The 72,089-nt window shown below is 42.3% G+C and overlaps 2 protein-coding genes and 1 non-coding gene across 3 annotated transcripts; 2 read left to right on the top strand and 1 right to left on the bottom strand.

The window, feature by feature from the left end:
• The first annotated feature begins 16,051 nt into the window (after positions 1-16,051).
• LOC149408171 (LOB domain-containing protein 40-like) lies at positions 16,052-17,493 on the top strand. The gene is made up of 2 exons (XM_089616254.1): positions 16,052-16,542; positions 16,656-17,493. Exons 1-2 carry the CDS (start codon positions 16,353-16,355, stop codon positions 17,234-17,236), a joined length of 771 nt encoding a protein of 256 aa, XP_089472380.1. The 5' UTR covers positions 16,052-16,352; the 3' UTR covers positions 17,237-17,493.
• Positions 17,494-37,729: 20,236 nt separating this feature from the next.
• Positions 37,730-37,823, top strand: LOC149408170 (small nucleolar RNA Z103). Its single transcript, XR_016301816.1, has one exon. It is a non-coding gene; the product is annotated as a small nucleolar RNA Z103 (small nucleolar RNA).
• Positions 37,824-39,805: 1,982 nt separating this feature from the next.
• LOC149408169 (Ist1p) lies at positions 39,806-42,108 on the bottom strand. Its single transcript, XM_089628498.1, has 6 exons — positions 41,839-42,108; positions 41,623-41,755; positions 41,417-41,520; positions 41,158-41,329; positions 40,713-40,847; positions 39,806-40,636 (listed from the first exon to the last, which is right to left on the bottom strand). Exons 1-6 carry the CDS (start codon positions 41,877-41,879, stop codon positions 39,956-39,958), a joined length of 1,266 nt encoding a protein of 421 aa, XP_089484624.1. The 5' UTR covers positions 41,880-42,108; the 3' UTR covers positions 39,806-39,955.
• Positions 42,109-72,089: the final 29,981 nt, after the last annotated feature.

Genomic DNA, 72,089 nt, shown 5'->3' with positions numbered 1-72,089 from the left:
TCGACTCAGGACTCGCCTGTCGACTCGAGGAATATTGCTTGTAAGCCGACACAAGGACTCAAGAGTGAACTCATGGACATGACATTCTTCTTATGGACTCTCCATTAGACTCGGGGAATCTTGCTTCTAAGTCGATACGAGACCACGAGTCAACTTGTGGACTTGAGATTCGAGTCGAGGACTCGCCATCCGACTCGAGAAATCTTGCTTCTAAGTGTTGGAATATATCTAGGATTAAGAGCAATTTATCGCTTCTAGCAAGCGGCGGAATATAAAAAAAATTCTTTAAAACACGTAAAACGATTTTACTACCTAGACAAAGTGCATGAGCATATAATTTAAAATTAAAAAACTATTATGATTTTTCACTCGATACCAACCTTGATTGAAGCTTGAGCGTTGAGAAGCTTTTGGAAAGGTTGAATCACTCATCTCCCCACTAAGCTCATCTCCTTCATGTCTTCTTGAACCTGAGTAACCACGATAGTTTCTACCACTAGAGTCTTTCGAGTTTAGTTAGGATTTAGTGTGTGGGAACTTTTAAACACTATGACTCAAGAACTTGTCTTTGAGCCAAAGAGCTAAAACAAAACGCTAGGTCTAATGAGGACCTAGGTGCCAAAACAAGCAAGCAGAAGAGAGAGAGAGAGAGAGAGAGAGAGAGAGAGAGAGAGAGAGAGAGAGAGAGAGAGAGAGAGAGAGAGAGAGAGAGAGAGAAGAGAGAGAGAGAGAGAGAGAGAGAGAGAGAGAGAGAGAGAGAGAGAGAGGTGGGCGGCAAGTCTAGAGAGAGAAGCTCTCAATCTCAACTTGTGTATTCAACATTGTGAATGAGGTGTGGTATTTATAGGAGGAGGGATTGCCTTGAAGAGGTAGTTTCCTCTTTTCTATTGAATATCAAATATTCATGAGCATAATCTTTATTTCTCATTCGTATCAAAATACCAGGGTTGGAAATAGTTTCCATTTTTCTTAGCCTTGGCCGTCCATGTGTATAGCTAGAAGCTATAAATTTGTTTCCTCTTTTTCCTTGATGAAGGGCATCGAAATTTATTGTCTAGATCAAGCTTCTACATGTTTCTTTATTTGACAACATAAGAAAAGCCCATGTAGAATTTTCACATAAAATTCCATTAAAGGAGATTCAATCCTCAAGGCCCAAATGTCCATGTTGGTCGTGTGGATTATGTACACTGTCATCATATGACAATGTCCAAAATCTTATTTTGACATTCATACCATTTTATTGTCCTTATGGACAAAATTACCCTTTAGACAGTCTTCGTAAAATTCGTCTAGTTCAACACTTGAAGAATGAATGAAAGGAAGAATGAATGAAAGTTTCAAATCTTCTTGTGGGCAAACCATGAAGAGTTTGTTCATGAAAATCTATATTTGACTCTTCATTTGTTGTTAGGTTTGTTTAAGGACCAAAAACTAAGGTTTATCATAAAGCTTCAAACAAACAAGGAAGAATGAATGAAAGTTGCAACTCTTTATTAATTATTCAGCAGTTACAAGCAAGAGTCTTCGTAAGACTTTATTACATCAAATGTTTATAAGTTATGACTACTCACTACTATAAACTGGGGATTCCACAACGGTACAGAACCGTTGTGGAAAGCTTCCACAACGGTTCTGTACCGTTGTGGAATCCTCCGCTGTGGAATGTTTCCACAACGGTACTCGTCCCGTTGTGGAAAAGTAATGATTCCACAACGGGATGAGTCCCGTTGTGGAAATGTCCATGATTTCACAACGGGACAGTCTCGTTGTGAAAAAATTTAGCAGATTTTAACACTTCGCCGCGGCAACGTGAATAGTTCGCCGCGGCGAATCTTTCCACAACGGTGCAATCGTACCGTTGTGTAAAGTTTCGCCGCGGCGAAATTGTTCCTAAGAGTTATTTTTGTTGGAATTGATCTAGGGTTTAAGAAAAAGATTAAACGCTTCGGGAAGCGGCGGAATTTTTAAAAATTTCTTTTCAAGTAAAAACAGTTTTTACTAACCTAGACAAAGAAGCAAGTACATGTAATTAAAAACAATATGAGCTAAGAGTTTTCTAACCTTTCTTGAAGCTTGAACTTTGAAGAAGCTTTTGGAAAGTTTGCAACGCTCGTCTCCCCTCGCAGCACGTCTCTCTTTCTTTCTTCGGCACCTCGAGCAACCACGAAAGTTTCTATCACTAAATCACTCGAAAAGAAGGAATCAGTGAGTGGGCACTTTTAAACACTACGACTTAAGAACGAGTCTCGAAGTCGCAGAGCTAAACACTAGGTCGAGTGAGGACCTAGGTACCAAGACAAGAAAAAATCGAAAATAAACTAGAGAGAGGGAGAGAGGATTTTCGGCCACAATGTCTAGAGAGAGAGTCTCTCAATCTCTAACTTGTGTGGAATGAATGGAATGAGAAGAATGAGGCTCCTATTTATAGGAGAGGTCTTACCTTCAATAAGGTAGTTTCCTCTTCTATAGAATATCACATATTCATGAGCAAAATAACCCTTATTTCTTATTCCATTTGGGCGCCCAAGGCAGCCTTCTAGAAGGCTAGGATTTGTTTCCTTTTTTTGTTCCTTGGCTTGCCTATTACTCTCTTGGCCGAAATACCTTGTGCATCCTTATGCAAATTTGTTTCCTCTTTTTCTTTTGGCAAGTATCTAAATACATTTATGTACAAAATAATTTCCCTTTCTCTTTGGGTAGTGGGCGCCTATTACGTCTAGAAAAAGGCTTCTAGAATTTTCTTCACTTGTTCATGACAACATAAGAAAAGGCCCATTTAGAATTTTCAATAAAATTCTTATGAAATGAAATTAATTCACAAGGCCCAATGATCAAGTCATGGCCGAGTGACATTAAGTCATCAAATGAACTTGTCAAAAAAATTTATTGACATTCATTTCATCCTTTGTCTCAAAAGACAAAAATACCCTTTTAACTATTTTCGTTCTTGTTTTGACTTAGCTTCCAGTTTAACTATTCCTATCGATGTGATTCGTGACAGTGACCTCATGGACCCAAATGAACAAAGCTTGAGCTAAACACTTGGACTCAAAAGTTCACAAACCTTTTCCAGGTTTAGCTTAATGCCAACTGACTCCACTAAAGAGTTGACACTGAAAATCTCTCGGTTCAAATGAATTTATTTTCTACTCAAGAATTCACCTAATTATAATGAGCGGATCCACTGAATATTATCTATGCTACCCTTCATGAATGTCATCAGCTAGTCGGGATTTACTAAATTACCATTTTACCCTTCTAGTTGTTATTTCCTCGACTCCTTTGTCGCTTGTGAATAAGTTAGAAACAATGTATATGACGAGGAGCTAACAAGTCACATTGTTTCATCCAAAAGAGTCAGGACTCAATTTGGACACTGGCCAGTTCATTTATTCACACTCCAAGGAACAAAGCATGAGGTGACATACATTGCATTTCAGCACTCTTGTACATGAATTCCATATCTATGAGAACTTCACAAAGTTACTCATGACATTCTCACAACTTAGTACTTCACCAATAGGCCCTGTTCGGAATCACATAGTGAGTCCGAACTCTGACTTTCTCAAATGAGAATACTAAGCTGTGAAATGGCATGTCTCATTTCAGGATTAAGGTAAGCATGATGCAATTCATTCATAGTGACTTCGAGACATAAGAAGTTAAATGGTTTGTTCTTATCTTGTCTCTAGAAGTGCACTGGTCAATTTAGTACCTTCGGAAGATACCTAGAAGAACTATAGAGTCTCCAAATCTCAATGCCTCATAACCAGACATCATAGATTCTTCTAACAATCATACTGAGGTCAATAGTCCTTTGACCCTTAGATTGTGAATATATCGTTTTAAGCAAACTACGAAGAGTTTGTTCATGCAAATCTACATTTGTCTCTTCGTAAGTTGTTAGGTTTGTTTATGGACTAAAAGACTAAGGTTTTATCATAAAGCTTCAAACAAGGAAAGAATGAATGAACGTTTCAACTTTTTATTAATGAATAAGCAATTACAAGCAAGAGTCTTCGTAAGACTATATGACATCAAATGTACATAAATAGACACTACTACTCTTCTTGTGGGCACCATTGACAACAATTTTTACAGTTTTCTAATTAAAAAAACCTGAAATGAAATTATATATTCAAAACCAAATATGCCATAACATCCAAAACATATCCATTACATCCAAAACCAAATATATATCCAAAAACAACCAAAACAAATATATATATCATCCAAAATCAAACTAATATTCTCATTCTATAAAAGTTTGTACGTAAAATACCGACTCCTCTTGAACGTTTTCTAAGTTATCCGGTGTATATGACTTCTTCAATTGTACGTAAAGTTTGGTTGACGGTACTTCGGGCTCCTTGGTTGTCAAGCTTGAAATCCGAAAAAAAAATTCTTAACGCACATCAACAAAAAACATTAGAAAACAAATATTCGCGTAAATGAAATACTTCAAATAACATGTACTTAATTTACCTATTTATCAACTTCCTTGGTTGTAGTAGACATAATCTATGAAAAAATAAAATTAAATATAATCTCAATTCAAACCAATTCCAATACAAACTCAAACCGAAATTCAATTTCAATTCAAACTAATTCCGACATCAACTTAAACCGAAATTCAATTTCAATTCAAAACAATTCCAACACAAACTCAAACCGAAATTCAATTTCAATTCAAACTAATTCCGACATAAACTTAAACCGAAATTCAATTTCAATTCAATACAATTCCAACACAAACTCAAACCGAAATTCAATCTAATATTCTAATTCGAATCCAACATAAACTCAAACCAAAATTCAATTCCACACTCATTTTCTACATAAATATCAAATTCAATATTCAATTTCAATATAATATAGACACAAATAAACAATTCTAACCTAATTTCAACATAAAAATACAAATTAAATAAAAAAAAGACTTACCCGGAGTGAAGACGATGAGCATGGGGCGTGGTGAGTCAATGAAGTTGTCGGAGATGTGGGTTGTGGTCGGAGGCAAGGTTTTTGTTATTGTCTACTACAACAACAAAAAAACATTAGAAAACAAATATTCGTGTAAATGAAATACTTCAAATAACATGTAATTAATTTACCTTTTTATCATCTTTCTTGGTTGTAGTAGACATAATCTATGAAAAAACAAAATTAAACATAATCTCAATTCAAACCAATTCCAATACAAACTCAAACCGAAATTCAATTTCAATTCAAACTAATTCCGACATAAACTTAAACCAAAATTCAATTTCAATTCAAAACAATTCTAACACAAACTAAAACCGAAATTTAATCTAATATTCTAACTCAATTCCAACTCAAACTCAAGGTAGTCAAATATTCTAACTCAAATCCAACATAAACTCAAACAAAAATTCAATTCCAAACTCATTTTCTACATAAATATCAAATTCAATATTCAATATCTATATAATTTAGACACAAATAAACAATTCTAACCTAATTTCAACATAAAAATACAAATTAAATAATAAAAAATACTTACTTGGAGTGAAGACGACGAGCATGGGGCGTGGTGAGTCAATGAAGTTGTCGGAGATGTGGGTTGTGGTCGGAGGCAAGGTTTGTGGGTTTGTGTGGGGGTGGGTCGGAATGTTTGGTGGGTTTATGAAGAGTGGGTTTGGTGGGTTTGGAAGAAGGAGAGGCGGAGAAGAAGAATGAGGGCGGAGAAGAAGAAGGGGGCGGAGAAGAAAATGGAGGACGGGGGAGAAGAAATGGGCGGAGAAGAAAAAGGAGACCGGGGAAGAAGAAGAAGGGCGGAGAAGAAGGAGAGGGTTGCGGGGAATAAGAAGGGCGGGGAAAAAAAGGTGAGAAGAAGAGAAGGGCGGAGGAAGAAGAGAGAAGAGAGAGAGAGGGCGGCGACGGCGGCGGAGGAATAAGGAGGGGCGGCGAGTGGGCGTGGGTTGGAGAGAGAGAGAGAGATAGTGGGGTTGGGTCGGGGAGAGAGAGAGAGAGAGAGAGAGAGAGAAGAAGAAGAAGAGAATGAAATTTCTGAAATTTTTGAAAAAAAAAATCGAGAGGGAAGTTTTTAAGTTACAGTCTGCGACATTTCGCCGCGGCCAAATATATACGTGGCCGCGGCCAAATGTTTCCACAACGGGTTATTGTACCGTTGTGGAAACATTTCGCCGCGGCCAAGGCTTAAGCTCGCCGCGGGGAAATGTTTGGTTTTACAGTTCTCCTACAACGGTACACTGTACCGTTGTGGAAGAGTTTGGCCGCGGCGAGTGTATGCCTCGGCCGCGGCTAGATTCAACAACGGGTCACCATCCCGTTGTTTAAACCTTAATTTTTTTTAAATTCCACAACGGGATAACTGTCCCGTTGTGGAATCATCAAGATTCCACAACGGGACAGTTGTCCCGTTGTGGAAACATCAAGATTCCATAACGGGACTCTTGTCCCGTTGTGGAAACGTCATGATTCCACAACGGGACAGCGTTTCGTTGTGGAATATCCGTTGTGGAATCTAACATTTGTAGTAGTGACTACTATTCTTGTGGGCCAACAATTATTACATGCCAGTGTGGCATGTTAGTTACATTTACATAACTAAAAAAATAAAACTAGTGGAATTAGTTACAAAAAAATAACTAAGCCTCCAAACAAAACTTGAGTCAGTGACATATCTGTAACTAAAATCAATAACGTTCAATATGAGTTTTGGCATGTAAATTTGGGTTTCATAATTTTTGTTATCAAGAATCTGAGACTAACCTTTATTGATTTTGTTGATGCAGATCAGGGCCCGAAATATACCATAAAAAGCCAGCGGTAATCTCCTATTTGAACACCAGCCCGGTCATCGGAAGAAATTGAAGAAGACGGTGATCGGAAAATATCTTCACATAGATCGGAAAATATCTTCACAGAAATTGACGAGAATTGAGTTTATGGTGGTCGGGAAAAGGTGATCAGAAGTGACAGTTTTTTTCTGGGACAGCGACAGAGAGCAGAATGGCGTGGCCGCGTGGAGAGGACTGCCGCGTGAGGATGGGAGCCGAAGTTGATGAAGAAGAAGGTGTGGGTTCGGTTGAAGAGAGAGAAGAGAATTAGGTATTTAGGGTAGGTGGTAGAAGTTGTAATATGTTATTTTCTTTTAGGTTAAAATGGGTAAAATTTTTCTCTCCCATTTGATCAGAGTTTTCTTTCTTATTTGATTATTCCTAGATGTACCATTTTTCAAAAAAAATAATAATGCGTCCAAACATTATAATTTACTCCTACTCATGTCAATTCCCTGTCATAAAAGAGTTAGATCGGGGTAGTCCATGGGCCGCCCAACTCAATTAAGAGCTTTAATATAGTGTATGAAAACATATATTTTATTTCAAGTATATTGTACTATTTAAGATACCGAATAACATGTATTACTCGACAATAATGTTTCATATATATATATATATATATATATATATATATATATATATATATATATATACATTTTCTGACGGTTGTTTCGCGGGTGGCCTTATCCTTGGTAAAATTGAGTTTTAACAAAAGTCTGAGAGTAAAAAAAAAAGTTAAATCGTTTAAGATAAACTCAATACATTTCTTAAAAAAAAATTAATAATAATAATAATAATCATAATACAAACATAACATTTCACTTAAACTCAGCCTATATTATATATATTTCATTGTCCCTTTATAATGGTTGGTATAACGTGAACCAGGAAGTATTCGCATGTTATTAATACGAACGTAGTTTGAAATCCGGTTTTGCCAAAGGTCGATGTTCTGGGAGAACGATGGATTCCCAAAAACCGGGAGATAAAAACCAAAAACTATGGATTTTGGGATTATGTTATCGAAGAGTTACACGTGTGGAATAGATCACCACGTGGCGATCTCTTAGTTTGCATGACTTTTTGGAGCCTTTTGCATGTCATTTCACTACCTTTCCTATTTTACTCATTTCTCATACACTTGTTCATATGTATCTTGGAAGAATCAAAAGACTTCCTCGGACTAAATACAAGTAATGTTTTTGTTCTTTTGTTAAAAAAGCGAATCAATGCAGATATTGAACCACAAACTACAATAACAATATAATATATAAATTCTATGTCAAATATATGAATTTATGGATACTTATATCAATGTGGGATCATGACATTAATTAGGTGAAACCATGAATTAAATTTGACACTGCTTCTTCATTTAATTGGCTTTTAGAATTTTGATTTTGATCGTAATTAGATTGTTAAACTACGCATTTTGTCTTGTCAAAGTCAACATATTTAAGATTAAGGTGATGTTTTACCAAACCTAACACAATTTGCTTATCACTGACACTGAGTGTCCTTTTATTGAACACCCAACTTTACTAAATACATACTCGAGAAAGTGGAAATTTGAGGTTTAAAAAAATATATATTTTTTTTAAATGCAAATCAAATACTAAATAATCAACGCTTAAAAAAAATTACTTGAGAATTAGTGTTACTTTCTTTCAGACGAAAATGGTGGAGATCTAACTCCAAAGGTTATTCTCTATCATCATCCACAAAGCTGGTGAGGTACAATGAACGAGCTGGCTTGAACGTTAAAGCATGTGTAATCGTGCTCTTGAGATAGCGAAGAACACGCTTGCTGGAAGGCCAATGTGTCGATGTCGGAGCTTGAAGAAATTGGCTCAGTTTGTCGACATCATGAGCAATATCATGCCAAGTCATGGTCACATATTGAAGTGCACCAATAGTACAATGGTAAATGAACGGGTCATCCATGGCTTCAACAAAAAGCTTCGACAAAATCTCATCGGGGGCGGCAGGGCTCAAGCACGACTTCACAGAAGTCATGTTGAGGCATTGAAGAAGGTCAGCAACATATCTTAATGGACTTCACCCGTGGCATTACGAGTTTCTTCAATACCAAGAAAGTAGTGTAGAGAGCGAAGTTGTTTTAATGCAAACTGAGCGTGCAAATTAGAAGCTAAATTGGCAATAACCTCATCGTTACAACCAGTTACAATTATGTCATCTGCGTAGACTAACAGTAGAATGTACACACCATCACTGATAAAAAGGAAAAAGGAAAATATCAGCTTTCGATTTGACAAAGCCCATTGAATTAGAGTTTAACGAAGTTGTTCAAACCACGGCATGGGTGCCTTCTTAATGCCATTCAACCCCTTGTGTAGCTTGCAAACATTGTGTTGTTTAGTCTCATCACAAAGGCCATTAGGCTGTGCGATTTACACGTCATCTATGAGAATTCCATGTAAGAACGCATTATTAATGTCTAACAGCTTCACATCCCAGCCTTTAAACATAGTTGGATTAATGACGAGTCTCACGGTGCAAGGCTTTACAACAGGAATGTAAGTTTCTGAAAAGTCCACACGTGGAGTTTGTGCAAAGCCCTCAGCCACAAGTCGGGCATCAAATCGTTGAACTGCATTGGTTGGAAGGTATTTAACCTTAAACACCCATTTGTTGTCTATCACTTTCTGAGTAGATGGAGCACGGACAAGCAACCACGTGTGATTCTGTGCTGAAGCATGTAGCTCAGCTTTCATGGTTGTGATCTTTTTGTCATGACATGCTTGCTTGGTTGTATCTAGTTCTCGTGGACCAAAACGAACTGCAATAGGATGGCTTGATACAATGTAGACCCCTAACTTGGACCTTGTGTGCATATAAGTAGCTATAGTAGGCTTGTCATGTTACTGAGTCAGAACTTGAGAGCTCACTTGCATAGTTGAGGCTCTTGAGCACACTGTGGAGTCAACTGTGAAGCCAGGTTTGTTTGACGTGGCATGGAAGCTAATCTGACATGTGGACCCTCTTCTTGCATAGGCTGATCTAGAGTTGTGACCACTAACTTTTGAGGAGAGTCATTTGCAGCAAGAGTTGGACCACGAGATCTGTGTGACTGGTGAGACAGATGTGTAGGTGAGACATTGGGAATAGAGACATTTTGTGATAAATTGTGGTAAATTGGCATTTTGTGGTTCAGGATGGAAACTATAATGAGAGAAAGGTAGGACTATTGGAGTTGATTCATCTGTGGGATGTGACTCTTCTTGGAATAGATTAGCGTAGGGAAATTCACTTTCATCAAAAATTGCATTCCTTGTGATATATAACCTACTAGAAGAATAGACATTTATATCCGTTATCTAATGGACTATATCCTAAAAATAGACATTTAAAGGATCTAAACTGAATTTTGTTGTTGTTATATGATATGAAATTAAGGTAGACACTACAACCAAATACTTTAAGGAACTTGTAATCAGGTATTCTATTGTACAGTTTTTGGAAAGGACTAATGTCATATAGTACAAGAGTAGGTAAACGTTAATGACAAACATACAGTTGTAGTAAGGGAATCCCACCAATAGCATAGAGGTAGATGAGCTTATGCCAACATGGGTAGCACTAGCTCCATGATATGTTGATGCTTCCTCTCTGCTCGACCATTCTGAATAGCCACACGAGGACATGGATGACTCATAGCTCCATGATATGTTGATGATATGTTGACATGTTGATGCTTCCTCTCTGCTCCATGATATGTTGTGCATCGAGAAATGGAGACAACGCTCGGTACTATCCTTCCCAATCACACTGAACACCACATATCCAGAGCTTTTGAACATTCCAAATGCCTCTGACTTTGCTCTGAGATGATAAATCCACTTGAACCTGGCATGATCATCAATAAAGGGGAATTAATATCAATACCCTTATCTAGAGACTATGGGTGAAGGACCCCACAATTCAGTTTGTATTAGTTGTAGAACTCGTGTAGCACTTGTTTTAGACAAGTTAAGGAAACTGAATGCTCTTTCCATATTGATAAGCTGAGCAAAATTCTTTAACATTTCTTTTTGCACAAGTAATATTGTCGGGGATGATTCCCCCATATAACCATATAAATGCGGAAAAGTAATTAATTACGCTAATCATGAGCTAATTAATTCAATGATTATATGACAAGATCTAGATTTACGTTAATTAAAAATTATAAGAGAGCATATAAGTCAAGCAACCGAAACAAGAGTAAACAAGTACTTACATTGATTTTCGGTTCACGAACTGAAAGCTTTCACAATCCGTCTTCGTCTTGAACGTACAAGCCTCCACACGATCAAATAAGGGACTCTACTTCAAGGACTCGATGTGATGACACCTTAGTCTTCCGAAACGTAATCTCCGAGACGAATAAGAAAGATGAGTGAGCACAGTCTTTATCTCACTAGATCACGAAACTAGGTGTTTCGAGATCTCTCTCTTATTTTACTAAGAATGGAAACGAATTTCCGAGGGGAGGGGAGGCAGAAGTGCACGGCCAAGAGGAGGCTAGGTTGCACGAAATTTCTCTCAAAATTTGCTTAAAATAATTGCTTATTTTTTCCTTCTCATGAACTCCTATTTATAGTAGTAAAAATGAGATATTCATGGAATCTTCCAGAATATTTTATTTCCTTTTATTGTGTTCACACTAGTGGATTAAATCTAGGCCATTGGATCTCATCTAGTGAATCCTACTTTTTCTCTCATCCATCAGATCAATATCTATGGGATATTATTCTTTTATTTAAATAGAGAATAATTTATTTAGTGAGATAATAAAGGAGAATATATTATTCTCCTAAATATTCTCCTAAATACTTTCCTTTAAATAAGGAGAAAATATAGGATAATATCTTATATTTCTCTCTCTCCTTTATTTAAACAACTAAAGAGAAAATATTGGTAAATACCAATATTGAAAAAATCGGATTTGGAGGCACACGGCCAAGGGGATTTGCGCAAGTCCTTATGCCGAAATTCCCAATTCGATTTTTCCATGTGTGCAAGGCCCAATTGCTTAAAACCCAATTAATCATTTATTTACTTGGTCCAACAATAAACAAATAATTAATAATTGTTTATTTACTTGATCAAACAATAAATAAACAATTCTACCATAAATATTTATTTAATTCTGTGAATACCCGTTTTCCAGAATTAATGCTGTCAATCACAATTACAGGAAGTGAGATTAATAATGATAAACATTATTATACGAAAGTTCTTATCCGCCTTTATCAGAGCCGAATTGGGGACTATGGACCTAGTAATAGGAGCTTAACAAATCCGATGAAAAAGACGAAATAGTCATTTCTCTTTTGTCCATCGATTCGTCTAATCTTGGTCAAATACTCCACCTTGTAAGCCAAGACTGAACTCTCCTTTATACTAGAATTATATTTACTCATCGTGATGAGTGTCCACTGTTATAGTCAGTTCGTGATCAAGATCCTCCAGGTTCAACCTGTGTCAAGAGAAGTCAATTTTTCCGTTATACTTCTCTTGATACATATCAGCCCTAAGCATTGTTGCTTCCCCAGCGAAAGATTCTTTCGAACGTTACTTACTTCGAAAGTGCGCGCAATCTATCGGTTCTGGAATCAACCCTTAGGTGAGAGAGCATTAACCTTCTTTCAGGAAGGCTGGATTCTGTATCTGTAAATCATTTCCCACTCGAATTATGCTCTGAGAAAACTCCCAAGACATAAGCTGTGATTAGCATGAATAACCTTTTAGCGAATGAGTCAAAGAGCTCAGTAACATAACCCAGTGTCCATGATCACTTCAGGATTTAGATCAAGTCTCACTGTGACCATCATAGTGGCCTCGGTTAGTGTGTCGTAACGATCCTTAAACGACACATCTACACCAAGACCTGTCCAGGTCGTACACTTACCACAAGTGTAGAATGCTCCCACATAGTGATCAGCCTTCACCTATGTGTTCCACATATATGACTTTAGATATAGTTTTCCAAGCGTATATCAGTCATCGACCATGTTTTAGCACACCGCCCGAACTCAGGTGCCCAGCACGTGACTCAGTTAGATACGGAGGCTATGGAATAATGAATGTTTAATAAATCTCATTAAATAAGAAATAACGCTTTCAATTCAAATAGATAATAAATGTCAAACTTTATTTTATTAATAATTTCAACGAGAATTTACATAAGTATCTTCTCATGGGCAAGAATTCCTAACAAATATTACACGGCATAGCCAAGTCTATTGATTACATTATGTACAACTTTTTATGAGGCATGACCAAGTTTATTGTGTCATAGCTGCCATTGACTATTAGTACAGACATTAGAATAAGATTGTAAACAAGTACTAGTGTTGGTAGGATAACCATATCTAACATTGATGTGAGATGTTGGTTTTGAAGAGGTCTTCGTGATGCACTGATTGTTGACTAGAGCACTTTAGATTGGAGATGAACTTGTGACATTGAGACTGAGAGGAATTGTCTTGACACCTTTTCCTGGTGTTGAACTTACGAACAAGTACAAGCCATTCTTAGTTGAGCCTCGAAGAAGAGTCTTCCCTGTCATCTTGTCTTTTACAATACATGAATCAGTATGAAACTCGACAAACATATCATTGTCTGAGGTTAATTGAGAAATACTGACTAAACTCTTCTTTATCTCAGGCACTCTAAGTATGTTTTTCAATTTGATCTCACGATTGTTCAAATTATCATCATAATTCTTTACAATTTTAGAGAGACCAATGTATGTGATAATCAGACAGTTACCGTTTTCAACCATGTGTTTCTCCTTTTCCTTGTAGTTTGCACTCACTTGAAGATTTTCCATCTTCGATGTGACATGGTTAGTCGCGCCAGCGTCTGCATACCGCATTGGGTTGTACACAATCTCCGATCTCGCAAAGAACGCAAAACCATAAAACCCAAACCGCACACAAGAACAAAAGCAAGACTCGCAGTTATAATAATTTTTTAAGAAATAAGAAGAAGAAGAAGATGCAAATGAGCTGCAATGGGTGTAGAATTCTCCGAAAGGGTCGCAGCGAAAACTGCAGTATTAGGCCGTGCCTTCAGTGGATCAAAAGCCCTGAATCTCAAGCCAACGCTACGGTCTTCCTCGCCAAGTTTTACGGCCGCACAGGGCTCATGAACCTCATAAATGCCGGTCCCAACCATCTTGGCCCAGGTACCGTATTACTAAAATACCCTCTCATACCTCTTGCGCCACTGGAGCTTCCTCGTTCACCAGTGCCGATCAGAATAGACAAAATCAACTCATCATCTATAATTCCACTACTAACAAGAAATAGAGAGTCTACAATACTCTCCATCTTGGCAAGGAAATCATAAAATTGAGAGTGAACCTTTCGTTGTGGTTTTAAGTTGGAGTTTGAGAGGCATAACTCTTGCCTTGGATCTAACCACGAACAGCGCTTCCAATGCCTTCCATAGAGCATGATAGGTTCTGATGCGAGTGACGAATCGAAGAATCATGGTGGAGAAGGACAATAGGAGTCAATTTAGAATAAGTTGATCTTCGTGCAACCAAATGATGAAATCTGGATTCAGAATCGAGATCTTGACTCCGTTCTCATATGTGACTTCGTTAAACTGTAGTGGTGGAGCTCTAGTTCAATAGATGAAGTCTTGTAACTGTAGTGGTGGAGCTCTAGTTCAATAGATGAAGTCTTGTAGGTTGTGCCTAATGATCGTCGATGACACCTGAGATCTCCATACTAAGTAGTTTTCTCGATCGAACTTTATGGAAACCGCCGTGTTCAGCGTTACAGCGAATCGAAAGTTGATCGTTGGCCTCAGGTCGCTATTGATCTAAAAGGAAGACGATGAAGAAAAACTTTCATTCGCAATCATCGTTTGCTCTGACATCAAGCATAAACTTCAAGAAGGTGAATGAAAAGAAGATTTGTGATCGAGAGAGGATTGCTCTTCTCGTCAATTTTCATGTCTTTAACCGAGCATATTCCTTTTTGTGAATAAAAGCTACCGAATCATTCACTAAGCTAATAAAAATTCTAACTGAATCGTAAAAACGTGTCACACGCGTGTCACGTTACGTTTGGCGTTTGCACAGCTGACCCTATTGCTGAGTTGGCGTGCTCTTTATGTGGCTGGTATTCTATTATTGCGGGGGGCTTCAGGGTGACCAGCATAATATAATCCTTATGGTTAGTAAACTTCACAAATTAATTAGATCAATATCAGCTGAATCATTTTCAAGTAATGATAATTAAAGTGACAATTTCTATATAGTGAAATTAAAAAGTTTGAAAATTGTAACCAATTAGTGCGTGGAGAAGGTATCATGTCATGATTCAAGTAATTGAAAAGTTAATGAATGCTAAGCAAAGAATTATAGGCAGAGCAGTTACACGTGAGGATTATAATCACAATCCATTTTTCGTATTTCATTTGGAGAAATATGTCCCGTCTTTCACACACTCGAACAAAAAAGAAAACAGCGATTAAAATAATCTGTTAAATATTTGAAGTCGCTATTTTCGCGCGTGTGAAGTTGGAGAAGAAGGGGTCTCTAGAAATACCGTTGGCTTTGTGCTGGGGTCTCATAGTTAGTGCGCCCATAGTTCCGTACGAAAACCAGAAACCAGTTACCAGTTTTGCAACTTTGCCGGTTTTGTTATTCCAAACTGGTCCGATTTCCTGAAAACCAGGAGCTCTTATTCCGAACTATTATATGTTTTACATTATTATAATGTTCACCCCAAAAAGTGGGACCCACCTCTTCCACAATATGTGGCGATTCGACCGAACTCTGACACCACCCCGTGCTCTCCACGCGCCACTCAGCCCCGACCTCAAACTTCGTACCCGTTTGCATGTCCACCCACATTCCCAGCTGTCTATGGGCCCCACTTAGGAGCCCGTTTTACGGATTTACCATTTTACCTTCTTTGTCTTTCGTGGTCCAGCTTCAATGCAGTTGTAGTTATAAGGCGATTTTAAGGGCATTTTAGGATTAACGAATTTCTCAACATTCGGATTTGCTTTTCCCCTTCCCTAGCGTCTAGATTTATCTCCTTCAATTTCATCGTGACGTAAGAGAGAGGAGCTGATCACGGTGCAACTGGGCTGTGCAATCCACACGCCACTGAAACCGCGAGTGGCTCTCAAAGCCAACGCACGACTTCGATTTTCTTCTTTTCTCTCTTTCAGAGTAATAAATATCATAATAAAACAACAGCAGAAAGAATCCAAAAATACAGAGAGCTCTCTCACACGAATACAAGAAAACAAAACCTCCTAGGCTGTGGAAACCAGTGTCTGCCTCTCTAATCCATTTCCACGCATACATACACACCCAACCCAAACAATAATAAATAAATAAATAAATAAAAAGCCCACCGGCTCTTCGCTCGAAATATATAAAATCTTTTTCTCTCTGAAAGGTTCAAAACCAAAAAACCCAAACCGCACACAAGAACAAAACCAAGACTCGCAGTTATAATAATTAAAAAAAAAGAGAAGAAGAAGAAGATGCGAATGAGCTGCAATGGGTGTAGAATTCTCCGAAAGGGGTGCAGCGAAAACTGCAGTATTAGGCCGTGCCTTCAGTGGATCAAAAGCCCTGAATCTCAAGCCAACGCTACGGTCTTCCTGGCCAAGTTTTACGGCCGCGCAGGGCTCATGAACCTCATAAACGCCGGTCCCGACCATCTCCGCCCAGGTACCGTATTACTAAAATACCCTCTCATCCCACTCTTAGGGTATGCCCATCGAGATCCATTCTATTTTCGAAATTTGCGTTACGTGTATTGACACCCAATTTGTGGTGTGCAGCGATATTTAGGTCTTTATTATACGAGGCGTGTGGGAGAATAGTGAACCCGATATACGGCTCGGTGGGTCTGCTCTGGTCCGGAAGCTGGCAGCTGTGTCAAACCGCGGTGGAGGCTGTTCTGAAAGGCTCTCCGATCACTCCCATCGCCACGGAAGCAGCCGCCACATCGCACGGCCCGCCTCTCAAGGCCTACGACATCCGACACGTGTCCAGAGACGAGACCTCCGCCTCCGACCCCGCCCTCCGCCCGCGGACTCGCTGCCGCTTCAAGCGCAAGCCGAAGGTGCGCCGCGCCGAGCTCAGCCGCGACGAGTCGTCGGTGAGCCATCACTTTGACGGCGGAGAGAGCAAGGAGACCACGGAGAGTATGGTTTCGGTTGAGACGGTGGAGCCCACCGTCGCGCCTGCGAGAGGGAAGGTTGCGCCGCCGGCTCCGGCTGAGGAGCCGGCGCTTGAGCTCACTTTGGGCTTTGAGCCGATTCGGGTGGTTCCGGTGAAGAAGCGGCGCGTCGAGGCTGCGTTGACTGTTGGCTTCGACGGCGCGTGTAAGACGGAGCTGGGATTGGAATGCCCTGCTTGAGTGGGCCCCACAACAAAGTCCAATTTTGACGGCTCTGATCGGCTCTCCCTCGTAGCTTCGACTTATAGAGAAAAAAAAAATTATATCTAGCTTAATTTTGTTTTATTTTGTTGTTTAGGTTGGTTTTGTACTTTTTTTTTAATTTTTTTTTATTTTTACCCTTTTTGTTGAAAAGCGAGCTGTACAAACGTTGTTGGAACTTGCATATAAAGGAGTGGTAAATTAACAGAGGGGCAGAGACATATTTTGACGCTTTCTTTGTGGCCTTAAGGTTCCTAACTCAAAATTCTAAAAGGAAAATTGGAACTAGATTAGAGTAAATTCAACTCTATATATGTACTACCTCACTATATTAAATTATTGTTAGTGATAGAAAAGTATATGAAATTGTTGTTAGAGAGATTGGTTGCAGTGCAAGGAAAGGACTACCAAGTGGCTATTTTTCTTAGATGCCCACTTTATTGTATATAAGTCTTTTTGTATTTGATTTTTTTTTCTCTGTTGATTTTGCATGTTTGGAGATAGTGATGGATAAGGATTACGAGTTTTGTTGCATTCCCTTTTGGACTCTTCCGTATCATAAATTGATTGTCATCTGCAAATCTCTTTCATATTGTACACTGATTTGACGCATGTGCTTATTCATTGTAAATTTAAATTTTACTTCAAAGCGATCAGTAGTTTTGATCAAGGTCTGGCTTTCAATATTTTGCTCCTCATTTCGCGAAACTTTACTTTCTCAAGGAAGAAATTAGCGAATCCCGTCCCGGTCGAATTCCGTTTCTTCGCTTCTTAATTTGCTCAAATCCCGGCCAGATCCCGTGAATTCCGTCGTCTCTGGTGTGCGTCCCGCCGGATCCCGTTCAATGGAAGTCAGTTTTGTCCAGATCCCAATGAACTCGAGAGGTATCATCCGAGTTTTTCATTTTTTGGATTTTTTTTCAATTTTTTCTTATGAATTGATGATTATTGTGATAATATTGTTGAATTTTAATTAATTTCAAGATTAGTTGATTATTGTCATGATGAAGTTGAATTAAAATGTTTATTACAATTAATTTGATGATTATTGTGATGGTTATGCTGATTTTTGTCATATGAATTGATGATTATTGTGATGATATTGTAGAATTTTAACTAATTCTGAGATTATTTGATTATTGTCATGATGATGGTCTTGAATGTTGAATTAGATTGATGAAAGTTGAATTAAAATGATTATTATTATGAGGTATGGCGTCCGACCCGACATACAAGTATTGCGACCCCGTCGAAGGACGAGCACGTGCATACAAATGCAAGTTTTACGGGCACATCATTGGAGGTGGTGGAATCACACGTGTAAAGAACCACTTGGCGAACGTGGACAAGTCAAGAAGCGTTAGGTTTTGCGACAAAGTTTCTCATGAAGTAAAATTGGAAACGCAAGAGTTACTCCACCGGAACTTTCAAAAGAAAAAAAGCAACGTAAGAGTTTGGGTGAGTCGATACGAGTAGGCCTCCGAAAAAGTCTAGGGGGAGTCGAGACTCTGACGAAGAGCAGGAACTTCGTCACGTAATGAAGAGGTCACGAGAAGCACAAGCTGCCGAACAATGGCGGAAAGAACGTGAAGGTCCCGGTGGATCCTCCAGAACTCCCGAGATAGGAAGATCTGCAATGACCGCACCGTCATTGTACCAGAGCGATAGTGCGCGTCAAAGGAGGGTGGATGAAGCGCAACCCGGCATCAAGAAGAGGTTGGCCAAAGCCATCGGTCGATTTTTCATTCACTCGAAAGTTGCCGCAAACAAGACACTTGACCATCACTTCCTGAACATGATTCATGTTTCCGGTCCACATGGATGGTGCTAACAACTTGCCCGATCCTTTGGCGGAATCTCATGCTCGGACAGAAGGAATAAACGTCAAACAAGTTTTGTTGAAGAGGTCGGAGTTGATACCCGTGGTCATGATTCAGGTGGCGGCTCGTCACACGGGGGTAGCGGGTCACCATCACACGAGGGCGGCGAGTTTCAATACGCGGGCGGGGAGCAATCCAGGGCCGGAGGATCTCAATACGGGGGTGGCGGGTCTCAACACGGGGATGAGCCTTTCAATCCGTTCTTTTTTACTCCGGAAAGTGGAGGAAATCAAGGCGGGAACCAAAGAGGTATGAACGATGCGATCTCAATGTCGGGTAGTAATGACGTAGATATATTGACTTCAGAATTTGGAGGGTTCTCTATTACACCCGACGGCTCCGAGATTGGTTATCCACTGTTAACGGCGTCATACGACCCTTACGAGAATCAGTCTTACTCATCCTATACTTACGTCCCCGTCCCCGTCCCCGTAATACCCGTAATCGCAGTGGAAGACACACAGGAGTCGTACAATGGGTATGGTCAAATCCCTTTCACATGTTGGGAGGACGGTTATCCCCCGCACTCGCGTCCTATTAGTCTTAGTCAGGAGTCCTACGATTATCACTTCCGTACGTGGATCAACACATATTCTAGTTCCATGACGTGGTACCGGTATAACATGATGGTAGATGATCAACCACGCCTTAGATCTAGGCCACACAGATATCAACCCCCGAGACACTCCACTTATAATTAGTGTATTTTATCGTACGTGTTGTAATAAATTTACTCTACTTATGGTATTTTTTGTTTAAGAACTCAGTTTATGTTTGGTATGAACCTTTGTTTGAAGTTTGAACTATGAAAATTATTTTTATTATTGCAAAATATTTGTCTGAATACCCCTCGGGTTCCTATATTTTTTGTCGGTTTTCTCTACGGTACACGGTTTCCTACCGGTACCGGTTTCCTTTTTTTCTCTGAATCTCCCTCGGTTTCCTCTCCGGTACGCGGTATCCCCCAAAATTGGGGTCCCGATACGGTAACGGTAATGGTACAACGATCCTTAATTTTGATCATTTATAATAATTAATAGCTCGTCAACATTCTCAATTTAAAAGAGAATATATAACTATGAAAATATTTACCTGTTTATTATGAATCGTCTATTGTCAGCGAATTTATGTACTTGTTATTTATATTATTCTAGAATTGTAAAAAGAAATTATGTAATATATGTATGAAATTTGACACATCTCAATTTCTGAAGAGAATTAGTAATAAATACGTACATTTTAACTAAAAAGTCCATGTCTCTGTTTGCAGTTTGATTGCAGTCAATTTGAAAATTTTAGGTTTAAATTTTTTAATTTGAAAACTATGTTGTTGGTACGTTGATCGGCTATGTTTTTTGTTTGGAAAAATTATTCCAAGTCGTAGCATCATGTTCTTATTTGAATGGGTCAAGCGGCTATATAGCCAAATAGAATTTAAGTTTTTGCAAAATAGCCATAGTTTGTCAGCTATATGCAAACTAGTCAAAGTAAGATTAATCTAGACTGGATTAAATTTAATCCCAACGAACTATAAAGACAGAATGTAAGTTTTATGAAGACTGGATTAAAATTAATCGAGGCAGGATTAAAAATCGTAGTACTCTCAATTGACTATTTTGCTATAGCTAATGAAACTATGGCTATTTTGCAAAAGTCATAGTTTGAATTGGCTATTTCATACCATTTTTCCTATTTGAATTAGTTCGAGTATAAGTGAGGATCCCTCCAATTTTTATTAAAGTCACCTCTGGTTTCAAACATGATCCCTCAAATATCTTATGCATTTTTTTTTCTTCCATAAAGACCTATTTGTTATATAGTAATTTTTTATTGTTTACATTTTTATTTGAATTTTCTTACCTCTTTTTATTTTTTGTTTAGGTATGGAAAAAAAAGGAGAAAGTCGAGGAAGGCATTTTGAAGTTAGGCATGGTAGTTACCAACTTACAAAAATGGACTTTGTCACATTTTTATCACCCAAAAAACCCCTACATCACCTAACAAACTATTCCAAACCCGATTCCTCTCTCTCTCTCTCTCTCTCTCAACTTGACTTTTGATAGTTTTTTTTTTTATGAAAATACAATTTTCTTAAAAAAAAAACACTCTTGAAAATTGAATTGGAATACATTTGATTGCATCCAATGATAAGGGAAACTATTACTTCTTTAGAAGTTGGTATTGCCTCTCAAATTTAAGAGTGATGTAGCTAAATAGTCAATTTAAAAATATGATTATGCAAAATACCTAAGGTTTGTATTATTCAGCGAAATAGTCAAAATGTATAGTAATCTGATTTTCAAAATTATTTTTGCCCCCAAGATTAATATTTTTGAAAGTGATAAATTGTTTATAATCATCGTCAAAAAATTTAATCTTGGCTGTGAAAAAATTTTAAAATCGTAAATTTGACTACTTTGCTGAAAAGTTGAAACTTTGATTATTTTACCAATCAATAAGTTTCAAATAGTTATATTCTATAATTTTTCCTAAATTTAAATCCTTAAAACTTTGAATGTGACTTTCGATGCAATCTGATGACATTGGTCATAAATTCATCATAAGTTATCGGAATTCATGGAAAGTCATCGTATTCAAAATTTTAAATACAACAGCTTTAAAAGAGTTGATATTAAATGGAAAACATTTATTATGTTCTTCAAAAATAGAGTTCAAAATGAAAGAGAGTTAGAGAGCGAGAAGTGTTGTAATAAGGTAAAAAAAAAAGTTTGGAATGATGTATACAACATGGACGAGTATTTGTCTAAAAAAATTATAAACAAGTCAATTTTTGTAAGTTCGTAACTACTAAATCTAGCCATGAATTTTATTGGAAATATTCTTAATAAAGAGTATTTGTTAACATGTAATTGGCTTATTTGTGGCTAAGATTTGAGTGGCGAGTCATTGAAATTGAATAACTCTTGCATATTAGTAATCCTCGTAACGAGGGGTATAAATTCGTATATTTATTTGTCAAAATCAAAGCTAAGTTAAATGAGAAATTGATGCGCAAAGTATGTTGGAAAATACCAATAATTGTGAAAGCGTGATGGAAGTGTTTTTGTTGATAGTGGTCTTACAAGAGTCCCACGTGGAATGGAAATTGACAAATGTATGAGCTTATATAGCTAATTTGTGAAAAAAAAAGGTTTGGGTTCCCAGTTTTGTAAAGAGCCAAGGGTAACCCAGTTTTGTAGAGGGTCAAGGGCTTACAGAAATCCAAATCCACCACACACGAGCGCGCCGCCGCCATCAGTCTGGTCGGGCGGATTGGCTTGGGGCTGGGCCTTCCCTTCATTTTCTCCTTCCACATGTTAATTATTTTTTAAAATAAAAATCTTAAATTAAGTGGTGTTTAATGGATGGTTGAGGCCTCCACCTATCATCGATCCTTGTGACGAGATGGCCGCCCGAGTTGAAGGACAAATGAACCAACTAATGGGGATTCTCCTACAAATCCACAGAAACAACCCTCCCCTCCACAAATTTCCTGGGCGGAATGGACAACACTCCCATGGGCGTTCGCCAAGAAGGATTACCAAACGGTTGATATCCTCTCATGCCCGCCTCACAGGGAGAGCGCTCTGAGACTCATACTCACGTCACAAGAAGCCCCGCTCCAAGCCAGGGACGTCGAGGTAGTTGTACCACCAACCACTCTCGACGCTCCGCCTTTGAGCGACTCGGACCCAAAGCGGAAGTTACGACCGATAGCGCTAGGGTTCGACGATTCGCCAAACCTGTCTGAAGAAACAGCCCTAAACCGGAGCCCCAAGGCACGAAACTAAAGCAACAACTAAACTCGTGGCGGGAGATCCTGCGAAATCGGGCCCCCCAATACACCATCCAAAACAGGGTGACTAATACACCCAACCCGCTCGACCAAACCTCCAAAGAGCACGGATTACCGACCCCGCCGTCAGGGGCAGTGGATTATGCTATGATGATCCAAAGCCTACGCAACAAGGTCAGAGAACTGCATGAGAGTTACCTAACTATTCCTGCGGTGCAAGGAATGATGGCCGAGGCAACCTCTCTGGTTGGAGAAAACATCCTTGTGGAGGAGTATCGTGCAGTATTCACTCTACCTCTCATTCACTGTAATGGGATATGCGATCCCATTGATCACATCCAGCAATACCAGACCTGGATGACAATCGGCCGTTACTCACCGGCCATAATGTGCCTAACCTTCAGCCTTACCCTCACCGGGGGGGGGGGGGGGAGAGTATGAATGGTTTAAAGGCCTTAGAAGGGGAACGATCAACTCGTTTGAGGAACTTCAGAGATAGTTCTTTACCCGATTTGCAACCTCACGGGTCTAGAAGAATATTAAGATCCACCTCTCTCTGTCAAGCAAGGGAGCGAGGAATATCGCGGGAGATACAATACCCGTTTCACTGAGGAGTCCAACAAAGTCGATCGATTCGACGATGAGGATGTAATCACCACCATAACGGAAGGACTCCAAAGAAGAAGGCCGCTTTTACAAAGAGCGGACCTCGTCTGACGCCGACGGATGTAAAGGAGCGGATGCTCTCAACGCCGAAGACTTCCATTTGCAAGCCGGGATCCGGACCCGTGCTACCACTGCATCATCAGGGGTAGGCTGGATCCTCTGTAGCCTCGCACGGGATCGATCGTGGGCCATACCACCTTAAATCAACACAAGTAACAATAAGTCGGCATATGAAGAAAATAATCGAAAGCAAGAATTTATCAAAAAGATATATGACGCGATAGAAAAGGAACCATGGTCGCTCATATTCCACGGCCTAACCAGGGACCTAAGAGGCGCCCTCCTTAAATTTCGACTCTAAAGGCCCTGTGCTATGGAAGTTCGAGGTAGATTCAAACCAACCGGTAGTTTTCATCAAATCAAGGGACTCGAAGTTCGAGGTTCGACATCGCGACGACAGAAGCTCCCGGATTATGGCCCAAACACCTAAGCGATCCCGCGTGTTAGCTTTTACGCTATGCGTTACTCTAACCAAAGATGCTCCAAGAGGTGCAACAAAAATGTCCAACGACGACACGCTCACCAAAAGACGAAGACTCTAGAAAGCAAAATTTCCTCAAACAGCCGGGAAGATTCTAAAGGTCCACCTCTCGGAGTCCTCCAGGTAACAGACTTGGGGGGCTAATGTTGTCGATGATTTTTGAAAATTATTAAATTCCTAGTGACTTACGAAGAATCATGTGTCAAATTCTGAATCCGATGGCCCAACGGACCGGGCCACAACATCGCAACCACGCACAACGTAGGCTGCGTGCCCGCGCCATAGCACAAAAGGCGTGCACGCGACCTGCCCCAGTGCCCCACCCTCGACATGCGCACGCCACAGTCTGCACCGGCACCCCGTGCTCAACATGCGCGCGCGCGACCTGCTCCCGTACCCCGCGCTCGACATGCCCTTAGAAACCCCAAAGCATGCACCTAAAAAAGGAGGCGCTCACACGCGCTCGATAATTCGGCGCGTCGCGCCTAACAAATGGCATGACGCGTAGACCAGAAGGCGAGCCGCGTCCCATAATTAGAACGACGTGCCATAGTGCAGGCGCGTACGCAGCCTGCTCCCGCTCTCCGCCCTCACAAATTCCACCGCACGCTCCTGGAAATGCATCAAGAGGCCTTCCTACGCCTCCACATCCACTATAAATACCCCCTCTTAGTGAGGGAGAGAGACACATTCATTCCTCCTCAAGATTACTCGCTCTTAGAGTTATAAAACGCTGCTAGAGACTTTCTGCACACAGTTTCTCTAATCGAGCACTTAATCTCCAGCGCACGGATGCACCCGGGATTCTCTATTGAGAATCTCCCTCATCTCCAACGCACACGGCTGCGCCCGGGGTTCTCTATTGACAATCTATCTCATCTCCAACGCACACGGCTGCGCCCGGAATTCTCTAATGAGAATCTCCCTCATCTCCAAGAGAAAACACATATTATCTCTCGGGTCACTCGATTCTACAGTCTTAAAACATTGCCAAGGACTTCTCCGCATTCTGTTTCCTCTATCGAGCACACCCTTCAGGCTCCGCGTCCCAAATAGCATACATACGCCTTGAACTACGTCATGACTTGATCCCGTAACATGGGTACGTAGGCAGCTCAAAAGAAGCGCATTCACCCCCCACTCACCCCATTCTCTCCTCTGAGAATGCCTCCACGCTAGAGGAACGACAACTCGAGACTTTCAAATTCTCACGCTTGGCTCGGGTGCGGCCACTTGGTCCGGCCTTTGGTCGAACCGCCCGAAGCTCTCCACATTGCCAATTTTCGTCGACAACAATTCTCATTAATTTCACTAGCCTTGATAGCTATTAAATTCATCTTAAAAATTCCATATTTAATCTAATCATTGCCCATATACATCTTATTTTTAGAGAGTATAATCTTTTGATATTAAAAAATTAGTTTAAACCCATGGTTACAAAGCAAGATCCCATAAGTTAGATTCTTCCTAATATTAGCCTCCTAGAGAACATTTGTTTGCTTCATTTTCTTTTCAGAGGTCAGCTTCAGGATGACATCGCCCTTCCCCTTAACTTCAGAGGTAGCAGAGTTGCCCATCACTACCAGAAATTTAGCCTCTAACTACTGCCGAATGCCGTAGTCATTTTAAGTCGACTAAAGTTTACCGACTGTCATCTATTGCACTGGAGTCTTATCTCTTTGATTATGACTCCAGTTTTTGGCCGTAGTGTATCAGTTTTATAAGACTGTAGTTAAAATATATAACTACATTTTATAGATGTAGTCTTACTAGTCTCATCTATAAATACTACAGCGTTATGATGTAGTTATATATAACTCAATTACATAAGAAAAAAACACTACAGTTTTAACAAGTAGTCTTAATTGATTTAATTAGACAGACTACGGCGTTTTTGTGTCATCTATTGCACTGGAGTCTTATCTCTTTGCCTATAACTCCTGTCTTTTATGTTGAAGACTACATTGTTTAGCTGTAGTTGTTCAAGTTGAGAGTCTATAAACACTACAGCTTTAAAGAGTAGTTATAATTAATTGATTTGAACATACTACTGTGTTTTTGTGTCATCTATTGCATTGGAGTCTTATCTATTTGCCTATGACTCCAGTCTTTTATGTTGAAGACTACATTTTTTAATTGTAGTTTATATGTATGAAATTATATTTTAACAATATAGACTCCATCTTATTTGTGTAGAGCAGTTTTTTAATAAAAATATATATTTATATAAATATAAAATAAAAAACATTTATAATTAAAAATAAAAAATAAATTAAAAATACAACAAAGCAACATATAATATCGCACCGATTTTAATTATTTATAATTTAATATAGCAAATAAAAAATATTAAATACAATCTTATACCCAAATCTTAAACCAATGCCATAAAAAAATACCAAGTCATGAATTACAATGAAAATTATACTTAAACCTATGACACTACAAAATCATTACAAGAAATAGATCATATAATGATAACAAAGTTCTTGTTTGCTACCTCAAGAGACCCGAGGGATCTGTCCAAGGCTGATCACAAGAGCCTGACACCAAGCGATCGAGGCGTGCCTGCAAACTTTGGCGCAGTTGCTATTGGACAACTTTGGATTCTTGAAGCGCTTACGAAGCTTATCATTCGTTGCTTCAAGTGCTTCCAGTTTTCCGTTTCTCTCAAAATATGTGATGTGCTCTTGGAGATATCTGCATATTTTATAAAGTTTGATCATCATGACTTTAATTTGTATCAGTTATACACAGTATAACAGTTTCATTTACCTGTCTTTTCTCATAATCGGACAGTGTCAAAGCCTTTGCCTCAAACACAAGGACAAGATAGCATTTACCATCTTCCACCCACACATTATCCTTGTTGCTCATCAGCAGCCTATCGACAAGACTTTCCTGTGAGAACCATAGCCTGCAATAACAGTTTCAGAAAATAAAGAAAAAAAAACATGCCGAGTCGGTGTCGTCGCTGCGTAACTCACTATGCCTCAACACGCCGAGGTTTCGTAGCCCGTGTCCGCAGTTGCTCGACTATCCAGATTTCTTACGCGAAATCAGCGATTCAGCTTTCCATTTTATTTCCTTGGCATTATAAGATTAAGCTATACTTAAAAAAGAGAAATGAAAAAGAACTACAAAGCCAATATACATAAATGGTCAAATACGTCAGAACTTTTTATTCACTTCTCTATACCGACCATGTTAGTTAATGTATATAGATGCTCAAATTGCCTATATCGGTATCGATTCGAAGCCCCTAGAATCAGTAATCGCACACCTATTTATGGCAAACAAAGAGATCTGAAATATTTACCAAATTTTTGAGCCCCATGGAATAAACCACTACTTGTTTACCTGAAATGGAGAGGAGCACAATCCTTCACTTTAAAATCAGTTTCTAAGGTAAGAGTCAAAACCTCCCAGAGATATATCGGCATACAAAAATTACATACACACATACATTTATCACATACAAAAATTAGAGAGAAAGAGAGGGAGAGAACCTGAAAGAGTGGCAGACAGTGGGCCTTATGAACGGAGAGAGAGATAGAGCTATGGCTGTACATAGTACAAACACACAAACAAATTTAATCAAATCTTATTTATGCTCTATTTCTACAGATTTGAACTACAAATTTAATCAAATCCTATTTCTGCTCTATCAAAAAAATTTATTCTAGGTTTGACAACAAAAAAAAAACAAAAAGCTTCTTTCTAGTATAGATAATGCCTAATTCTCTCGGGCTTCCTTCTCCAGTTATTGTCGCGGTTGAGGGGCTTCATCAAAACCTGTTGATCATTCCCCGTTTCGGAGCGAAGCAGCGACTGAAGCCTCTTCAAATGGCCGTGGTACTGCTTGTGGCCGAAAGGGTTAGCTCGGGCAACGAAGCCGTCCTCGTCCGGGCACATCACTCTTTGGTACGGCGACTGCAATTTGGCTTGCAGATACGCGAGAGACCTCCATGGCGGGAGAGGCATCGAGTTCTGCTTCAGAGAGAATCGGGCTGCCTCGGCCATCACTTGGAGGTACTGGCTCAGCCTCACCGACAAACCCACAAACACCACCGGCAGAGAATTCAGAATCCTGTCGTACGAATCGACCGCTCGGGCGTCTCGAAATGGCTCTTGAAGTCTATATCGATGAGGAAGCGATCCGAATTTCCAGCGTTGGAGTTCTTCGCCAAATTTGGGGCTTTTCACATCGTGGTGGGTTTAGCGGTGGTCGGATGAATTTGGGGGTGCTGGAATTTCTATGTTTTAGCAGGGTGGTGGTCTGGTGAATTTGGGTTAATTTATCGGTGGTGGTTGTCTGGTGGCTGTGGTGGAGTGCATCGCGGTGGTGGAGCAGTGGTAGTGATGGTCGTGGATTTGGCGGTGGTCGTGGATTTAGAGTGGCGATTTTTAAGGGAGAGAGAGAGAGTCGGCGAAAAAAAATAATGGGTTTAGAGTGATGGTCGTGGGTTTAGAGTGATGGTCGTGGATTTTTAAGGTAGTGATGGTCTTGGATTTGGCGGTGGTCGTGGATTTAGAGCGGCGATTTGAAGTATGTCTCCGAGTAATATTTGAGGAAGATAGTAAACGAGTTGTGTACGTGTGAATATTGGTGTATTTCCAATACTTAGTCATTTTTACTTTATTTTCATATTGGTGGGAATATGAAAATTTTCAATACTTAATCTAATTTGTGAGTGGGAAATTTCCCTCCCACACTCAAATAGTAAAATTTTGTTAAATTTTTTATATTTTAAGTATTATAACTCCTTCTTTACTTTTGACTGTAGTGTAAATGTACCAAAATTTTGTGGGAAATTTCCCTCCATTTAAAAATGGTGAAATTTTGATCATTTTTAATTTTTTGAGTATTACCACTACTTTTTTATATTAGCTGTAGAGAAAAATAGACCATTATCTACAGCTTTATATTCGACTGGAGTCTAATATAGACCTAAAAAAAGGTGACCGTAGTCTGTATTCAAAGACTCCATTAAAAGGCTAAACTGGAGTTAAAAAAAAAAACTGTAGTTGTATCCCATATTTATGGTAGTGCATGTACAGCTTCACTTCATCTTAAAGCAGATCGAGCGCAGAGAAGGCATTCTTGTCAGATCAGATATGGTAGGTCGCCCAGTGTCTAACTACCACTCCTAGTTCACATCGAAGATCACATCGACGAGGAGGTCTCCATCACTCTCCACTTCATTATCCTTTTTCTTCTTTTTCTTTTGCGACTTTCTACAATCTGCAGTACGGCGACCTTCTTTGACGCAACTGAAATATTTACCAATGAACTTTGGTTTATACTACTTCTTGAACGTCCCATCATTTGGCCCAAGCTTATTGGCAAGTTTCTCCCCTTCGAGCTCTCGCTAAGTTCAACAACGTTGACCTTCTCTGAAGCGGTCTTGAACCTCTTGTCGGAGCCACGATTGTCCTTTTTTATTCGGAGACGAACAACCAAGTCTTGAAAACTCATCTCTTTACGCTTATGCTTGTGATATTTCTTGAAGTCTTTCCACCTAACAGGTAATTTATCGATGACCGAGGCAACTTGGAATTACTCACTAATAGTCATCCCTTCAATATGAACATGAATCTCGTGGATGATAAGTTACAGCTCTTGCACTTGACTCACCACGGTCTTTCCACCATTTGAAACTCGAGGAAGTGGCCCACGATATACTTACGATACAATGAATCTCAAAGCTCTTCCGATGAGCGTTTGGAGCTATAGAAATTATGTAGCGAGTCATTAACAATATTCATCATGTAATTTTGACACAAATAGTTTGAATCTTTTCAAGCACTAAAAGCCATTAGCAATTGTAGATCGATATCCTCCTTGTGAAGAGTCAGTGTGGATCTTCGGTCAAGAACCGCGCAAGACCGATTGTTGTCAAGTAGAACAAAAAATTTTGTTGCCATCGCTTGAAGTTTAGCACCGTAAACTTCTCGGGCCTCTTGGGCGACATAACATCAGTGGGCACAAGTACCTCAGAATCGCTCGGAGCGAGACGTGGGGGTCCTTTCTGGCCGTTACGTTCATCAAGATTTGTCCCACCGTGGTGGGGACTTGAGCCGTGGTTACATTCGGGGTGTTCACCACGTTGGGAGTCTCGGTAACGTTCCCATCAACAACTATGTTTGTCGTGTCTAGAGAATAACTAAAATCAAATTAGTCTTTGTTCAATATTTTAAAAAAAAATTCAACCACGTTCTTGAAAATAACGAAGATATTGCAGTTTGTCTCAAAATAATACTTTAAGATTGTTAGACAAATCGCAAAAGAAAATAAATTAATGAGATACATGTAGACAAGAAACAAATTACAAAAGAAAACCGGATAGAAACCTTAATCGAATGAGATGACGATGGAAAGAAAGACCAATGACTATTGGACAGTATCCTTAAAGTGTTACTGCTCTTGCCGAAGTCAAGTCTTGTGGTGCCAGAGCTTGTCTTGTTCGCCATTGTATCATGAGAGGTGGTTAGTCATTGATTCCAGCACTCCTAGGAGAGAAATGACGTTTTAAAGAGACTGTCCAACAATTCTCGGCCTTTCCTTCCGTCTTCATCTATATAGGCTGAGGTTTTCATCCGATTTTATTTTGTAATTTGGCTCTTGTCTACATGTATTTCATTTAATTATTTCCTTTTGCAATGTCTATTTTATATGGATAAATTATAAGAATTCTCACTGAACTCTAGGACGAATCACAAACCACCTCCTCAACTTTATATTTCCACAAAATCAGTCTGAACTCTTATTTTACTGCAAAAATACCCCTTTCGTCAATTTTTTAGAAATTCCGTCCAATATTTGTTGACGTAGATGTTACATATGACTTAAAATATGTACAATTATCAAAATACCCCTTTTTATTATTATTATTATTATTATTATTATTATTATTATTATTATTATTATTATTATTATTATTATTATTATTATTATTATTATCATTATTAAATTAATAACCATAAATAAAAAAAAGAGAAATATCGGATAAGAAAAAAAATCATTATTCAACTTTTTTCCCATCTCTCTCTACCATTTTTTTAACCCATTTTTTTGTTTTCAAAATCTGGGTTTCTTTGCTCGTGCTCGTCTCTTTAGTCAACCGTTTGGATTTGCCACGATTTTCTCTCGTTCTTGTTCTCTCCTCCTAAACCGAAACTCTTCAATCCACTTTTCTCAAGGCCAAACCCTAACCCTAGACTCCTCGACGACATCGGTTTCTTGAAAAAACATTTGTTACCGGTCCGTCCCGGCCCGGTGAGACGACGACGGTCACGATAGCGGCTGTCCTTGGGACTCCCCTCAACGCGTGGCCTGCCAAGGGTCGGCGCTCGGCCGATGGCCGGCTCAGAGCCGTCTCTCGCCCGACGGCCGGCTCAGAGCCGTCTCTTGCCCGACGGCCGGCTCAGAGCCGTCTCTCGCCCAACGACCGACTCAGAGCCGTCTCTCGCCCGACGGCCGGCTCGGCTCAGAGCCGTCTCTCGCCCGACGGCCGGCTCAGAGCCGTCTCTGGCCCGACCGCCGGCTCAGAGCCGTCCCTCGCCCGACGGCCGACTCAGAGCCGGCGCTCGGCCTAGGGACCCCCCAAAACGTCCCTAGGTCGCCTATAAATATGAGGCTCGACCCCTCGAGTCTGGGGATCCATTTTTTTGAGTCCCGAAACGCTGTCGAACTGATATTTCACTCGTTTCGCTCATCTTTGGCCTCTCACCCTCTAAAACCTCTATACTCCACCTCAATCCCACTAATGTTGAGCGTTGGAGAGGTAAACAGAGGTACCCCCTCTGTTTCCCCTTTGTAGTTCACGTGTTCTTTCTTCCTTTTCAGGTGCTTGGACGAACTCAAGGGACATTCACAGCTAAGGGAAGACTCGGGATACCGAGTCCGACACGCTCGAGCCCGAACGCGACCACTTGGTCCGGCCTTGGGTCGAACCGTTTGGGGCTCCTAAATCGTTGTCCAAAAACGAGCGACAACATTTTGGCGCTAGAAGGAGGGGACCTCCCGACCTTGGTGACGCTCTCCCTTCCATTCCTCTTTTTTTTCTACTTCTACGACTCTCGAGAGATGAGTCAAGTTTCCGCCACCCCCATGGACACCCGAGCGACGAGCTCGAGACACCGTCTCCGAAGCCTCACGCATCGTCTAGGAGGGCAACCTCGTGACAACGAGAGCCAGCCCTAAGACCCGGCAAATGACCCCGAGTCCAAGCTCCGAGAGGACACGGTTCGAGGGCTTGCCGAGCTCCTAGACCGCCCCGGCGTCGACGGCGCGCTTATCGCCGACCTCCTCGGCTATGGTGTCGAGGACCACGTCAACCACGACCAAAGAGACCCCAACGACGTGGCAAAATAAAAAACCGACGAGGTCAGCCTCGGCCACGCTATTCACGAAAGTGAACACGCACGCACGCCTTCGAGGAGACTCCCTCAGGCAACCACGTCGAGACATCGATCGTCGAGTGAGCGAGCACGTGCGCCCTCGAGGGGACACCCTCGAGAAACCACATCAAGACAAAGGTCGAGGAATGTTCTAGGACGCTCAATCTCAAGGTCCCGAAAGAGACGCTCTAAGCTCACCATTTGCACCCAAAACCCTTGTAGAGACGACGATGTCGATGGTTGCGGCATCCGTCAAGGGCGCCGCCTGAATGACATACCCTTGCCAAGGGTAATAGGAACGGCCAGCGGAGACTTGAGAGACCGCCTCAACTCGGCCAGTGGAGACTTGAGAGACCGTCTCAATTCTTGAAGGGAGTCTCATGGGAGGGACTTGAGGAATAAACTCAACGCCCGGCGCGAAGTCGCGAGAGAAGTGATCTTGGGACACCAACCACCCAACGTTGCTGACCGCGCATCCGACAAGGAGCGCCCCGCCACACTTGTGGCACCGGCCGCCAGCTCGCGAAGGAAAGGCGTAGAAATGGTCAGGTCCCCAATGACCTTCCTTCTCCGACCCCAAAGCAATCCTTCATCCCTCTCAACACGACACCCGACCGGATCCTGAGCTTACACAGAGAGTAGCTAGGATTTTTGGCCCCGCTGAAGACGGACCCCGCAACACGGGACAGAAGCAAGCAATGCGAATATCACCAAGACCACGGACACGTGACGACCGAATGCTATCAGCTTAGGAGGCAGATTGATTCCCTGATTCGAGGCGGGCATCTCGAAGAGTTCGTTACATTCGATGGGGAGGTGTCAACCCCGACCGAGCGCCCGACTTGTCAAAGGGGAGAATCCTCGAACACAAAGACGCTGAGACAATAAGCACTGTCTAACAAGCGCCCGCCACTTGCGGTCACAACTGACGTGGCTGTCACCATTAAATTTATGACTGAACTTACCCGACTCTAGGGACGTTTCATTTCAAGCATGTTGTTTTCTTTTTCTTAAAAAGGCCAAGTGCCAAGGCAAGCTGTAAAACTTCTTTATTACAATAAAAGTTGTTCTGCCCATTGAAACAGACTATTGTATACCTCCGACACGAGAGTTTCTTGGTCTTCGTCTCACGAACACAAGAAACTCGGGGGGCTAATGGGAAACAATACTCAGTGAAACCCTCAAAAGTCAAAAATAAAAGTGTAACGAAGTCTCAAGGAGCCGATGGTTAGGCCGGAGGTCCCGAAGAGAAACAATCTACACATAACTCCTCGAGTTGAGTTCACTCCTCGAGTTGAGTCCCGAGTCCACGGGTCGACTGGTAAGTCCTCGTGCCGACTCTACACACAACTCCTCGAATTGAGTTCCGAGTCCACGGGTCGACTGGTAAGTCCTCGTGCCGACTCTACACATGACTCCTCGAGTTGAGTTCACTCCTCGAGTTGAGTCCCGAGTCCACGAGTCGACCGATGAGTCCTCGTGCCGACTCTACACGTAACTCCTCGAGTTAAGTCCCGAGTCCACGAGTTGACTAACTACCCCTCGTGCCGACTCTACATGTCTCCTCGAGTTGAGTTCACTCCTCGAGTCGAGTACCAAGTCCACGAGTCGACTAGCTACTCCTCATGCCGACTCTACACGTAACTCCTCGAGTTGGGTGCACTCCTCGAGTTGAGTCCCGAGTCCACGAGTCGACCGATGAGTCCTCGTGCCGACTCTACACATGACTCCTCGAGTTGAGTCCCGAGTCCACGAGTCGACCGATGAGTCCTCGTGCCGACTCTACACGTAACTCCTCGTGTTGAGTGCACTCCTCGAGTTGAGTCCCGAGTCTACGAGTCGACCGATGAGTCCTCGTGCCGACTCTACACATGACTCCTCGAGTTGAGTTCACTCCTCGAATTGAGTCCCGAGTCCACGAGTCGACCGATGAGTCCTCGTGCCGACTCTACACGTAACTCCTCGAGTTGAGTTCACTCCTCGAGTTGAGTCTCGAGTCCATGAGTCGACTAACTACTCCTCGTGCCGACTCTACATGTCTCCTCGAGTCGAGTTCCAAGTCCACGAGTCGACTAGCTACTCCTCATGCCGACTCTACATGACTCCTCGAGTTGAGTTCACTCCTCGAGTCGAGTACCGGGTCCACGAGTCGACTAGCTACTCCTCGTGCCGACTCTACATGACTCCTCAAGTTGAGTTCACTCCTCGAGTCGAATACCGAGTCCACAAGTCGACTAACTACTCCTCGTACGGACTCCACATGACTCCTCGAGTTGAGATCACTCCTCGAGTTGAGTTTCGAGTCCACGAGTCGACTGGTAAGTCTTCGCACCACTTCTACACATGACTAGCACTTGAGTCGACCTTACGTGTAATTCCTCGAGTCGAGTCTATTCCTCAAGTTGAGCCCTAGAACCAATGAATCAACTTGTAAGTCCTAGTGTCGAAAAGAACACAACTTCCTAAGTCACCAGTCAACAGAGGACTCACGAGAGTACTCAATAACAAATCTGAATGCTCTGCCACAAACAGCAAAAGTCGCCCCTAACGGCGCACCAAAATTCGCTCCACGACGCTCTCGTGAGAGAAAGAATGGGCCAATTGAGTTCCCAAACGTGACACGAGCGCCGTGGCGCCGCACTCACAAGGGCACAAGACTCGACCCGAGAGACTCAACCCGAAAATGCGACCAGCGCACTAAGGTGCCACACTTGCCGGGGGATCAAGTCTGCACCTTACCCCGCCCATCACATGACAAGCGCACCCAAGGGTGCCACGCTCGTGAGGTGATAGGGTCACGCTCGCCGCCCAGCTCGTGCGCCAATGGGCAACGAGTCACAAATGGGTTTCAAAGGCCTGCGCCCGCCGGACGTACCTGGTCTAGCCAGCGTCCACGGAAAACCTGGTCACACAAATGTGGCACCACGCTCGCTGCCCAGCTCGTGCGCCAATGGGCAGCGAGTCACAAATGGGTTCCAAAGGCCTACGCCCGCCGGACGTAACTGGTCTAGTCAGCGTCCACGGAAAACCCGTTCACACCTATGTGACACCAAGGCCCCCCGAGGCCCAAGCCGTGCAAATCGATCACGCCTTCATTGGTAGGTCGAGAAAATAAGCCACGCACAAAAAAGCCGTGCTAATCGATCACACCTTCATTGGTAGGTCGAGAAAATAAGCCGCGCACCGCACCCTAAAGCCGTGCAAATCGATCACGCCTTCATTGGTAGGTCGAGAAAATAAGCCACGCACAATCAAGTCGTGCAAATCGATCACGCCTTCATTGGCAGGTCGAGAAAATAAGCCGCGCACCCCAAAGCCGTGCAAATTGATCACGCCTTCATTGGTAGGTCGAGAAAATAAGCCACGCACAATCAAGTCGTGCAAATCGATCACGCCTTCATTGACAGGTCGAGAAAATAAGCCGCGCACCCTGAAGACGTGAAAATCAATTATGCCTTCATCGGTAAGTCGAGAAAATAAGCCACGCAACGCCAAGTCGTGCGAATCGAATACGCCTTCATTGGTAGGTTGATAAAATAAGCCACGCACCGACAAAACGCGCAAATCGATTACGCATTCGTCGGAAAATCGAGAAAATAAGACACGCACCGACAAAGTGTACAAATCGATTACGATAGTACATCGAGAACACAAGACATGTAAAGCAAAAGACAACATAAGCCGTCCCTCACGAAGCACGAAAATTGTCCCTCGCGACGCACATAAGCCATCCTTCGCGACGTACAAAAGCCGTCCCTCGTGACACGCAAAGGCCATCCCTCGCGACGCACGAAGGCCGTCCCCGGTGATGCATCAAAGTCCCTCTACAGTGCACTCGCTAACTAGAGAGTGTCCATCACATGTCCGCGCGTCGGCACAACTATTGAGTTTCCACCTGACCCATGCTCGACCGGAAACTCGGGGGGCTAATGTTACCGGTCCGTCCCGGCCCGGTGAGACGACGACGGTCGCGATAGCGGCCGTCCTTGGGACTCCCCTCAGCGCGCCAGGGCCGGCGCTCGGCCGATGGCCGGCTCAGAGCCGTCTCTCGCCCGACGGCCGGCTCAGAGCCGTCCCTCGCCCGACGGCCGGCTCAGAGCCGTCCCTCGCCCGACGGCCGACTCAGAGCCGGCGCTCAGCCTAGGGACCCCCCAAAACGTCCCTAGGTCGCCTATAAATATGAGGCTCGACCCCTCGAGTCAGGGAATCCATTTTTTTTGAGTCCCGAAACGCTGTCGAACTGATACTTCACTCGTTTCGCTCATCTTTGGCCTCTCACCCTCTAAAACCTCTATACTCCACCTCAATCTCACTAATGTTGAGCGTCGGAGAGGTAAACAGAGGCACCCCCTTTGTAGTTCACGTGTTCTTTCTTCCTTTTCAGGTGCTTGGACGAACTCAAGGGACATTCACAGCTTAGGGAAGACTCGGGATATCGAGTCCGACACGTTCGAGCTCGAACGCGACCACTTGGTCCGGCCTTGGGTCGAACCATTTGGGGCTCCTAAATCGTTGTCCGAAAACGAGCGACAACAACATTTATGATAGTTTCAAATCAACATTGGTTTGTCTGTTTGTATATAATGTTCGTCTTTGTTGTGACGATGTGAAATTTGTAACGAACTAAGTTATTATAAACTTAACTTTTGGGATATAGCCAACGTTTGGAAATTTTAAGAGAAATAGCCAAACAGATGAGAAGGCACTTGAATAACCCATTTGAATTTTCCATTTTGTTCTTTATTTTAAGCAATTTTTTTTTTTGCTACAGTTCGTCACATACATTCTCTCTCATACAATTTTCTTTTTCTAATTAAAACTTCAAAAATCCATATATTTCTCATAAGAATTCAATATTGAATGATTCCAAATCTTACAGATTTGTGGCAAGGAGAGCTTCAAAAATAGACCCATTATCATTATATTTCAATTTTTTTAAATTATTTACATTGTTTTGTTAATTATAGCATGTTTAATGAGGATATTTAAGTCAAATATAATTGTCATTTGCTATTTTCCTAAACGTTTGCAAATTTTGGCTACATTCCAATTATATAACTTATTTTTTGTTACAAATCTATAACGCCCATGAATTAAACTAACACATGTCAAACTTCGAAGACATTCATCAATGAGATTAAAAATTCACATTTCCTGAGCAGAGATTTTTTGTTTGTTTGTTAATTTTGATAGTGGTGATTACTTTCCCAGATGATCGAAGCTGATTATACAGTGCGAATAATTTCTCTTATAGAGAATCCAAGCCAATATTCTGATCATCATTAACTTCCCAAATTTTTAAGTTGAGGTTTTGTTTTAAGTTCAATTTGAATTCGTTGTACCGAGGCAAGATCTCTGCCAAGAAATCTCAAGCTTTTTTTATTGGAGCAAACTTGACAATGTGTTTATAAAGTTCCAAGTGAGCGTCGGAGATACAATGTTTCTCAACATTGATGTGTTTGTGGAGTACCGCTCGAACTCGGATGCGCCGCACGATGAATGCGGAAGACTTGTTTTTACCTCAAAACCTAGAATTGACGGCTTTGATCTCGCCGCCGAAGAAGCTCCGGTGGATAGTGTTGCACCACATTGTTTCGTCGATACCTTCACTTCTTCTTCCCCAATATCCTCGGCGATATTTGAACGGGAGCGAGGCCGGTGGTGGTGGTGGAGAGGAGCGGGAGCTTGAAGAGGAGAGTAGAAGGGATAGAGTTCCGAGAGTTCTCCGCCGAATAAAGCTTGTGCGTTCCTTCGAAGAATGCTCTTCTTCTGATGCAGTCAAGATGGCCGCTCTCGCCTCCAAATTTTATGACCGCGATGACGATGATGAGATCATCAATCAGAGCAGTAATAACAACAATGTCCAAAACGAAGAAGGAGAAGAAGAAGAAGAAGAAGAAGAAGAACATGACGACGAAGACTTTGAAGGAGAAGAAGAGCCGGATTTGGTCAAAGAAGAAGCGACAAATATGCTAGTTGTTGAAGAAGAAGAAAAAGAAGAGCTGGTTCTAGTCAAAGAAGAAGAAGAAGAGCTGGTTCTGATTAAAGAAGAACAAAAAGAAGAAAAAAAGGAGAGACTGAGAAGACTGACGATGATGAATAAGAAGAAATGGTGGATGAAATGCAAGCAGCAGTGATAGTGGATGAAATGTATACATCCAAGTTACCAGATCCATTTTAGTTTTTGTTTTTTTTTGTTGTTTTTTTTTTCTTAAATAAAATACAAAATGCTAAATCTATAATGCAAAATTACTTATTATCAATTTGGTCTTGTATATGTTTTTTTTTTGGCACAGAAGTCTCATACATGTTAGTTTACCATTTTATCTTTTATGTATGTTGTGCATGCTTCTCACATGACTTACCTTTGGACGGAATGGTTAAAAAATCGACGGAAGAGTCATTTATGCAACAAAACGATAGTTCAAATGCTAATTTTGTGAGAAAAAAAAAATTGAAATTGATGAGGTAGTTTTTTGTACTCAACCTAGAGTTCAAGGCGAATTTTTGTAATTTATTCATTTTATATTATGAAAATATTATAATAATAATATTGTCTAACAAATTTGATAGAATTGAGATGTTCGTGTAACTTTTTGTTTTGTGAAATGATTGATATAGGTTATCCTAATCGGATGAGCCTTAGTTGTCGGTGGGGACGCTCCATTCGCTATTTAACATTCGCTTAGATATACAAATAGTTACATTTTTTTTTTTTTTTTTTTTTTTTGTAGCTATGCTTCAAACATCTTACGTGGTTCTTATTCTTATGCCTCAACAGCGCAGAGGCATAGTGAAGGGCGTAGTTGCTCCGTTATACTCATGATTGTAACATTCATTTTCATGACTGTGACAAAGGTCACATCGATTTTTGGGCAGCTTTCAATAGTCACAAGTTTGAGATACCGTAGTAACTTTTGTTTGATGTTTCTTCATGGACGCGTCACCTTGAATCTTATGTTTCATAATTTATTTCCCTTTAATTTAGATCCCATCTTCTTCATACGTAAATTGAGTGTATAATCAGAGGTTGACAGAGTAGTACTTGTACCCTTATTTCTGTGGTAATAAGGATGTCGTGGGTTGTAACAAGTTTTCAATTTTTCCTTGGATTTAGATATTTATAATCTTAATATTGTGGCTATTCCGATGTTACACTTTGCTATACTTCGTTATTGTTAATAAGAATCCTTTTCCTGTGAGCCAAGAATCCAATAGCTCGTTATTAATTATTACTTAATTTCAATTATACTATAGCCGTCCACAAATACAATTGACAATTTCAAAATTTCCATTAACGTGCCCAGATTACGATGAATCAACGGTTAAAACAGCATACAAGTTGTATACTACAGTTACTACTTAAAACTCCCAAAAAAGAGAAACAAAAACCAGAACCAAAACAGAGAAAGCTAACATTGAGCACTGCTCGAGCGAAACTCTTTCTTGAGTGCCAAGAAAGTAGCCGTTAGCTCATCACAGTCAGGCAACTTGGGATGAACGTGGAGAGGGTGGTCTTGCACAGGGCAAGAGTTCGACCTCTGAAACTCGTCTCTTCCAAAGCTCTTCTTTGATCTCTCCACAGGCATCGTCTCCGCTCTCCGAATCTCTCCAACCACTCTCCGAGGAACAACCATCATCGCCGCCAAATAATCGGATCCGCTCTCCAAATTTGAGCACTCGAAGTCAAGCCTCTTCGAACGGGTTGGCCGAGAAGATCTGTTCTTTCGCGGGAGATCGTAGTAGGCCTCGCTGTTCTCGAGACAAATCGACCTTCTCCGGATTCTCTTCCGAGAATCAGTACTACTACTATGACTACTACTACTATTGGGGCTCGAACTTGAACGATCTTCGGTCCAGTACGATTCGTGCGATGATCTGCGGTCGAAGCTGGTTGTCGGTCTCTTGGTCAGCGACGGAGACTTGAACTTGAAGATAGTCCCATTTTGCGATCCTTCATCGTCTTTCAAAGAAGACGGGAATTCCTCTACGTCGTCCAGGCAGACCAATGTGGTTGTTTCGTCAGCAAAACCCGGCAACCTTTCCGAAGAAGATGAAGAAGGAGACGAGGCTTTCACATTGCTTTCCTTGAGCTATAAAATACATGTGTCAGATTAGCTTGAACAAATAATTATCTCTCTTTGGCGAGTGTACTCTTTTTCTATTTACCTCTTGTTGTTTCCAGTCTGGGGTGTATTCGAGCGCCAAGAGGCGTCTCTGGAGACAGTAATCTGTAGCTATTTCGTTGACCATTCTAAACTTCATGTCGTCTGATACAAACTTTGTGTTCAGTGCCTCTTTTATCTGCATTACAAACGCAAGTCGTATCAATAAACCAAGACAGAAATGCCTTTTACTATATGGTGGTGTATTGACTGCAAATAGTCAATTAATTGTTTTACGAGATGTATTTTGAAACATAAATTAATTATTTATAAAAAAAAAATTAATATTGTTACTTCAATAAATTAATTGTAAACTTAAAAGAGTGAATATATTTTTTTTCCCAAAACGTCATGTTAGGAATTAAGTTAAAAATCAGAGAGTAGTTGAAGGACTATTAACGCTAAGCAATAGAAACAAAAATATAAGGGGGAATGAGGAAAATAGAAACCTGGTGGTTGACCAGATTACCGGGGTACAATTCCACGGCAGCCATGACGAGTTTGTGACCGTACCGATCTTCGAAAAGCTCTCTCATCGCTCGGAGCTCTGGCAGATCTCCGCATCTCGCAGAGGCGTAGATCAGACTCGAAACCGCTTCGTTTATATCGTCCGGGCAATCCCTGAAACACACAACGCAGGTTGTTATCGCCGATAGAAATAGAGAAATTAAGAAAGAAGACCATACAATATGATGACAGAATCCCTACTTGTGCCTTCTGATGTACTTAAAGTGTGTCCGTACGAAATCGAAGAAGTTGTCGATGAGCTCGTAAGCCACTGCGACGCTTTCGTCTTTGATAAGCTGCTCAGCCTGGGAATCAGAGAGATATATCGTTCGTTAGCTTTACATTTACAGAAATAGAAACAAAATTGAAATAAAGACGAAGATTGATTGTTTACATGAATTACGTACCCGACTGAGTGCAATATCTTCATGACCAGTCTTGATCAGATGAGCCGTGTCTTCACGGAGATATTTGACAATGGAGTTCCTCTTGATCTTCAGTAGCTTGAGACGACACTGTGCTTCTTTTATCACTTTCTTACTGCAAAAATCATAATCATAATTATAAACGCAGAAACTGGCACAAATATACGACAGATTGCCTAAAAAATTGAATACAATTACCACTTGGAAGCTTTTCGCCAACCGAATAACATGCCCAACATTTTTTGAAATAGAAAAGTTGAGACGCTAAAGAGAAAAGAGACAAAAGAAGAAGAAGAAGAAGAAGAAGAAGAAGAAGAGGTGTCTGTTTTATTGTTTTGTTGGTCTCACGTACGGGGTTTGGGAGATTCAACTACAAGACTGACATGTCATAAAGAACTAGAAAAACAGAATGACAGTTTGAGATATGTTTTTGTGTGTGTGCGTGTGTGTGAGGGAGAGATATTCGTGTTGTGTGTATTTATCAGGAGTGAGTGGGTTTGAATATAAAGAGAAAGTGTTGAGAGAGAATTATGGTGTTCGTGGATTATGGTGAGTGTAGTTTGTTTCTGTTGAAAATGAAGAAACTGAAGTGAACCCCACTAACTACACTCATCCTTCTATCTCGGACACGTGTCACATCTCTGAATATAAACCCTAAACACAAGGAAAAATTCCATCTTTCCAGAAGGAAAAAAAAAAAGGATTTTCCTATTATCGCAGCGGCACGTGAGTAAAAGCGGCACGTGAGTAAAATATTATGCACATTTTCTTGTTTATTGTATGTAATTTTTTTCATATATTGGATTGGAATATAATGTTTTAGTTTTATACAGCTTTTTTAATGAGGGCAATATTGAGATTATAAGGACCAGTCTACTTATGAAGAAAAGTTTCCTAACAAAGACAGTATTGCTATTATATATCGATTACAGAGTAGAGACCATTATATATCCGTTAACTTGAGTATTGACCAAGACAACGCCAAACCTCATACGTTCCTATTCTTCGGGATCACATTTTCTCCTAATCTATCTCCGCTTATTTACACATTTTCTTCCATTAATAATAATAACTGTTAAAATAATATACGAATTTGTGTAATTTATTGTACAGCACTATGTTGTTTTTGTTTACAAGTTTCATTGCGTGCAAGTCGTAACGCACGTCTAGTTCAAAAGGGCTGCGAGTAACATTTTTAATGGGAAAAATTAGAGGGAAACCCAATAAAATAGATAAAGGTGAAACGTGGGTTAGTGGGTCGTTAATTAAGCACAACACTGACACTTGTAATTTTAGTAAAAGAAGAAAGGTGAGAGATTATAATTGACCTGAGGCTTAAGACGCACGCACAGTAACAGGCGTAGACCCACCAACCCATTTTCTCAGACATGTTGAAAACAGCTAAAAAGGCTTTTATGTAATATGTATTATACTATATCCAATAGATTATATAGTCAAAGATAGGTAATCAGATTCACCATCCTGATTAATTTTCCCTTATTATCTATTTACAATTTCTAAAGTTACCTAGGCTGGTGACCCAGAGGGAGAGGCATGCCAAGTCTTCAGAGTGACGTGTAAGGTGATATTATTATTATAATAGAGCGAAAAATAATAAAAAACGCTTCTGAGTTCTGGCCACTCCCAATGGAAAATAGTAATTTTCAAGAAATATTGTTTAGCTCACAATATGGAATTTGTGCATGTAATCATCAACCCACGTAATAGTTCATTTCCAGAAGCTTTATTTCTTAAAACAAATATTATCAAATTTTGCATTATTTATGTAAGTATAAAATAGATAAAGCTACCCATATGGGCATATGGGCGGGATCCGTTTCCCATATTGATACACTACCAAAAAAACTACTTTTAGAAGCGACGGATATTTTTCGAAGCGACTAATCATTTTCAGCATAGTCAACAGAAATCTAAACAATCTGTATTGAAAAAGTCAAAATTATGAGATTAGAATCGACTTTGTCACTTACAATATTTTTTTCCACAAATTAGAAGCGACATGTCACTTTCACGTTCTCGAATTTTTTGGCTCCTTGTTTTCTCCGCAATTATCAATTTTAACTAAAACGATGTCGTTTAGACTTACCAAAAAATTAGAAGCGACTTGTCGCTTCTAATCTAGACCGAACTAGTACAAAAGTCGCGTCACCCCTGTCTCTCCGCCGGCCTTCGGTGTTCTCTCTCGGCCGCGGTCCTCTATATCCAACCCACGACCAGCACGATGATAGGAATATTTCCCACTGAAAATAATAAAATAAACATGAATGATTACTGAATTTAATAAGAAGTTTACTTTATTAGCATTATTGATTAGTGAGTTGTTTTCTAGTTAGAATCAATAACAAGTCTCGGGAATTCGGGATATGATCAGAGCTAAAAGAGATTCACAGATACGAAATTCAGTCTTCCTGTAAATATTTTGTGTTCTTGTCTCTGTGGCTAGGCCAATTCACTCATGATCTTTGTTTCCAATGCATCTCCTCCGTTGCCATATGCGTCTCGAGTCTACTATTGAGAGATCGTAATAATCCATCATTTACTTTGTGTATTCGGTCATCTTGGCCATGGGCTCTTGAAATCTCTCTTTTGACCGCTTCAATCTCTCGTGGGAGATCTCCAACTTGTCCCACGTTCTAAGTTTTGAACCTATCGTACTTAAATGTTTCGCCACCGAGATTATATGATCTGATCCCCCGCCGGATCAATGAGTAACGTTATGGGAAAAACTCTCCGTCATGTTCTTTCATTTCAACTTTTTGCACCCTTGATATTTCCCAAAAATTTAAATATTGTTTCTAAATTTTTATCACCAATTAAGCTATTTTAAATGTAGGAATTGTTATATAGTTAAAATTTAAAAAAAAGTTAAACAAATAGCCAACAAGTTGATGTGGCAGATGATTTATACCTTTATTAATTAGTTAATTAGATTTTTTTTCAAAATAAAAAATTCAATTTATTATTCAAAATCTCTAATTAATAGAGCCTCACATTTTCTTTTCTCTCTCTCTCTCTCTCTCTCTCTCTCTCTCGTTAGTTCTACTGAAAAGACTCGCCCAAAAAAAATCAAATACACCAACAATTAACAAATTCAAACCCACCGACCACCTATTTTTGAGTTTGCTCTGAAAAATTGACGACCAAGGGAGCCGCCACCGGCAGTTGACAAGTGCAATGGCGAAGCGGAGGCGAAGGAGGGAGAGTGACGGTCCACCGCGAAGAAGCGCTTCGCTTTGGGTCAGCGAAGAAGATCAGTACCAACAACAAGAACAAACCCATCCAAATTTGTTAATTAAAATTCATAGGCGGTTGGTTTGTACGGTTTTCAGATTTTTTACTTGTTTAATCGTGTTTTGTTCATCACAATAATTTTTTGTTAATCAACATTGATAATTTATTAGGCTTAAATAGTTCACCACAATTAATTTTCGTTAATAATCATTAATTGTTTGTTGATTTTCTTTGATTGTTAGGGGTTTTCTTCTCAATTGCTATATTAATCTCAGCTAATTATCCTTAGTTAATTTATGTTTCCATATCTTTATAAAATAACATTTTTTTTTTCCGAGGATATAGAAACAGTAGCAATTTTTTTCATAAATAATTTATTGCGTGTATTAGGGAAGTAATTACTTAATTTGTGGGATTCTAATTATCATGTTTTTTTAGCCTTCTGAAAATTAGCAAATAAATGTATTTTTGTAAAAGGCCAACATGTTAAGGAAAATTAACTAAACTTTCTAAACATTTGCCATATTAAAATTACAACGTTTTAAAATGGTTAGTTGACTATATATAGTGCCTTGTTTACACCTTCACTCAATTAGTTTTCGGTATCCAAAGTGTTCAGCCTATATAGGTAATTTTTTAGAGTAAAATATATTTTCTGGAAAGTCATCAACACATAGTTTATCTTTGGCTTTTATAATTTGAAGGTCCAGAATTTGAAATTTGTTTCAAAAAAGATTTGATTGTTTAAATCTAGACTTGTTCATGGTACAATAATAGACCAAACCTTGCAATTTAGATCTAAATATTTCTTCACATCCATATACTTTATTATTTTTTTCATTTTTAACTCGTTTTACATCCTCTTTATTTATCTATCTCATTTTGCCTTACTAGTACTTCCCCAAATCCAATAACACATTTAAAATCAATTTTTAAAGGGTTCTGCGGCTATCTAGCCATATGAAACATTAGAAATTTTGAAATAGCCAATGTTTCATTAGTTATTGTAAATTGCTCTGTAAATCTATTTACGCTATCAAAATAACAAAAAATATAGAGTAAATTTATGGTAAATATGGTTATTCACGAAATATTTACAAAAGTTTTTGACTATTTAAGAAAAATTTACAAAACGTTGGCTAAAACACAAACACTTATATTTATGTGGCTTATATCGCTAACATAATTTTGTTTGTTTGTGTCTTTTCATGTATGTATGTATATGTGTATATATATATATATATATATATATATATATATGTGTGTGTGTGTGTGTATTGAGGATTGTTGAAGACGTCGTTGAATTTCATCTGAATTCATTACCAAAAAAATAAGGGTCGGCTAAAGAATTAGCCAGAATGACATCCTTACTTTAAAATTATAGCCCAACTATTAACATATTGAGGAAAATAGTCAATTTATCATGACAACATTCCAATATTCGAATAATACCCTTAGGTTAATATTATTAACTATCATAGTAACTAATATCATCCATAACAAAAAATTAGTAAATCTAATTAACAATAACAAAAACTACAGTAAATCTTATTTGTCGTAACAAGAATAACAGTAAATCTTATTTACCATAACAAGAACAATACAAAATCTTATTTATCGTAACAAGAAAACAATAAATCTTATTTACCGTAACAAGAACAACAGTAAATCTTATTGACCGTAACAAGAACAAAAGTAGATCTTATTTACGGTAATAAGAACAAAAGTAACTCCTATTTATCGTAACATTTTCTAGTTAATCTAACATGAAAAGTATTAGAGATGAGACTAGTTAATCTAACAATAATTACGATTTACTAACTATTTCCGTGAACAATCGAGAACAGTAAATCCGACCGTAAATCATATTAATAATTGAGTAAATCATTCATTTCGATGGTAAATATAACAGTAAATCCGATTTACTGTTATATCGCTCTTCTCTTTCATTTTCACATAAGTAACACAGACCAACGATCCTTTCAAAACTAAATTCATTTCAAAACAACATAATAAAATAAAAACACCATAGCCTTGACTTTTCTCTCAGCTTCTTCATCTAGTCTTGTCTTGGATTACAACAAAATCGCTTTCCTTTTTCACTCAAAAACTTCTTGAATTCCCTAAACCAAAAACAAAAAGGCAAAACCAAAAGTGATTAGTTTACCTTGTGGAATCCACACGTCGGAGCAACCGTTGACTGAGAGCAACAATGTCATCGGCAAGGGGGTTTCCGACGACGGAGGTGAGGGCGACGAGGAGGACGCTGCGGGATCGGGCGCAGAGGATGAGGCCGAGTAGCTCGTCGGTGGTCCCGAACTTGCTGAGGAGGACGAGGATGTTGCGGGACGAGAGAGCTATTCTTCGCATCATAATAGAACCAGGATGACCTAAACGATTATGCCATGTCGTTAAAATTGAAGACTCAATGACTACCGAATTTGATTCTATCGCATTTATATATGTGTAGTGCAATCCAGTAGGGAGCATAGGTAGTTTTTCTAAAATTTGTTTCTTTCCGAATTTGGATGTCGTAAGACATATATATTTCATGGTACCTTCATTTGTAGACTGAGTATTAAATCCATGAGAATATATATCATTATAACTCAATAGGTTTCGTTTGGATCTTGGTGAAAATAAAGCATTATTTATATTGAATTCTGTTCCATTTGGCAGTGTGAAATTTGCCTTACCAATACCTTCAATCAGATCTACAGGACCTGATATCGTATTCACAAAAGTTTTCGTTGGCTTTATCATTGAGAAAAACTTTTTATCATTTAAAATAGTATGCGTTGTTCCACTATCCGGTGTGCAGATTTCTCCAGCCACACAATTTGATTTTTACATATGATAACTTCATATTAAAACAAAAATAAAGTTAATGAGAAAAACGTACTTATATTATATAATACTAATGTGTTACACAGTCTTGATAAATATTACACATATTATACATATTTATATTTAAGTAACTAGGTAAAATATTGGACTTTGCTTCATTCCTAAGCATGGGAAAACATACATGCATCATTAATCTAGAAGTCTTCTGTGAAAGCAGCAGAATCAACAACAGTGTGCGCAAGATCACCATCGAAGTCGGAAGCATTAAGATGAGTGGAGTCATAAAGGTTCTTGGTCAATGAAGTTGACCTCTCTTTCTTTCCCCTTCAAGGATGCTTTATATAGATTGCACAAATGTTGAGGAACACGGCAAAGTCTAGACCAGTGTCTTTTTGTGCCACATCTATGACAAATATCTTCACTACCCTTGAAAGTACTTGGGTATTTTCCCTTTTTGTGTGGATAATCGTGATTCTTTTCATCTTGCTGCTTCTTATGATAATCTTTCGTGGTATTGTAAGAATGGTTATGATTATAACCACTTCGACCACGTCTGTATCCACGTCTGCGACCATGACCACGACCACGACCACGACCATGACCTCGACCTCGTCCTTCACCCGGAATATAGTTCCGTTGTTCAGGTTCTTCGGAGTTGACAGCGTTTACTTCAGGTAACGCTTTTGAACCTGTCGGACGGGATTGGTGATTCTTTATCAGCAATTCATTATTCTTCTCTGCGATTAGAAGACAAGTAATTAGTTCAGAATATTTCGTAAATCCTCGAACACGATATTGTTGTTGCAAGGTTACGTTCGATGCATGGAAAGTGGTGAACGTCTTTTCCAGCATGTCATGATCTGTCACTTGGTCTCCACAAAATCTCAGATGAGATACTATTCGGAACATCGCAGAGTTATATTCGCTGACTTTTTTGAAATTTTGGAACCGTAAAGCGGTCCATTGATCACGGTATACTGGAGGCATGATCTCCTTTTGGTGAAAACATCTGTCGCTCAACTCCTTCCAGAGTAAACTTGGATCTCTGGTGGTGAGGTATTCACTTTTCAATCCCTTTTCAAGATGTCGACGAAGGAAAATTAATGATTTTACCTTGTCTATATTTGACGAGGTATTTTCTTCAGAAAGTGTTTCCAGTAAATCCAAAGATTCCAGATGCATCTCTACATCTACCTTCCAGGGCATGTAGTTTTGGCGATGGATTGAAAAGTGAATACCTCACCACCAGAGATCCAAGTTTACTCTGGTGATTTTCCATGATGATAACTATTATGAAATATAAAATTTCTTAGATTAATAATTCAAGACATATAAGTCTACAAGAATTGTAAGGAATAAAAATAAATACATGAATCCAAACATTACTACAACGAAATACAATTCATTCGGTGGAATTTCTATGGTAAAAGTATAGGCATTAAACATAACAATAAATATGGCAATAAAGACTAGTAGTAAGCGAGACATTTTGAGCTTGTACCGAAAAATAGTAGGAGAAGAGAAAAATATGTATGAGGTAGAAAATTTGAGATTTTTTGTGTGGTTAAAAATGAGTTGAATAGATATGTATTTATAAGGTAAAATATAGCCGTTTATAGCCGTTATATTACCGTTGGGTATTTATTAATTTTGTGGTAAAAATTATTGTATTTAAGTATAACAATGTGTAATAAACAATATGTATATGTACGAGTATTGAAATGATGTAGCCAATCAAAGTAAAATATTAATTAGAGCAGTTAAAATAAATTTGCAACTAATAGCATTTTTCTATAAGGTGGCAGAGCCTCCTGTATATAGAAAATTGATATTAATTACAAGTAAGATGTAGTTCACATCACTTTACTATAAGGAGGCAGAGCCTTCCATGTATATAGTATTATGATGTTATACATTAACGAAGTTAAAGTACTGTAAATCACATCATATTATCATAAGGTGACAGAGTCTCCTGTGTATAGTAATCTGGTGTTATACAATAAATAATAGTTATACGAGTTTTAGTGTTTAGAGTATTATACCTCCGAATTGATCTTGACGAGAGTGATCGTGCTGATAACGTGTTATAAAACCAAAGGAATAACTTCAATTGAAATACCTTTTAAACACTAATAAGATGAGAATTTATAAAAGGGGAGTATGGAGAATAGAGTGAAAATGAAAGAGTAAATTTGTAGGAATTTTAGGGATGATTTTTCCCTTCACCATCATCATGTATTTATAGTAAAATTTGTGTACATTAGTCAATAAGTTAGATGTAAGGTAATTAATTATTTACCTCATATTTTTTACTTTAATTTACCTTATATTTTTTACATTTGTGCATACCAATTATTTACAACAATATATATATAAAGGAGAAGTATCTGGCAGTATCACTATTTTGTGCCCGACCACATACATTTATATGCACACTATTATGGTCAATGTCATGGATTTATTCAATGTTCAATAATAGAAACAAAGGTTTTAAGTGTGTGTGTATATATATATATATATATATATATATATATATATATATATATATATATATATATATATATATAACGTGTATTATTCCAGCAGCTTTTAAAGGATAGTTATTGTATTTTTTAAACATTTCTATTAAATACGTGTATATATACATATATATATATATATATAGTAAAGGAATATATACATTTTGTAAAAATATATATATATATATATATATATATATATATACATTGTCATAAACTTTTAAAATAAATATCATACGTATATTAAATATTATATATTTTACAAATTTAAAATTGAAGATATATATATATATATATATATATATATATATATATATATACTTTTTAATATATTATGCCACATTTTTTTCGTTCGATTTTCTGTCGGTTTGTCGGTTTTGCATCGAAAACGGCATTTGAAAATAAAATTTTCATTTTGTAGACCTCAAAATTATCAAAATATCATGACTAGACTCATTAGTTTAATAATATCACGAAATTGGACTTTTTGGACACTTTTCGGATAAAAATGCCCCTGAAAGTCCATATATACATAAAAAGCATTGGATTTTGCAGATTTCATCGAATTTTGGGGGAGATTTTGGGTTGAAGTTCATCGAAAAAATCAGATGAATCTCATCCGATTTCATCGGAATCCGATGAAATCCGATGAGATTCAGCAGATTTTACCAAGTTTTTTAAGAAACTCTAACTCGACCTAAAAGCTTCAAATCCGACTATTTTCATCCAATTATCACTCCAATCATGTATATATATGCTATCCTACACCAATAAAACATGAAATAAAGATAAAAATCTTACCTTTTCCTCATTTTGAGCTATGGAACCTTCAAACACTTGGATACACTCATGGAAGCTTGGACAACCTTGAACGCTAGTGGAAGCTCGTCAGAATCACTTGGAGACGTCAGAAATGGTCAGAATTTTGTGGAGCTCGCCGGATTTGGGTGGAGCTCGTCGGATTGGGGGTTTGAGAGAGAGAGCGAGAGAGATGAAGAGGATTTGAAATGAGAGAGGAAGAGTGGTTATTTGAATTTAAGGGGCATTTTTGTCCGAAAAGTATTTAAAAGTCAAATTTCAGATATTATTAAACTAATGGATCTAGTCGTGATATTTTGATAATTTTGAGGTCTACAAAATAAAATTTCTCTTTGAAAACGGCATATCAGTTGCTATTTTCCACATTTTTTCCGTTTGACTTTTTCGTCGGTGTGTCGATTTTCCGTCAATCAAGATTTTCGAAATGGCAACGAAAACGGCATTTGAAACCGTGTAACAAATACCATGCCCATTTATATACTGATATATATATATATATATATATATATATATATATATATATATATATATATATCAGTACATCAATTGTCTTTTAAAGGAGGATACGACTAGACAATTAAAATAGGAAAAACATTTACCTTTTTGAAAGTATATGAATTTAAGTATGAATTTTATATACACTTTTTTTTGTAATTCTAAACCACTTGAAATATTTATATTACAAACTAACTAATGTTTTATTTAAGTTTCAAATGTAACCACAAATGATGACGTGGTTTTATTACTCAATTAGGAAATTACTACACTAACATTTATTAAAATCAGTTGAACATAAACATGTAGCCAACGTTTTGATCACAGCCAAATAATACAGATTTGATATACGTTAACTTGATTTATTTCATAATATTCTTTTTTGGTACTCCAATTAATTGCGATATCAAGTTTTTTTTTTGGGGAATTTCAATTAATTTCCGTTTATTTGGTTTCAATGGTTTATGTTACATAAGGTACATCCGATATTTTCTAACCGTTTATTTCTGCTAATGGCTAGATTATAAAATTTACCAAACGTTGGCTACATCTTTAAATCCATGTTTGAAATTGGCTACGTTGCTAGATTACCCAACGTTTTATGTACTTCATATGTTTTGTTTTGGTTCTAGTTCTTGTTTTGAGTGTTTCGCTCGGATTTGCATTGCGTGTTTAAGTTATTTTATGATGGAATGCACTCTTGTGTAAAGAGTTTTATAAAGTTTTATGTATGGAGTGTGTTTTGTGTGATGTATTGCTTCTATAATCACTCCTAACAATTCTTGTAGCCAAAAATCCTAATTATGAATATGTCTTTGATATTTTAGATGGAAAACATTTATGCTGCTCATGGAAGCGGGCACGGGGCCGACGTACAGTAGAGGAAGAGACAGAATTGTTGTTGTGATACTAGTTCAAGATGCTCTTAAGGTTGTTCCATTCCCCGAACAAGAAGGAGAAGAGCATCCCTACGGTCTTGCCCCTGCTCCTCAGCCATCGGCCCAACCTGATCTTATGGTACTAGTTACCACACTATTGCATCATATCAAAGCTCAAAAAGTCGAGATACACGAGTTGAGAAACCAACTCCACCAGGGAAATGATGGATTTGGAGAAGGTGAACAACCACCAGAACCAGAACCGGAAGATTATGCAACAATGCATGCGGTAGCGAAGCGATTCCTCGGGTCGTACCTCTAATAGAACAGATTAACATTGTTGTTTACCTATTCTAGAGGTTTAGAATTATGAGAGCCCCCAAATTTGAAGGATCAACTAATCTCTAGTAGCTAACAAGCGGATGTCAAATATCAATACGATCTTCAACTTCATGAACATCACAGAGATGAGAAAGGCAAATGTGCATCATTTGTCATGAAGAAAGATGCACGCTATTTGTGGTAAATAGTGGCAACAAAGAGGGATGTACGCAATATGACTTGGAGGAATTCAATAAGAAGTATTTCAACATGAAAGTTGAAACAGGGCACAATGACTGAAACTGTTAGTAAGTTCAACAAATTGGCCAAACTAAGCCTTCACTTGGTTCTGACAGAGACATAAAGAGTCAAGAGAATGATGGGGATGTTCAGACTGGAATTGGTCACTACTACAAAAAAAATGTGTTTAGAAGCGGCAAAGATCGCTTCTAAAGGCCAAAAAATTGCTTCTAATGGACCTTTAGAAGCGACTTTAAAGCGACAAAGTTACTTATAAAAGTTCGCTTCTAAAGGTCAGTCGCTTCTAAATTTGCTTCTAAAGGTCAGTCGCTTCTAAAGTTGCTTCTAAAGTCGCTTCTAATCCAAACAATCTGGCACCAGAAATGGCAAGAAGAGCTTAGAAGCGTCATTAGAAGCAGATTGTCGCTTCTAATATTTTTCCGCCATTTCACGGAAAATTTTTGGAAGCGACATCAGTTTCATTTATAACATGAAATTATAAGTTGCATTCAAAACAAAATAACAAGTCTGAAAAAAAATAATAAAACGTTCTAAAGACAAATACTAATAATATTAACCGCGATCAACATTGGGAGTTCATATGTGTCCTATGCGTCTTCCAGCTAGTCCATATCTAGGCTCACAAGGGTCGGGGCCATAGCGTGGTACTCGAGCCGATGAAGATCCAGGATCCTCGGATGATTGTCGTTGTGGCTTATCAGGGTTGCGCTCGGATGTACAGAGCTCAATGACGGCGATCTATAGCGGAACGCGATCTGTCTCACCCTTGATGCAAGATCCGGGTCGAGCGGTCCGGCACTATGCCTAAACAAGGCATTGTACAGAGCAGCTAGGTCTCTCACTGCTCTCCCTAGTTATGTCATCTCTTCGTCCCGCGCGGGCGTCCCCTCTCGAGTTGTTGGTGAAGATTCAGCCTTGAAATCGTGAGCTTGGGCTTCTAGCAGATCCGAACGCGGGATCAGTGGTTCTATCCATGTTGCTCAATCATATCGCGTGCCGGGAATTTGAGTTATCGCAGCCTCTTCCATAACTTCTTCGCTCCGGGATTGCCCTACCACCTCAGCTTACCATCGTATATCAGCTAGTTGTTCTATGATACGGCCCTGGGTTATAAAATTAATTACATTGATCGAAATGAATAAGCATTAGTTTTAAAAAAATTAATTAAACGTACATTATATTCTTCAGTAGCAGGCATAATCCAGTGCCCATCAGTAGATTGATGGAGATGTTACCGGTCCATCTCGGCCAGGTAGAGCAGCGACGGCCGCGATAGCGACCACACTACTACAAAATTGATTTTCTGATGCGCAAGACTATCAGATGCGACTAGTCGCATCTGATAGTCAATCAGAAACCGAAAAAATTCGCTCAAATTGTCTTTTGATTTTGACAATCCGATGCGACTAGTCGCACCTGAAAATATGATGAAACTTTCAGGTGCGACTGTGTCGCATCAGATAGTTTAAATTTTTTAGGCGGGCCTCATCTCCCCCTCTTTTATTTCATTAATCTGACGTGGCGAATGCAATTTTTATTTTTTTTAATTATAATCCGGTGCGACTAGTCGCACCGAAGAGTTATCAGGTGCGACTAGTCGCACCTGAAGAATTATCAAGTGCGATTCTGTCGCACCTGATTATTAGGGTTTTGTTTAAAAACCCAGGTCGACTCTTCTTCTCAGTAGCCGCTGAAACAAACTCGTTTTTCTCTCCCCCTCTCTGCTAATTTCTCTTCTCCGGTTGTAAACTCAGTAGCTGACTCCACATCCATCTCCTCCGTCCCTCTCTTCTCCGACTCTTCCTTTGCCTGAGAACACTTCGCCGACCACCCGGGCCACCACAAGCGCCCGTCTCAGGTTACTCTGCCTCAGCCGGCCACCGGACCACCACAAGCTACCGCTCCGACATCCTCAGTCACCGGACCACCAGGTTATCTCTCTCTCTCTCTCTCTCTCTCTCTCTCTCTCTCTATCTCTGGCTCTCTCTTTCTCTCACTAATTTTCTATGTTTCATCAGCCGGAGCTCCGCCACCGTCTCCGCCGTCGCTGCTCCATCTCCGACAATGCCTCAGCCACTGGACCTCACCGCCTCCGAGTCACCACTGCATCTCTCTCTCACTCGGTACTTCTCTCTTTCACTCCCTCTCTGCCTCGCTCCCTCTCTGCCTCGCTCTCTCTCACTCGGTTTAAACTCGTACAGCCGTCGTCTCGTGCCTCCGGACCTCGCCATGCGCTCAGCCCCGGCCCTGCTGCCTCCGAGTCCCAGCCACCGAGCCGTTGTCCCCGAGTCCCCGGCCGGCCGTCCTAGCAGGTTAGTGTATATATTAGTTTTTTTTTATAATCATATATTAGTTAGTTAGCTAGGTTAGTTAGGTTGATAAATATATATTAGTGTATATATTAGTTAGTTAGGTTAGTGTATATATAATATGTTAGTTAATATGTTAGGTTAGTTAATTAATGTGAAATATGTAAGTTAATAATAATGTGTAACTTAATTAGTATTAATTTGATAACTAATTTAACATGTTTAGTAATTTGGTTAAGTTTAATAATTCTATTAGTTTAGGTTAAAAGTTTAAATTGATTGTAAATTAGTTAGTATTAATATGATAATTTCACATGTTTAATAATGTGATTAGTTTATATTAGGTTAAAATTAAGTTTTAATTGTTTTTTGACATGTTTTGATATATAGTTGTTGTCGCAGTTTTTCGGACAACGATTTAGGAGTCGTAGACGGTTAGACCCAAGGCCGGACCAAGTGGTCTCGTCTCGACTCGAGCGTGTCGGGCTTGGTATCCCAAGCCGTCCCTTAGCTGTAGATGATCTCTATCTCGTCCAAGCACCTGAAACGTGAACAGAAAGGTGTGAACTACAAAGGGGAAACAGAGGGGTTGCCTCTGTTTACCTCTCCGACGCTCAACATTAGTAGGATTGAGGTGGTTTGTAGAGGGTTTAGTGTTTAGAGGTCGAGACTTGAGAGAAACGAGCGAGGTACGAGTTCGACAGCGTTTCAGTACTCAAATTCGGATTACCTGGGTCAAGGGAGAGACCCTCATATTTATAGGCAGCCAAGGGGTGGTTTGAAGACCCCTTGGCCGAGTGAGCAAGGTTGGGCCGGCCTTGGAGGAGGGCCGGCCATGGAGAGCCGGCCATGGAGAGCCGGCCATGGAGGAGGGCCGGCCTTGGAGGGCCGGCCGTGGAGAGCCGGCCATGGAGGAGGGCCGGCCTTGGAGCGCCGGCCTTGGAGAGCCGGCCTTGGGCGAGGGCCGGCCTTGGAGTGCCGGCCATGGAGAGCCGGCCGACCATGGAGGAGGGCCGGCCTTGGGTGGCCGGCCGTGGAGAGCCGGCCATGGAGGAGGGCCGGCCTTGGAGAGCCGGCCTTGGGCGAGGGCCGGGCTTGGAGTGCCGGCCATGGAGAGCCGGTCGGCCATGGAGGAGGGCCGGCCTTGGAGGGCCGGCCATGGAGAGCCGGCCGGCCATGGAGGAGGGCCGGCCTTGGAGTGCCGACCATGGAGAGCCGGCCTTGGGCGAGGGCCGGCCTTGGAGTGCCGGCCAGCCATGGAGAGCCGGCCATGGAGGAGGGCCGGCCTTGGAGCGCCGGCCTTGGAGAGCCGGCCTTGGGCGAGGGCCGGCCTTGGAGTGCCGGCCATGGAGAGCCGGCCGGCCATGGAGGAGGGCCGGCCTTGGGTGGCCGGCCGTGGAGAGCCGGCCATGGAGGAGGGCCGGCCTTGGAGCGCCGGCCTTGGAGAGCCGGCCTTGGGCGAGGGCCGGCCTTGGAGTGCCGGCCATGGAGAGCCGGCCGGCCATGGAGGAGGGCCGGCCTTGGAGGGCCGGCCATGGAGAGCCGGCCGGCCATGGAGGAGGGCCGGCCTTGGAGTGCCGGCCATGGAGAGCCGGCCTTGGGCGAGGGCCGGCCTTGGAGTGCCGGCCAGCCATGGAGAGCCGGCCATGGAGGAGGGCCGGCCTTTGACATGGCCGACTGACCTTTGGGCCGGCGACAGGCCGGTCAAGCATATGGCCGGCCACTGGCCGGCCGACCCTCGGCCCGGCCATTGGTTTGGGCCGGCCAAAGGCCGAGGTAAGGGTTCGCCCCTCGAGGCCTTGCATCGGTCGCGCGGGTCGAAGTGACGCCTTAGTCCCCGTCGGTCCGAGACGGACCGACAACATTAGCCCCCCGAGTTTCTGGTCGAGCGTAGATCGAGCGGAAACTCAAAATCCACGCTTTCATATGGATTGGGTTTGCGTCATGAGGAATGGTCTTCGCGCGTCGCGAGGGACGACTTTTTGTTTCGGGTTGATCGTGCGTGGCTCATTTTCTCGATCTACCAATGAGGGCGTGATCGATTAGCACGGCTTTATTGTGTTGTGCGCGTCTTGTTTTCTCGATTTGCCACCGAAGGCATAATCGATTTGCACGTCTGTTTTGTATTGTGCGCGTCTTGTTTTCTCGATTTGCCAACGAAGGCATAATCGATTAGCACGTCTTTTTTGTTTTGTGCGCGTCTTGTTTTCTCGATTTGCCAACGAAGGCATAATCGATTTGCGCGTCTTTTTTGTTTTGTGCGCGTCTTGTTTTCTCGTTTTGCCAACGAAGGCATAATCGATTTGCATGTCTTTGTCGTGTTGTGCGCGTCTTATGTTCTTGATTTGCCAACGAAGGCATAATCGATTTGCACGTCTTTGTCGTGTTGTGCGCGTCTTATGTTCTCGATTTGCCAACGAAGGCATAATCGATTTGCACGTCTTTTTTGTTTTGTGCGCGTCTTGTTTTCTCGATTTGCCAACGAAGGCATAATCGATTTGCACGTCTTTTTTGTTTTGTGCGCGTCTTGTGTTCTCGATTTGCCAACGAAGGCATAATCGATTTGCGCGTCTTTTTTGTTTTGTGCGCGTCTTGTTTTCTCGATTTGCCAACGAAAGCATAATCGATTAGCACGTCTTTTTTGTTTTGTGCGCGTCTTATGTTCTCGATTTGCCAACGAAGGCATAATCGATTTGCACGTCTTTGTCGTGTTGTGCGCGTCTTATGTTCTCGATTTGCCAACGAAGGCATAATCGATTTGCACGTCTTTGTCGTACTTTTGTTTTTTCTGTTGAGCGAGCGAGCTCTAGTTTCGCTGAGCATTGTCTCCCATTAGCCCCCCGAGTTTCGTGTGTACTCGTAGAGGAGACTAGAAATTATAATGCAACAAGATAAAGACTTCGAGGTGAAATGTAATCTAATTACCATGCACAAATAGTCAAAAATTACATCCTTGGGCCATTGGCCTTATTGAAATTCGAGATTGTCTTAAAACCGGAAATAAAATGACATAATGAGAGAAGGGGACGGGCTTAGCCCACGACATGCAGCTGTGAGCTCTCCGGTTCTTCAATCGCTGCCTGGTCCATGACAGTCACCGTCGCCGGACCCTTCCTTCCCTGCCGTGGACGGCCTTCGTGCACCGCGGCCGCCCCGACCGTTCTCAGGACATACTCTTTTAATTTCCCGTCTTGAATCAGGGCCTCGATCTGACGCCTAAGGTGGTAGCACTCGGATGTCAGATGCCCGTGATCCTGGTGGTACTCACAGAACTTATTTCGATCCCTCTTCGCGGGGTCCTTCGCAAGGGGAGCCGGACTTCCTAGCTTGTCGCGGTGTAGAGCTGGGATCCGCTCTTGCGGAGTGTTCAGGGGGGTGTACGTTGATAACGCTCGGAAGCTATCAATGTGCGACGATCTTGGATCGGAGAGGGGGCGACCGTCAGGGGCCCGGCCTCCCCTGCTCCTCTTCCTCCGAGGGTCGGGACGATCTTTGTCCTGTTCTTCGCGGTGGCGACTACCTTGTCCTCCTGACTTTCGGCCATCGCGGCCATCGAGATAGTCCTCGATTCCCATATGTGTGCGGGCTCTCGTGATCAGCTCCGCCATGTCTCGCGGGACTTGCCCGACAATGGACTTGAGGAAGTCGCTCGTGCGAACTCCCTCGGTGATCGCAGTGATGGCGTCCTTGTCGTCGAAGCCCTCGACTTTGTGAGACTCCTCGGTGAAGCGAGCGAGGTATTGTCTCAATGTCTCATCTCTCCCCTGTCGAATGGAAAGGAGGTGGGTCTTCGATTTCTTTTGTGCCACAAGCGTGGCAAAGCGAGCGAGGAAAGCCTCTCGCAAGGCCCGGAAGGACGGGATGCTTCCAGGCCTCAAACTTTGGAACCACTCAAAGCCCGACCCTGTGAGGGTCAGGCTGAAGGCTTGGCAGAGGGTGGCGTCCGTCTGCCCTTGCATCGTCATCCACGTCTCATAGTGTTGGACGTGGAAGTGGGGGTCCGTACGTCCATCATAGGGGGGAATGGACGGTAACTTAAAGTTTCCCACGCATGGCTGCGCGAGGACTTGTGCGGCGAAGGGAGAGTATGACCCCTCGATCCCTCCGTACGGCCTTTGCCTCCCTGATTCCCTCATCTCGATGATTTGATTCTGGAGGCTCTGAATCATCGTGACCACGTCAAGCCCGTTAGCAGGGCCGACCGTCGGGGCCACGGGAGTCACCGGTTGGCGTTCGTTGGATGCTTGGTCCATGACATTGGCCTGAGGTCGGCCAAGAGTTGCGGCGGGGAGCGCGTCCCCTCGAGAATTTAGCCTTTGGCGGAGATCCTCCCCTCGGGAGTTTCTCTGCGCTGTCAAGCGCTCTCTAAGGTCCACGCTTGGCGCGTGACGAGGCGAGGTCACCCTTGGTCGGGTCGTCCGGCGAGCGCTTCGGCTATCGGCTCCATCGTCGACCAGAGTCGCTCTCTCCTCGGCGAGGGGCCGTGTCCGGCCACCTCTTGAAACCGAGGGGGCGAGTCCCCAGGACTGTGACTGTGCCTGTTGTCGCGCCGGGTACAAAGGATCGGCCAACGCAACGTTGGCCCTCTCGGGTCGCGCTTGAGCGAGGCTAGGGGTGGCCTCGTCGGTCCTCGACTCCTCCACGTATTCGGGGTCGGAGTAATCTTGAGCAGATCGATCCTCGACGTCGTAGCCGAGGAGACCGGCGATGAGGGAGCTGTCAACGCCGGGACGGTCAAGGAGCTCCGCGAGCCGCCGGGCCGTGTCCTCTCGGAGCTCGGCCTCGGGGTCGTTCACCGGGTCTTGGGGCTGGCTCTCGCTATCGCGAGGTTGCCCTTCAAGACGGTGCGCGAGGAGTCGGAGACCGTACCTCGAGCTCGTCGCTCGGGTACCCGCGGAGGTAGTGGGTAGGTGACTCATCTCTCGAGAGTCGTAGGAGCGGTGAAAGTGTGGAATGGAAGGGAGAGCGTGCTAAGGTCGGTGGTCCCCTCCTTCTAGCGCCAAAATGTTGTCGCAGTTTTTCGGACAACGATTTAGGAGTCGTAGACGGTTAGACCCAAGGCCGGACCAAGTGGTCTCGTCTCGACTCGAGCGTGTCGGGCTTGGTATCCCAAGCCGTCCCTTAGCTGTAGATGATCTCTATCTCGTCCAAGCACCTGAAACGTGAACAGAAAGGTGTGAACTACAAAGGGGAAACAGAGGGGTTGCCTCTGTTTACCTCTCCGACGCTCAACATTAGTAGGATTGAGGTGGTTTGTAGAGGGTTTAGTGTTTAGAGGTCGAGACTTGAGAGAAACGAGCGAGGTACGAGTTCGACAGCGTTTCAGTACTCAAATTCGGATTACCTGGGTCAAGGGAGAGACCCTCATATTTATAGGCAGCCAAGGGGTGGTTTGAAGACCCCTTGGCCGAGTGAGCAAGGTTGGGCCGGCCTTGGAGGAGGGCCGGCCATGGAGAGCCGGCCATGGAGGAGGGCCGGCCTTGGAGGGCCGGCCGTGGAGAGCCGGCCATGGAGGAGGGCCGGCCTTGGAGCGCCGGCCTTGGAGAGCCGGCCTTGGGCGAGGGCCGGCCTTGGAGTGCCGGCCATGGAGAGCCGGCCGGCCATGGAGGAGGGCCGGCCTTGGGTGGCCGGCCGTGGAGAGCCGGCCATGGAGGACGGCCAGCCTTGGAGCGCCGGCCTTGGAGAGCCGGCCTTGGGCGAGGGCCGGCCTTGGAGTGCCGGCCATGGAGAGCCGGCCGGCCATGGAGGAGGGCCGGCCTTGGAGGGCCGGCCATGGAGAGCCGGCCGGCCATGGAGGAGGGCCGGCCTTGGAGTGCCGGCCATGGAGAGCCGGCCTTGGGCGAGGGCCGGCCTTGGAGTGCCGGCCAGCCATGGAGAGCCGGCCATGGAGGAGGGCCGGCCTTGGAGGGCCGGCCTTGGACATGGCCGACTGACCTTTGGGCCGGCGACAGGCCGGTCAAGCATATGGCCGGCCACTGGCCGGCCGACCCTCGGCCCGGCCATTGGTTTGGGCCGGCCAAAGGCCGAGGCAAGGGTTCGCCCCTCGAGGCCTTGAATCGGTCGCGCGGGTCGAAGTGACGCCTTAGTCCCCGTCGGTCCGAGACGGACCGACAACAATAGTTTGTGACATTTTTAAATTTTTTGCTTTTAATTAATTTAGATTAATTGTAAGTAAATTATTACCTAGAAATTGTAATTAGTTTAATAATTACATTTATGTTGCTTAGTGTATAATTAGTTAATTAATTTTTCATAAGTTTGTGTAGTTGATTTAACATGTAATGAAATTGTAATTTAAATAAGAAAAATAGTTTTGTGACATGCTTTGATAGTTTGTGACATGTTTTGATAGTTTGTGATATTTTGTTTATTTCGATTTTTCATTTATAAATGTTGTGATCGAACCACGGATGTTCGGTTTAGGGCTGAGCTAATTTATAGGATAGTTCTGGATGGTTTGTGTATGTTTTTAAATAATTTTGCAGGTTTTTGGTTTGTCAGTATAATAGGGGAAACTCTGCCGAAATTTCGGTAGAGTTTCGAATTAATTAGTTTAAAAACTCCCAACTTATTCAATCCGAGCTCAAAATAACATAGAATTCATAATCTCTCTTTCGTTTTGTTCTCCGTCGTCCTTTATCAATAACTCTTCCAAACTTTCATTTCTCGCTCTCATTCAGCGAAATGTCCAATCCAAGTATAGATTGGATCACGGAGAATAATCGGGTGACATTGCAGTACAAAACCGGTGTTAACGAGTTTATTCGCGCTGCAAGAAGATTCCCTAACGAAAATGGCAAATATCGGTGTCCTTGCAAACCTTGCAACAACGTGAGATGGCACGACATCGGGGTTGTCAGGAATCATTTGCTGAACAAGGGGTTTACCCCAGGCTACACAAAATGGTATCATCATGGCGAGCTCGAGCGTGTCGTCCTTCCTCATGAAGAAGATTCCATCGGAGGAACAGATCAGAGAGGAATAGGAGGATTGCACGGTGCTGTGGAGGATATCAGGGATCACGAGGATTTTGACGATGCTACGGAGCCAACCCAGAGTGAGGTGCGTGCAGAGGAGCAAGTGGAAGACCTCTTCGCCGAGTTGGAAGCAGAATTGTACCCTGGATGCAAAGAGTTTTCTTCTTTGTCGTTCTTGGTTTCGTTGATGCACCTCAAAGTCACGAACCATTGGACGAACAAGTCATTTACAGAACTCTTGCAGCTCTTGAAGAAGTCTCATCCAGCTGGTAATCGAATTCCGGAGAAACATTACGAGGCAAAGGCGAAGCTGAAGCGTTTTGGCATGGGATACGAGATGATCGATGCGTGTATTAACGATTGTGTCCTATTTCAAAAAGATCTCACGGAAGTCGACGTGTGCCCAGTATGCAACGAGAGCAGATGGAAGCCAACTGGGAAATGATACCGCAAAAGATTTTGCGATATTTTCCCCTGAAAGATCGATTGAAGCGGTTGTACACGTCTCGACACACGTCGCTTCTGATGCAGTGGCACGAAAGAGATCGCGTTAGGGAAGTTGGTGTTCTACGACATCCTGCGGATGTACGATGTGGAAAAACCTGGACGAGAGATACCCAGGCTTTGCTGCAGAGCCTCGAAACGTGCGGCTTGGACTAGCTGCGGATGGATTCAATCCGTTCGGAGAAATGAGTTTATCGTACATCATGTGTCCTGTGGTACTAACTGCGTACAACTTGCCGCCTTGGTTATGCATGAAGAAAGAGTACTTGATGCTGACGTTTTTAATCTCGGGGCCTCACTCACCAGGAAATGACATGGACGTGTTCTTGCCGCCAATTGTCGAACAGCTGAAAGAACTGTGGGAGCCCGGATTTCGCGTTCGAGATGGCGCCAACGATGAAGTGTTTCGATTGCGTGCCGCGCTACTCTGGACGATTAACGATTTTCCAGCTCGATCCTATTTATCGGGATGGAGTGGCCAAGGGTATCTCGCTTGCCCGACGTGCAACCTTGACACGCCGTCTTTGAAAGTCAGAAACAGGATCGTTTACTACGACCATCGTCGGTTCTTGCGTATGCGTCACCGATTGAGAAAAAGCACCGATCACTACAAGGATCGCCATGAGAAACGCAGTAAACCCGAGAAGTTGACTCCACAAGACATACTCGCTCAGTTGGCTAGTGTGTCTTGCACGACAACTGGCAAACATGCTGGCTCCGTGGGCAGAAAACGAAAGCGAGCCGAGTGCGAACTAAATTGGGCCAAGAAAAGCATCTTTTACGAGTTGTCGTACTGGTCAGATTTGGAGTTGAAGCATAACATGGACTTCATGCACATAGAGAAGAATGTGTGCGAGAATCTTCTCGGAACCTTGCTCAGCTTAGAAAAGAAGAGCTACGACACAGATAAGGCGAGGTTTGATTTGATGGACTTGGGCATCAAGACCGCTCTCCACTTGAAAAAACAAGGGGATTCGTGGTACAAATCGCGAGCATCGTACACCTTAACCCTTGATCAGAGGCAGGGATTTACCGAGTTCCTCCAATCTGTCAAATTTCCAGATGGGGTCGCTGGGAATTTGAAGAAAAATGTGACTGCTGATGGAAAGCTCACAGGTTTGAAGTCGTATGATTGCCACGTGATCTTGCAGAGGTTGTTGGCTGTTGGTATTCGTCCTTTTGTGCCAAAAGAAATACATTGGACGATCTCCAAGCTTTGCAACTTTTTCAAGCTGATAAGTTCGAGAACCTTGAGAGTAGAAGATCTTGAAAATGCGCAAGAGTCTATCATCGAGATCTTGTGTAAGCTTGAGATGATATTTCCACCAGCTTTTTTCACGATCATGATTCACGTGGCGATTCATCTACCAGATGAAGCGTTGTATGGCGGCCCGGTGCATATGCGGTGGATGTACCCATTTGAGAGATACCTTGGGACGTTAAAACATTTTGTCAAAAATAGAGCTAGACCAGAAGGCTCTATTGCGGAAGCTTATGTTGTAGAAGAAGCTCTATCGTTCGTTGCAAGGTATCGTGAAGATAAAAAAAGTGTAGATGAAGTTCAAGTGCGAGAGCTCTCTGTTTTTCGATCCGAGATGTGTGAGCCTTATGGGATGATGAAACCGATAGTATTAGACGATGAACAGAAAGAGAACGCGGAGTGGTACATCTATACCAACTGTCCTGAAGTGGATCCATATTTGACGTAAGTTATCGTTGGGAATGTGTTTCAATTCATTCTTTTTATATATTGCTATTGAAGTAATGTTTTTAATAACAGCGAGCATTTGGATCTCTTGAGCGAATCTGGAGTTCGCGATATTGAAGCGGAGCATAGAAAGAGGTTCAAAATTTTGTTTGAGAAGAAGGTAATAACACAATATCAATGCAATTTTTTGATAAACGCACAAGTGCTAATCAATGCTTTCTTTCGTAATCAGATTTTTGATATGAAAGCTAGTGGTTCTGACGTGTCTGATGAGCTCTATTCGCTTTCTATCGGTTCCCTTCAAGTCGCCTATCAATATCCGAGCTGCTTTGTAAATGGCGTGAAGTTCATCACTCGTCGTCGTGATAATCAACGAGTCACTCAAAATAGCGGTGTATGTGTACTTGTGGATGATTTCACTTACTATGGTCGAATGGAAGACGTCATCGTCGTGAACTATAGGCATAACTGTAGTGTTCTATTGTTCAAATGCATTTGGTACGGTGACAAGTATCATGCAAACCGACTAGTGCACACCGATAAGACTACTGGAGAAACGAGTGCTTATACTGCGAAACATTGGTTTAAAGAGGAGCCGTACATACTCGCGACTCAAGTCAATTAAGTTTTTTACATCGAAGATCTTGTTAAAGGCGGCGACTGGGAAATCGTCCAGGAATGCAATCATCAAGGGATTTGGGACATTCCTGAAGTTGACCCCTCCAACTCAGCCTCGATCCCATTGGCTATACAGTTGTCAAACATCGAGCGTTTGAATCATCGACACGAAATCGATGAAGCTGAGTTAGTGACTGTCGTTGACGATGATGAAAATGAAAGACGGGTCGTTTTTGAGGGAGAAGATGTTGATGTCGATATAGAAGATGATATTAACATTATAGGCATAGATGACGATGAATGAGTAATATATTTTTTGTATGTTTATTTACTATATAATGTAACCACGGTTTTCCTCCGCCATATGTGAGGTTTGTTAATAATAAAATCCGTGGTGCCGTCTACGTTTTTTTTTAACAGAAAACTAATATTTATTTACTAATATTGTTCATATCTTACAGGATGTCAGATGCAGGTGGAGATGAGTCTCCGCTACACCGTTCAGGAGCAGGTGGAGATGAGTCTCCACTAGAGACACCGGGTTCCCAAGGTCCTAAGAAAACAAGGGGACCAACAACCGGCTCTACTTCGGCAAAAGCAGCGCTTGGGGTACCCGATGCGAAAGTTGTTAGGTATGACCCAATCAACCAAACCTTCTACCAGGACGTAAGGAAAACAATAAAAAAAGGTAGGAGTATTCAACAACCGCGTCGTCGCTTTGGTGAAAGTCCATATCCCGGTCACACTTCGTTATTGGAACGAAGTGACGCCCCAGATGTTGGGCAATATTCTGAGCGCACTTCATTCCGAGTACACTTTCGTGTACAAGGATGATGAGAACGAGGAGCTGCTTCCGGCGGATTGCTATCGTCATCAGATTGACCAGACTATTATTCGCGATGCAAAGCGAATGAGGCGCAACCAAAAGTCTAGATTATCAGGGACTTTCTTAGGAAAATGTTGTGGGCAAATGAATGTCGCCAAGAAAGAAATCCCAAAAAGATATCAAAAAGACGATTGGGAGAAGGTGATAGAGGAGTTCGCAACTGACGATTGGAAGGTAATGTATAATTCAAAAAACTTATGTTATCTTCTATGAAATCGAATTATAACGCAATTTAATATGTGCAGAAAAAGTCTACTCGCAACAGAGACAATTCAAAGAACAAGAAAACGAAGTCCACACAAGGGCCGATTTCTTTTTTGGCTCATCGACATTTGAACGTAAGTTTATTCTAATTTTGTAATATTTTTTTTGCAATAAATACATTACTCATATTTTCATAAGAACTGCAGGGTAGGGAAGATGGGACTTTGGCCTCGGCGTTAAACACGTTGGAGAAAAAACATTAAGATGATCAAGGCAATTGGACGACAGCTTGGGCGCAACAAGCATTTGTAAGTTACTTGTGTTAATTACTTAATAATCAAGTTTCGATAATCTTAATAATTTTTTTAACATATGTTTGAAGGCGCGAATTATGACTCAATTCGAGGATATGCAGCGACAAGCAGCGGAGTCAGGTCAAACGTTTGACATAGACCAGGCGGAGCAGTACGCAATGGATACTGTTCTCGGGCAACGTCGAGATTGGTATGTCGGGATAGGTCCCTCGATCCCGAGATCCTCGTATCTCTTGGCTCAGGCTCAGGACGACAGCTCGTCCTCAGGTTCTTCATCGAGGCGCGTTCCAGATCCAGTGGTTAGCGAGCTACAAGCAGCGTTGGCCGCACAACAGGTTGCAATAGAAGAGATGAGGCGTGAGCAACGAGCTAAGATGGAGACGTTTTAGCGACAGTTCTTTGCCTACACACAGCAGCATCCGTCTCCCATGCAGACATCCCCCGCGACGCTGCACCCTGGGACGACGCCGCCATCGGCTTCAATGCCGAATGTTCAGACGCCGCCATCCGCGTCAATGCCGAATGTTCAGACGCCACCATCCGCTTCAATGCCAAATGCTGATCAGACGCCAAGTTCGGTAGAATTTCAGCGACATCGTTCGAGCGCCAGCGCACCAGGCCGCCAAGGCGCACGAGGAAGATCTGGCGGAAGAGGAGGCCGTGCATTAAAAAATTGGAAGACTTCGAGTGAAAAATGGAAACAAACAGAATATATTGTAATTTTTTTAATTTATTGAACGTAAATTATCAAATTTTATGAATTTATTATTAGAATTTCTATTAAATTATTTATATAATTATTCTAATTAATATTATTCAAATTATTTATTTAATTTAACAAAAAATTATTTAATTAATTTTTAAATAATTTTTTAAATTATAATTTTTAAATAATTAATAGGCTGATTCTATTAGAATCAGCATTTAAAAAAAAAACTACAGACAATCAGATACGACTTGCCGCATCTGATACCTTCGCGGGAAAAGTATCAGATGCGACTAGTCGCATCTTATTGTACTGTAACCCGTCAAAATATTAAGCGGGGAATTACTATCAGATGCGACTAGTCGCATCAGATACTTTTCCCGCGAAGGTATCAGATGCGACTAGTCGCATCTGATACTATAATTCCCGCTTTAATATCTTATTTTGGAGGATATTTAGGTGCGACGTTTGGTGCGACAAGTCGCACCGAAAATGTCGCACCTGATAGTGATGACTTTCAGGTGCGACAAGTCGCACCTAATATCATCAGGTGCGGACTTTCAGATGCGACTCAGTCGCATCTAAAGTCGCACCTGATGATACTTTCAGGTGCGACTGTGGTGCTTTCAGGTGCGACTTTTGTCTCACCTGATGCTATCAATTGTTCTAGTGCCACCCCGGGACTCCCCCGACGCATGGCCGACCTCCGGCCTCATGAGCTCGGCCTCCAGCTCCATGGCCGACCTCCGGCCTCATGAGCTCGGCCTCTAGCTCCATGGCCGACCTCCGGCCTCATGAGCTCGGCCTCCAGCTCCATGGCCGACCTCCGGCCTCACGAGCTCGACCTCGGCCTCATAAGCTCGGCATCGGCCTCACGGGATCGACCTCAGCCTCAGGAGCTCGACCTCGGCCTCACTCTACCTCGGCCTCACAAGCTCGACCTCGGCCTCATGAGCTCGACCTCGGCCTCATAAGCTCGACCTCGGCCTCACGAGCTCGACCTCGGCCTCATAAGCTCGACCTCGGCCTCACGAGCTCGGCCTCATAAGCTCATAAGCTCGACCTCGGCCTCACGAGCTCGGATATCCTCGGCCATCGGCCATCCTCGGCCAATGGCCGAGCCTGGCTATCCTCGGCCATCGGCTATCCTCGGCCATCGGCTATCCTCGGCCATCAGCATTGGCCGAGCCTGGCTATCCTCGGCCATCGGCTATCCTCGGCCAATGGCCGAGCCTATGCTATCCTCGGCCAATAGCTGAGCCTATGCTATCCTCGGCCATCGGCTGGCCCGAGGTCGGCCTCGGCCAAGGGGCCCTCCAATGACCCCTTGGTCGCCTATAAATACAAGAGGCCTGCCCTCTTCCAAAGGTAATCCATTTTTTAGTCCCGAAACGCCGTCGAACTCGTACTTCACTCGTTTCGCTCATCTTTGGCCTCTCACCACCTCTAAAACCTCTATACTCCACCTCAATCCCACTAATGTTGAGCGTCGGAGAGGTAAACAGAGGCACCCCCTCTGTTTCCCCTTTGTAGTTCACGTGTTCTCTCTTCCTTTTCAGGTGCTTGGACGAACTCAAGGGACATTCACAGCTAAGGGACGACTTGGGATACCAAGTCCGACACGCTCGAGCCCGAACGCGACCACTTGGTCCAGCCTTGGGTCGAACCGTTTGGGGCTCCTAAATCGTTGTCCGAAAAACGGCGACAACATTTTGGCGCTAGAAGGAGGGGACCACCGACCTTAGCGCGCTCTCCCTTCCATTCCACATTTTCGCTACTTCTACGACTCTCGAGAGATGAGTCGTGTCCCCGCCACCTCCGTGGGCGCCCGAGCGACTAGCTTGAGGCATGACCTCCAAAGCTCCGCGCATCGTCTCGAAGGGCAACCTCATGATAATGAGAGCCAGCCCCGAGACCCGACGAATGACCCCGAGGCCGCAGTCCGAGAGGACACGGCTCGAAGGCTCGCCGAGCTCCTAGACCGCCCCGGCGTCACCGGCGCGCTCATCGCCGACCTCCTCGACTCCAACAGCGTCGACGACGTCAACCATGACGAGAAAGACCCCGACTATGTGGCAAAGTCAGGAGCCAACGAGACCAACCTCCACCATGCTATTCACGAAAGGGGACGCACGCGCATGCTTCCAAGGGGACACCCTCGGGCGACCTCGTCTAGACGTCAACTTTCTAGTGAGCACGCGCACGCACCCTCGATGGGACACCCTCGGGCGACCGCGTCAAGGCGTCAAGTGTCGAGTAATGCTCGGGGACGCTCGGCCTCTCGGTCCCGAAAGGGACGCTCCAACCATGGCGCTGTCAAGGACGTCACTCGAATGACGTATCCTCGCCTAAAGTGATAGGGACGGCCACCGGAGACTTGAGAGATCGCCTCAATTTCCGAAGGGAATCTCACGGGAGTGACTTGAGAGAAAAACTCAACGCCCAACGCGGGATCGAGAGAGAAGTCATCTTGGGACATCAACCACCCAACGTTGCTGACCGCGCATCCAACGAGAAGCGCGCCGCCACTCTCATGGCACCAGCCGCCGGTCTCGGCTCGCGGAGGAAGAGGCGTAGAAACAGTCGAGTCCCTAATGACCATCCTTCTCCAGCCCCGAAGCAATCCTTCGTCCCACTCAACGCGACGCCCGACCGGATCCTGAGCTTACACAGGGAGAAGCTAGGCTCGCCGGCCCCGTTAAAGACGGACCCCGCAACACGGGATAAGAGCAAACAATGCGAATATCATCGAGACCACGGGCACGCAACGATAGAATGCTACCAGCTTAGGAAGCAAATTGATTCCCTAATTCGAAGTTGGGACTTCAAGGAATTTGTCGCATACGCTAGCAAGCTGTGATTGTCGCAGCTTCCGCCCTTAAACTCATGCCTGGACTCACTCCACTTTGTAATCGCTTAATTTCAATTATGTAATTTTCCTTTTCCAAAGAAGGCCAAGTGCCACGAAAACTTGTAATGACCTCCTTACTGCAATAAAGGATTATTCTACACATGTCAACACACTCTATTGTGCACCTCCAACACGAGAGTTTCTTGGCCTTCATCTCACAAACGCAAGAAACTCGGGGCGCTAACAGGGATCAATGCCCAATCAACTAAACAACTCAAAAAGAAAAAAAAATAGAAGCATAACTAATTCTCAAGGGGCCGATGGTTAGGCCGAAGGTCACAGAGAGAGGCGGTCTACACACTACTCCTCGAGTTGAGTTCCGAGTCCACGAGTCGACAAGCTACTCCTCGTGCTGACTCTACATTACTCCTCGAGTTGAGTTCACTCCTCGAGTCGAGTACCGAGTCCACGAGTCGACAAGCTACTCCTCGTGCCAACTCTACATTACTCCTCGAGTTGAGTTCACTCCTCGAGTCGAGTATAGAGTCCACGAGTCGACAAGCTACTCCCCGTTCCAACTCTACATTACTCCTCGAGTTGAGTTCACTCCTTGAGTTGAGTTTCGAGTCCACAAGTCGATCGACAACTCCTCCTGCCGACTCTACACTTCTCCTCGAGTTGACTTCACTCCTCGAGTCGAGTAACGAGTCCACGAGTCAACAAGCTACTCCTCGTGCCGACTCTACATTACTCCTCGAGTTGAGTTCACTCCTCGAATTGAGTTTTGAGTCCACGAGTCGATCTACAACTCCTCGTGCCGACTCTACACTACTCCTCGAGTTGAGTTCACTCCTCGAGTTGAGTTTCGAGTCCACGAGTCGATCGACAACTCCTCGTGCCGACTCTACATTTCTCCTCGAGTTGAGTTCACTCCTCGAGTTGAGTACCGAGTCCACGAGTCGACAAGCTACTCCTCGTGCCGACTCTACATTACTCCTCGAGATGAGTTCACTCTTCGAGTTGAGTTTCGAGTCCACGAGTCGATCGACAACTCCTCTTGCCGACTCTACATTACTCCTCGAGTTGAGTTTCGAGTTCACTCCTCGATCGACAACTCCTCGTGCCGACTCTACATTACTCCTCGAGTTGAGTTCACTCCTCGAGTTGAGTTTCGAGTCCACGAGTCGACAAGCTACTCCTCGTGCCGACTCTACATTACTCCTCGAGTTGAGTTCACTCCTCGAGTTGAGTTTCGAGTCCACGAGTCAATCGACAACTCCTCGTGCCGACTCTACATTACTCCTCGAGTTGAGTTCACTCCTCGAGTTGAGTTTCGAGTCCACGAGTCGATCAGCTACTCCTTGTGACGACTCTACAATACTCCTCGAGTTGAGTTCACTCCTCGAGTAGAGTTTTGAGTCCACAAGTAGATCGACAACTCCTCGTGCCGACTCTACATTTCCCCTCGAGTTGAGTTCACTCCTCGAGTCGAGTACTGAGTCCACGAGTCGACAAGCTACTCCTCGTGCCGACTCTACACTACTCCTCGAGTTGAGTTTCGAGTCCACAAGTCGATCGACAACTCCTCGTGCCGACTCTACATTTCTCCTCGAGTTGAGTTGACTCCTCGAATCGAGTACCGAGTCCACGAGTCGATCGACAACTGCTCGTGCCGACTCTACATTTCTCCTCGAGTTGAGTTCACTCCTCGAGTCGAGTACCGAGTCCACGAGTCGACAAGCTACTCCTCGTGCCGACTCTACATTACTCCTCGAGTTGAGTTTTGAGTCCACGAGTCGATCGACAACTCCTCGTGCCGACTCTACATTTCTCCTCGAGTTGAGTTCACTCCTCGAGTCGAGTACCGAGTCCACGAGTCGACAAGCTACTCCTCGTGCCGACTCTACATTACTCCTCGAGTTGAGTTTTGAGTCCACGAGTCGATCGACAACTCCTCGTGCCGACTCTACATTTCTCCTC

Source organism: Urtica dioica, chromosome 1, assembly GCF_054948205.1.
Source record: "Urtica dioica subsp. dioica isolate 48M chromosome 1, U.dioica_male_clone48M_v1_H2, whole genome shotgun sequence".
NCBI classification, from domain to species: Eukaryota; Viridiplantae; Streptophyta; class Magnoliopsida; order Rosales; family Urticaceae; genus Urtica; species Urtica dioica.
This window is presented reverse-complemented; position numbering and strand designations above follow the sequence as displayed.

Excerpts from the sequence above, each read along its gene's own strand:
- LOC149408171 (XM_089616254.1), top strand. The coding sequence starts at position 16,353 with ATGCGAATGAGCTGCAATGGGTGTAGAATTCTCCGAAAGGGGTGCAGC. Across the intron at positions 16,543-16,655 it reads TCCCGACCATCTCCGCCCAG|CGATATTTAGGTCTTTATTA; the intron begins GTACCGTATTAC and ends TGTGGTGTGCAG.
- LOC149408169 (XM_089628498.1), bottom strand. The coding sequence starts at position 41,879 with ATGTTGGGCATGTTATTCGGTTGGCGAAAAGCTTCCAAGTG. Across the intron at positions 41,756-41,838 it reads TGGCGAAAAGCTTCCAAGTG|TAAGAAAGTGATAAAAGAAG; the intron begins GTAATTGTATTC and ends TGATTTTTGCAG. Across the intron at positions 41,521-41,622 it reads AAGATATTGCACTCAGTCGG|GCTGAGCAGCTTATCAAAGA; the intron begins GTACGTAATTCA and ends TCTGATTCCCAG.